At 52.4% G+C, this 55,546-nt stretch overlaps 6 protein-coding genes across 18 annotated transcripts; 3 read left to right on the top strand and 3 right to left on the bottom strand.

Annotated features, from left to right (window-relative positions):
- Window positions 1-893: 893 nt before the first annotated feature.
- Acap3 (ArfGAP with coiled-coil, ankyrin repeat and PH domains 3) lies at window positions 894-15,208 on the bottom strand. The gene is made up of 24 exons (XM_021655911.2): window positions 14,784-15,208; window positions 11,084-11,141; window positions 10,432-10,551; window positions 10,192-10,245; window positions 9,028-9,086; window positions 8,323-8,506; window positions 7,954-7,998; window positions 7,773-7,868; window positions 7,597-7,671; window positions 6,898-6,909; window positions 6,165-6,277; window positions 6,026-6,077; window positions 5,724-5,824; window positions 5,540-5,651; window positions 5,092-5,300; window positions 4,934-5,003; window positions 4,730-4,824; window positions 4,451-4,653; window positions 4,151-4,258; window positions 3,191-3,289; window positions 2,884-3,104; window positions 2,621-2,730; window positions 2,434-2,544; window positions 894-2,355 (listed from the first exon to the last, which is right to left on the bottom strand). Exons 1-24 carry the CDS (start codon window positions 14,828-14,830, stop codon window positions 2,208-2,210), a joined length of 2,502 nt encoding a protein of 833 aa, XP_021511586.1. The 5' UTR covers window positions 14,831-15,208; the 3' UTR covers window positions 894-2,207.
- Window positions 15,209-15,414: 206 nt separating this feature from the next.
- Pusl1 (pseudouridine synthase like 1) lies at window positions 15,415-18,511 on the top strand. 2 transcript variants are annotated; one of them, XM_021655959.2, is made up of 8 exons: window positions 15,415-15,629; window positions 15,857-15,914; window positions 16,045-16,232; window positions 16,431-16,580; window positions 16,661-16,831; window positions 17,603-17,657; window positions 17,728-17,890; window positions 18,170-18,511. In XM_021655959.2, exons 1-8 carry the CDS (start codon window positions 15,553-15,555, stop codon window positions 18,208-18,210), a joined length of 903 nt encoding a protein of 300 aa, XP_021511634.1. In that variant the 5' UTR covers window positions 15,415-15,552; the 3' UTR covers window positions 18,211-18,511. The 2 variants fall into 2 exon arrangements, with proteins under 2 accessions (XP_021511634.1, XP_021511645.1); XM_021655970.2 differs by lacking the exon at window positions 16,661-16,831.
- On the bottom strand, window positions 18,497-33,612 carry Ints11 (integrator complex subunit 11). Of its 2 annotated transcripts, none has more exons than XM_021655932.2 (17): window positions 33,457-33,612; window positions 31,148-31,245; window positions 30,665-30,738; window positions 27,972-28,200; window positions 22,046-22,144; window positions 21,934-21,968; window positions 21,521-21,659; window positions 21,074-21,138; window positions 20,423-20,612; window positions 20,196-20,279; window positions 19,833-19,922; window positions 19,587-19,749; window positions 19,392-19,499; window positions 19,247-19,308; window positions 19,031-19,173; window positions 18,833-18,962; window positions 18,497-18,740 (listed from the first exon to the last, which is right to left on the bottom strand). In XM_021655932.2, the coding sequence occupies exons 1-17, from the start codon at window positions 33,482-33,484 to the stop codon at window positions 18,675-18,677; spliced, it is 1,803 nt and encodes a 600-aa protein (XP_021511607.1). In that variant the 5' UTR covers window positions 33,485-33,612; the 3' UTR covers window positions 18,497-18,674. The 2 variants fall into 2 exon arrangements, with proteins under 2 accessions (XP_021511607.1, XP_021511614.1); XM_021655939.2 differs by lacking the exon at window positions 33,457-33,612 and adding an exon at window positions 33,195-33,429.
- Window positions 33,613-33,702: 90 nt separating this feature from the next.
- Window positions 33,703-38,184, top strand: Cptp (ceramide-1-phosphate transfer protein). 9 transcript variants are annotated; one of them, XM_021655864.2, is made up of 6 exons: window positions 33,703-34,002; window positions 34,173-34,400; window positions 34,478-34,579; window positions 35,208-35,260; window positions 36,157-36,291; window positions 36,517-38,184. In XM_021655864.2, exons 5-6 carry the CDS (start codon window positions 36,170-36,172, stop codon window positions 37,043-37,045), a joined length of 651 nt encoding a protein of 216 aa, XP_021511539.1. In that variant the 5' UTR covers window positions 33,703-34,002; window positions 34,173-34,400; window positions 34,478-34,579; window positions 35,208-35,260; window positions 36,157-36,169; the 3' UTR covers window positions 37,046-38,184. The 9 variants fall into 9 exon arrangements, with proteins under 9 accessions (XP_021511539.1, XP_060234875.1, XP_060234874.1 ...); XM_060378892.1 differs by having other exon boundaries at window positions 34,173-34,370; XM_060378891.1 differs by lacking the exon at window positions 35,208-35,260 and having other exon boundaries at window positions 36,517-37,119.
- A 133-nt stretch (window positions 38,185-38,317) lies between these two features.
- Tas1r3 (taste 1 receptor member 3) lies at window positions 38,318-43,824 on the top strand. Its single transcript, XM_060378897.1, has 6 exons — window positions 38,318-40,533; window positions 40,645-40,945; window positions 41,028-41,831; window positions 41,957-42,154; window positions 42,257-42,377; window positions 42,506-43,824. Exons 1-6 carry the CDS (start codon window positions 40,238-40,240, stop codon window positions 43,465-43,467), a joined length of 2,682 nt encoding a protein of 893 aa, XP_060234880.1. The 5' UTR covers window positions 38,318-40,237; the 3' UTR covers window positions 43,468-43,824.
- Window positions 43,825-44,301: 477 nt separating this feature from the next.
- Dvl1 (dishevelled segment polarity protein 1) lies at window positions 44,302-55,205 on the bottom strand. Of its 3 annotated transcripts, XM_060378890.1 has the most exons (16): window positions 54,723-55,172; window positions 50,150-50,219; window positions 49,870-49,991; window positions 49,547-49,650; window positions 49,177-49,315; window positions 48,951-49,044; window positions 48,811-48,880; window positions 48,585-48,724; window positions 48,431-48,507; window positions 48,286-48,353; window positions 48,023-48,175; window positions 47,343-47,474; window positions 47,077-47,244; window positions 46,792-46,998; window positions 46,031-46,069; window positions 45,366-45,591 (listed from the first exon to the last, which is right to left on the bottom strand). In XM_060378890.1, exons 1-15 carry the CDS (start codon window positions 55,061-55,063, stop codon window positions 46,059-46,061), a joined length of 1,896 nt encoding a protein of 631 aa, XP_060234873.1. In that variant the 5' UTR covers window positions 55,064-55,172; the 3' UTR covers window positions 45,366-45,591; window positions 46,031-46,058. The 3 variants fall into 3 exon arrangements, with proteins under 3 accessions (XP_021511495.1, XP_021511504.2, XP_060234873.1); XM_021655820.2 differs by lacking the exon at window positions 46,031-46,069 and having other exon boundaries at window positions 44,302-45,591; window positions 54,723-55,205; XM_021655829.2 differs by lacking the exon at window positions 46,031-46,069 and having other exon boundaries at window positions 44,302-45,591; window positions 48,098-48,175.
- Between the last annotated feature and the right edge of the window lie 341 nt (window positions 55,206-55,546).

Here is a 55,546-nt window from a genome sequence, read left to right on the forward strand (position 1 = left end):
ACCTCACCAGGTGGTGGCCCCTTGGATTGAGGGGGATCCCAAGACAGGGCTGAGAAGTATCCCCTCTCTACACCCCTAAACTCTGGATATGAGCATGTGTCCATTCATGTTCACGCATATAGAGGTACTAGTGGAGTCTGTTTGGTATTGCATTTGTCTGTCTGTGCATGTTACACTCACACACAAATATATGCATATCAAACAGAGCCTGCATTGGCTTTGAGGAAGCCCCTATGTAAGCAGGAGTAAAAAAGTAAATCCAGGCCAAGACATCTACTGACCTTGGGCTACTCTGCAAATAAAATCAGCTATTCCATATATGTGTGTCCCCAATCACCTACATCAGGGTGAGCTACAGACCTCAGAATGTGCCTCAGCACCACCCTGGAGCAGAGCACAGCAGACACACTGCAGGTGAGAACACTGGGTGCAGATCAGGGACACGAATGGAACCCGTATTTTGTTTGTTTGTTTGTTTTGTTTTTTGAGGCAGGATTTCTCTGTGTAGCCTTGGCTATCCTTGACTAGCTTTGTAGACTAGGCTGGCCTCAAATTCACAGAGATCGGCCTGCCTCTGGCTCCCGGAGTGCCAGGATTACAGGCATGTATCACTGTGTCCAGCTTGAGCTCCAGCTATTCTGATAGTGTTCATCTGTATCCTCATCAAGGGATACAGTCTAATTCAGAGAAAGGCAGAGAGGAGAGGCCAGCGAACAGGGACTAAGGGTGTCAGGTGTCAGTTTTTCTCAAAGCATCAGGCCCCTGTTGCTTGTTTGGGATATAGCCTCCTTGGAAGGGACAATGTTGGGACTCTGCTTCCAGCTGCTCCCAGACAAACTTTCAGCTGAGACAGAGCCAAGCAAGGCTTGATACGGCAATGAGCAGGCAGTGGGTGCAAGCGGCAGAGATTTATTAAGTGAGTGTGATCAGAGCAGGAAGGAGTGGGGTCCTGCCAGCCCAAAGGTGGCAGGGTAGGTGGTGGGCAGAGCTCAAGCAGGAAGAAGCTGATTCTGCTTTTTAGGGCCACAGTCATGAAGCAAGGGAGTCAGAGGCCCTGACCCAGTGCCTACCTTACTGCCCATGGGTGCTCCAGGGCAGTGTTTGCATAGTGACCAGCTGAGAGCCCTTGACCTAACCAAGGGCCCCATAGTATGCAGAGGGGGCCAGCCTCTATCCTGGGACTCCTCCAGAAAAAGAGAAATTGAAGGCATTTGTGGGCCCTCCCCCCAAATAAGGGACCACTGGACCTATCAGAGGCCCAGCCCAAGGAGTAAAGCCTGGAGGCAGAGCAGGGCGGATCTATGTCGGCCTCCCCAGCAGCAGGCAGAGCTGGGATCAGGATGGTCCTTAAGCGTCCACAGAAAAAAGACGCAGACAAAGTCAGAATGAGGTCATTGTAGAAAATCCTCTCAGTCAGTAACAAAGAACATTGGGCACAGGGTGGAAAGTACCAGTTGCTTTAGGCATGGACTCTGGCCCAGGTAAACCAGGCAGTGCCTCTGGAGGAGGCAAGGACAGACTAGGGCCCTCAGGCACATGGACCCAAGTGGCCAGCCACATAGCCTTGGGACGCCGGCGTCCAGCCTGGGTGGAAGACCTGGGCCAAAGTTCCACCTCCCAGCACCATCAAAGCCCAACCCGGATGCTGGGGTCACTGAGCGAGGTACTCAGGTTGATTCCCTGGGTGGGCTGCCACTCCTGCCAGGGAAGGTGCTGGTGGCCAGCCACCAGCCCCAGGCTGGAGGAAGGGCTCTGGGGATATGTAGGAAGGACCTAGCTAGCAGGTCAGTGTTCTGGGGCAGTAAACATCGGGGCACAAGGTAAAATAGGCCCTGAGGGCAGAGGGGCACAAGGTGACATGGACCACAAGAGTACGTTGTGCCATGAACAGCCCAGACCCCTGAAGGACCACCTGAAGGTGGCATGAGGGGCACCCGATGCCCCCAAATGTGGGGCTTCAAAAGATTCAGTGCTTGGGTCCCTGTCCTCTGGCTCAGGATCAAAGTGGCCAGAAGGAGGGAAGCACAAGAGAGGAGGGACTCCAGCCAGAAACACCAGGGTACTGGGCTGTTAGGGTGGGCCCACAGTTGTCACAGGCAGGTCTGTGGCTAGATGAGGGGCTAGGGTCTTCAGGAACATGCAGGGTTTCTGGGCCGGGTAGGCTGGGGTCAGAGTAGGGATCCCTCAGCTGCCCGGCCAGCCAGGCCCTAGCTTTCCTCCAGATGGAGGCCAATGAAGTCCTGGATGCACCTGCGGTATTGCAGCTCTGTAGGACTGCTGCCTGGCAGGGGGCCTGGCTGACCAGGGGGTGCCTCAGCTTCTCTCATCTCCTCAGCCATGCGGGCCAAGCGAAGCCTGGGTGGGGGAGGGGAACAGTGTAAGGTGGCTCTGTCCCCACATAGGCCCTAACCCCCAGAACCCTGCTTGACTCACAATGTGACAATGTCAGCATTCGCTGCCTGGACTGCAATGGCCAGTGGGTCCTGCTGCTCCTGGTCCAGGGCATGCTGGTCAGCCCCCCGCTTCAGGAATAGACAGACCTGGCTGGGGAGTGGAGGAGCTTATTGAGATGGGTGGAAGGTGAGGGGCTGGTAGCACAAGAGAGACCCACAGAACTCACCCAGTGTGGCCCAGGAGGGTGGCATGGTGCAAGGGTGCCCGGCCAAGGCTGTCTCTTTGGTTCACATCAGCTCCATTTTGCAGAAGGAACTCACAGACAATCAAGGAACCCTGGAGATCCACAGAAATCAGACTGAACACTGTACTCTGACCTCCTGCCATGAGCACCCCAAAACAGGATCAAGCCTGGTCTGTATCTAGGACAGCAGAATGCACATGCAGACATGCAGTCTTGCTCTTCACATAGGTCCCGCCTGTGCTCACCCCCAGCACGGCCTGCACTAGCGGCGTCTTGCCCTCATCTGCTGCATCAGCCCAGTTGACTTCCGCTCCGTGGGCCAGCGCTGCGGCCAGGGCAGGGAGGTCCCGAGCACGTGCTGCCTGGTGTGCTAATAGCCCAGGGTGCAGCTCACGCACGTCTGCCAGGCTCCAGGCCTCTGCTTCTCCGTCTACCTCACTGCTGGATTCCTCGGACTCAGCACCCTCTGTGGGAGGGGGAAGGGCAGGGAGCTGACACCCTCAAGGGTGCTGGGATAATAAGCTAGATGGAGACAGAGAGGCACACACCCACCTTCCTCAGTGACGCTGTCCACCACAGAGCCTGTGCTGAAGGCCAGAACATCTGAACTGCCATCAGAGCTACCCCCTAGACCACTGTCACTGCTTAGACCTAGAGGACCACAAGAAAGTGAACCCTCAGCTTTGGGGTCCCAGAACACAGGGGAAAAGCCGAAGCCCCACCCTCCCTCTAGTGGACTCTCCTCTCCAGGGGCAGGACAACACAGAGCGGCCCCTCCCAGCCCTCTAGGCTTTAGAGCCAGGTCTTCACCCTGAAGTCACAGCCCAGGCAACAAGGGAAGAAGCTGTAGAGCCTGGCTTAAGGCGGTATCCAGCGCCCTCTGCTGTCACCATTCAAGTCCCATTAATGCAGGCACATGCAATTGCTCCTTACATATACATCTGTGTGCACGCAGTCCACACTTCACACGTTACACTCCCTGAGAGAGGGTCTTACAAATGTACCCAGGATGGCTTTGAATCCATTACAATCCTCCTACCTCAGCGTCTGAGTGCTGGGGTTATAGGTGTAAACCACCATGCCCAGCTTGACATTACACTTGACATTACGTTGTGTGGTCAGCCTGGAATTGGTGGTCAAGATAACTCTAGCCTGGTAGTTCTCAACCTTCCTAATGCTGCGATCCTTTAGTACAATTCCTCATGTTGTGGTGACCCCCAACTATAAAATATTTCATTGCTACTTCATAATTGTAATTTTGCTACTGTTATAAATTGTAATGTAAAAATCTGACATGCAACCCCTGGAGGGGTTGCGACCCACAGGTTGAGAACATCTGCTCTCTAAACACTGGTGGCATCACCACCCTGCCCAGTCTCTTCTTCAAGTTCTTGAGCTAGTGTCATGCACATTTGTAGGGAGGAGCCTCAACTGTTCCTCTTGTGTTACTTTGGCTGGGGGTGGGGTATGTCCCTTGAGGGACACAGTGTGAGAAAATCTCCCAGGACTCACTGCGTGGACCAGCCCCAGCAGCCCCCGTATCAAAATAGGAGAACAGGGAATCCAGCTCATCAGGGCAGAAGAGAGAGTCTCGGCGGAATTTGCGCTCCACAGTGCCAGCTGCAAGGGATAGGACGCACGTTCAGATGGTGAAACTGAGGCTGGGGATGGGGAATGCCACAGGTCATGCCAAGACAAGCAGAGCCCTGCCTCCATCCTACCCAACCCCAGCACAACACTGGGGGTTTGGTGGCTCTTCCCAGGGCTGCCCAGGTACACGAGCTCAGGTGCAGCTGCTGGCAGACCTCCCACCTGAGGACAAAGCAGCGACGGAGGGCAGGAGAGGCTCGAGCCGGACCTTGCGGCGGGTAGTTGGGGCATGGGGGGAGCTGTGAGGGCGCTGGCACTTCTGTGCTCTCCAACGTCTTGGGGCTTCTCGGGCTGGTGCAGAGGCCATTTTCCGCAGAAACTTCTTTTCAACGTATTTGTCTTTGATCCATGCCTCTTTGTCCTGCCTGGATTGGAGGTGGACATGAGACTGTGCCCACAGGCTGGGGCTCCCATGGCCAAGCTGGCTGCCTACCATCTCACCTGGAGCTACTGGCTGTGGGCTTTCTAATTCCTGGGCCCTCACACTGGGCCTCATAGATCTGGTTCATGGTGCTATTTCCAAGCTCACACATCAGCTGTGGGGCACAGTGTATGTGGGTGTTAGTTCAAGTTCAAAGACCTAAATCCCACCCCTGATTCCTTGGGGCTCCAATGGGCCTCATCATCAAGAGTCCTTTCACACACCTTTAGCAGCTCTGGCTCCCAGGAATCCAGTGTCAGGGACCGTACCTTAGAGCAGTGGACACCCAAGCTCCTGGACAGAAAGAGGAGAGAAACGGACCAAGGTATTGTCTATTCAGAGTCCCGACCAGCCCTCTCCAGCCAGAGTCAAGAAGGTCTACCTGTGGATGCCTGAGCACTCAATACAGAGCAGCACACCCAGGTTGATGCTGGCCCAGCGGGGATCTGACTGGCCACAGTCGCCACACTGGCTGTTGCCAGCCACACTCTGCACACGCTGCAGCACGCTCTCGCCCTTGACTCCACGTTCCCGAGAGTCCGTGGTGGAATCAATGCTACTTGTTGATGGTGACGCTGTCCGGTCCAGCCTCTGGTGGGCGGTGTGAGGAACCACTCAGCCCTTCAGGAGCTTGTCTCAACTCCCCAGAAGATCCCCAGTTAGAAGGATCAGTACAGGCTAGGGCCCCTCAAACACAAATCTGCATGCATGTATACATGCAAACACTGCGCATACACATATGTACAAACTGCCTGCACAAGCATGAGTGCAGCCCACAGGAGTTGTTTTTGAGGTACATATACTCATGTAGAAGGAGAGAAACAGTGCACCTCACTATAGCAGCTGTCTGGACTTTCCCGGTAAGCAGAGGCGATGCTAGCCTGCACAGCTTGAACCCAAGCCTGTCGAAGCTTCTCAGAGTCAGCCTGCAGCATACAGCTCCTGTAGGGAGGGCCTGGTCAGCCTGGATAAGCAGGGCTTTCCGCAACCCTTCCTGGGGCTAGGCCTCCTCACTTGGTAGGTGATACAACTTCAAAGCAGAACCTCCGTTCAATGTCCTCACATGGCTTCACAGAGCACAAGCGAAGGTCGTCCACCACCACAGTCAGTACATCCTGTGGGCAGTACACGCTCACCACTTTCATGCCCACTTCCTCCTTTACCTTAGACCCAAGCTATGTGTTTCTAACTCCCTGACCTTTCGGACTTTGATGTCTGTCTGTGTCCCCAGCCCTGTGCCAACACTCTGTAAGCAGCCCAGCCCATAATCTAGATGGGGAGGGGTCTGGCCAAAGGTGACCCTCTCCCCAGCATACCTTGAGTTTCTTCTGGTAGACTAGCTGGCTGTTCTGAATGGAGAACCATCGTCTGGGTAAGGAAAATGGAAGACAGGGGTCAGGCAGAGCTGGCTCCACATCCGCTTTGCCCTCAGCCCTGCCTGAGGAAGGCCCTTACCGGTTCCATGTCTTGAAGGCATTGCTGGCTCTCTTAAAGAGGTAGCCCTCCATTACTACACCACTCGGTGCATCCACATCAAACTCCACTTTTGGCTCATCATAGGAAAAGTCCTAAGGAGGACAGAGCTGGCCCTTGGGGAGTGCCCATCCTTGAAGGAACCCGTGCCCTCCCAGGCTCACCCCAAACAAAAGCTAAGGTAAGGTGCATGCTCGGAGAACCTCCGCCCACCACAACCATTTCCTGACCAAGCAAGGCCCTTGTCCAAAGACACTATGGGAAGATCCCTGGCGTTTACAGCTGGTCCTGAGTGCTCCAGCCCCTCTACTAGGCTTGCAGGAACAAGCAGGCTATGATTAGGAAGGAAGCTCAACTCCCTCCCCCACCCCCCCTGCCATCCTGAATGTTTCATGCATTTTGCCAGCTGGACCTTCTCCAGCTGCCTGACAGAGCTCCATTCAGAAGCCAGGGAGCCTTGGGTGTCCTGTGTGTCCTGTTGTCTGACAGGCCAGGCCAGCAGAGGGATGACCTTATCACCTGCTCTCAGCCTGAGCAGGGGAAGGAAGACACAGCTGCCACCACTCCTGTAGCAGGACTGGCTAGATTCATCTTGCTGGTGCCAGCAACTGGCCTACAGGCTCCTCCCAAAGTGCAACAGGAGCACTGAGGTAGGGAGGTGTCCTCGGTGCTGAAAGGGAGGGTCTGCATACAACCGAGAGTGTAGCTCTCTTACCTGCAGCAGGGTCTGAGGTCCAAGCAAGAGGGAAAAGAGAAAGAGAGAGCCAGTGAATGACAGCTCTGCTCCTAAACACTGCCAGATTCTTTTATCCCATCTGCAGCCAATCTCTGCTCCAGGCAGGGAGGGTAGATGGGACCACTGTCCAGCATTCAGCAAAGGCCCCAGAAAGAGCCCACAACTAGTTATAGAGGCACCTCACAACCACTAAGGCAATGGTTCTCAACCTGTGGGTCATGACCCCTCAAGTCACTTATCAGATATGCTGCATATCATATATTTACAATTTATAACAAGATCATAGTTATAAAGTAGCAACAAAATAATTTTATGGTTGGGAGGCACTACAACATGAAGAACTGTATTCAAGTGTTGCAGCATTAGCAAGGTTGAGAACCACTGCTCTAAGGAGTGAGGTTCCAGGCTCCAGCTGTAACCCTTCCATAGATCAGGCTCACTGTATTTATGCCCTTAAAGATGGGGCTCTTCCTTCTGCTGTATATCAAGAGTAGAGCAGATTCAGATGGCAATTGCTGCAAGGCCTAATGGGTGGTAAGTGGACAGTTTAGGGAAGAAGGGCATCACTTGTGGTGTGTCCTTGGTGCCCCAGATCAGAGTTGTGGAGTGGTGACGAGGAAGAAAGGGCCTTTAGCAACATTCTCCTGCATTCGGGGAGATGGGGCTGCAGGGCCTCACCCGTTGCTGGATGGCAGCATGCTTGCGCTCCATCTCACGCTTTTCCACTGCAGAGTCAATCACAAGCTGGTCCAGCTGTGGGGAGGGTATCACAGGAAGGCAGTAGACCCCTTCCCAAGACTTTGACCAGGAGCCCCCACTAAGGCTCAGGCACTGAGCCACTCCTGTAGACTCACCTCAGCCGCCAGCTTCTTCATGTAGGGGTCCAGCTGGTGTAGAAGGCTATATCCCTGCTGAAAGAAGCTGTACTGCGCATGCATGAAGGACAGCATCTGAAGGGGAGGGTAGAGTCCAAGTGAGGCCCAGCCCCTATTGTTCAAACCATGCCCATAGGTACCTTCCAACATAAACACTCACAGAATCTAAGATCTCAAACTTCTTCTTGGCCTGGAGGACATTGATCTGCCAGAGGAAGAGCAAACAGATGAGGTGTCAGGGCCTGTGTTTTTCCAGAATCTACTTGGACCACTTATAGTTCCAAAACCCCAAGTAGTTCTTAGGTCTCTGCATGCTATCAGCTTCATCCTCCCATTGCTCTACAATCTTCCCCCTGTCTGAATGTGAGGTCACATCTGGATGAACGCAGATTATTCTTGCCCATATCCCAGGAGGCCTCCTGTATAAGATCAAAGCAGCCACCCCCTAATGCTTACCCTAGTTCCAGGCCTTTGCTGGGTATCATCCCACCCATTGGACAAGACAAATTTCTACTGTCCCACAGCTAACCTGGAGCACATAGTCCAGGGCCAAGTGGCGGAAGCACTTCCGGGTGAGAGTGAGGGCACCAGTGGCCTCTTCTACTTCATGGGGCCGGTGTCGTGGGGCTTGGGCATTCCTCACCAAGGACAACTCCATGTCCTCCCGCACTTTGTCAAACTGCTTCTTTGTCTCTTTGAATTTCCGCACATCCCTGGGTGGCAGCCAGTGTAGGTGCCAAGAATCAGAGGTCAGAAAAGCAGTGAGTACATAGTAGGCTTTATATATCCTGAGCTCTCTCACTTTCTCTACCATCCCCCAATGGCTCCTAAGAAGGGTCCTTTTTCTTGCCTCCCTATCCTGGACTCTATCAAATGTTTTCCTCCCTCTTCCCTCCTCTAGGACTTCCCAGCCCTTCACCAGCTTACCCTAGACCTGTCTAGTCTAGACCCCAGCTTTATCCTTGACTCCAGACCCATGTGCCAAACATCAGTCTGCATCTCCTCTAGGGCATGGGGGATAAACTACAACTCCATCCTGCCCTGTCTATCGTATCTCCTAGCCTTTGCTCCTGTTGGTTGGACCTCCTATCAGAGGGCAAAGGCCTCTCACAGGCTGAAGCCTTGGCCAAGGGCATGCTGCCTTCTTATCCTGAAGATGGAACTTGGAATTCAGCTTTCACCATGGCTCTTAACTATGGGGGTGGGGGCTTGGCTGGTTGTTCTGGTCACTCACTCTTTGACAAAGTTGTGGAGCTGTTGCCGCACAGATCTCTGGGCCTGGTCAAATAGGATCTGAGATAGAGGCAGGGGGGAGGTTTATTAGGGTCACTACCAACAAGACCCCCAAAGACAAAGTCCCATCCCCTACCAGGAGAGAAATAGGACCCTGACCATCTCTTCCTGGGCTCCAGTTCTCTGTAGAGAACACTAGCTACAGAGCTTGCCCTGTACCAGCGCGGCCTCTTGGGGGCCAGGGGAACAGCTGTAGCCACTTGTGCATCTTCCCACTTGGTTCTTAGCCACCCTGGAGGTCAAAGTGATGTCAGGCAGGCCTCTAAACTCCACCTTCAACATCTGCATGGGTGGCACATATAGGCTGCCTCAAGGCTGATTACCAGCAACAAGAAGGACTAAGTCAGAGCAGAGAGCTCCCATAGGACCTACCCTGGGGAAGGTGGTAGCTGATTGCTGGGGACTGAAGTGGTTTCCTATCACCACAAACACATACTCCTGACCCACAGTAACACACAGAAGAGGGCTGAGCCATGCCAGGGGGTGGGGGTGGGGATAAACAGACTGGCAGCCACCAGGATGAGCCATCCCATGCTGGTTTATTTCTGGGCTTCCCCTGGTCTGGCCAAATGGAGACCCCTTGTTTAGTCTGGGGCGCTAGTTTCCAGGCCATGGTCTACCTCCACCCCACAGTGATTTGGCATGTTCTACTGTGGCTACTCATATTAATACTGTGGCCTTAGGAGGCTGCCATGCCCTGCCAGGGTGGCAGTGAGGTTGTCACCCAGAATCAAGTTGGCCTGGGATGGAAAGCTCTGCCTAGCTTGGGGTAGAGAAGAACCTTCCAAGGTCTCCTCATCCCAAGACACTGTTGCCCTCAGGCCTGAGCTGTGTGCTGCCTCCTTGCTCTAGGATCTGAACTGGCCATGGTTGGGGACATGGCAGCTCCCCCTGGAAACATCCCTCACATTTCACTGACTCATAGGCTCTGAGTGGCTACTGTTTCTAGAAATAAAAGGAGCGGAACATGGTCTTGTTCACTCACGGTCACCAAGTCCAGCTACCTAAGAACCAGTCAGCTTTGTTGTGGTCTAGGTAGGGCTTTCAAAAGTCATGATGTAGGCTCAGATGGAAGTAGAGACCCCACATACCCCATGGGGCTCACCGTGTGGTAGTTGACCATCTCCTGCAAGCTGTCTCCAAACCTCTGCAGACATTCCTGAAGAAAAGTATGGGGAAGACCACACTGGAATGAGCAGGGGGCTAAGACCAGACGGCCATATAGGTAGTGTCTTCTTCAAGTCACTCAAGATTCCTCCCTGCCCATAGGTTAGGGTTAGGTGTATTGAATCAGAACGCAGACACCCTTTAGGGGGCTTCTCCCACCCCCACATTGGCTCCTCACCGAAATGACGGTGTCCCCCTGGCACTGCTGGGACAGGTCTCGGACACCGCTCACGAAAAGCCTGTTGGTAGTAACATAGGCTTTGCCAGCTTCAATCATGCCACTGCACAGTTTGACCAGCTGCAAGTGGGATAGAGTGGGCAAAATGAGGGTCTGACAGTTTCTCCAAGCTACAAGTCAGATCTGCCACAGGGCCAGGTTGCTTTCAGCCAGAATTCAAGTAAGGCCCATTAGCAGTTCAGGACAAGGGGCAGACTAGAGCACCTGCCATATGATTCCAGGGAATCATACGGAAGGAGAGGTTGGTGCTATCTGAGCCTCAGCTCTGGACTGAAAGGCTGGTAGGACATAAAAACTTCAAGTAGGGGACACAGGGCTGGAGTGTGAATATGTCCGCACAGGGTCACAGGGCCACACAGCACATAGTTCCTGTCTCTCCTGGCTCTGAAGCCTGCTCCCTCTCCCCTTCTCTACCCTTAGCCTTGGCCCCGCCCTCTCACACTAGGCACAGAAAGCACTTCAGCTGTTTCCCATCCGATAGGCCTCTCAGACATAGGCAGATATGCCTGGAGTCATCTCATAGCTCCAAGCTGGGCTTGGAGTGGGTGGAGTAATGCTGGGCCCTCTATAGACCACCATGCCTGTCTCTTACCTTGTCCAGTTTAGCCTCGATCTCAACCACATCTGTTTCTACCTCCTCAATAGTTGCCCTACAATGAGAATTGTAGGATTAGATCAGCTGGAGTTTCATCTCCTGTTGCATCTCCCCAGGGGTTTTGCTGCCAGAAGGGGGCTATGGTTGGGGTTCAGAGACGCAAACACCCTGCCTGATGGACATAACTGGGACCCAGGTCCAGCATTTTGGAGCTGCCCAGAGCCCACCAGGCAGCCTGAAGCCACCTAGCTGTACCACATTGGCTATCACACCTCTCTCTCTTTTACACATACACATATACACACACACACACACACACACACACACACACACACACTCACATACCCTACAGTGTAGATATGCTCTATGAACCAAGGTTAAGCAAATCCTTATTTCTAAGCATAATAATGCTAAAGTCTCATGGTGTGGTTGGTGCCCATGACAGCCCTCTCTGGGCGTCACTCTCCTCACTTCTTTGCCTCAACTGAAGACCACTAAAGTAGGCTAAAGTAGGCTGGTCATGAACCATCAGCTAAGGGACAGTGTCTCAAACCCATGAAGAAAATGCCCTCCATTTCCCTCAACCTCAACACTCCAAACAGTATAGTCCAGCCAGAAGGAGAGATGGGTCAGGTCTCTTTAGAGTCCATTCCCACCAATACAGCCTGCTAAAGAAGATACCCTGGGGAGGGAGGAGTTAATGATGACATCACCAGGAGAAGCGGCGGGAGTGGGGGGGAATCCCGGAAGCCAAAGGCAGATGGATCAAGCCCGTGACTGACCCCCCCCAACTCCAACTTGGGAACAGGAAATAAGGAAACAAGGGCAGGCTCCCAGCAGGCCCCAACCTCATACAATTAGCTAGCTGGTGAGCTAGGCCAATCTGGCCTGGGTAGGAAGAGGTACCTTGGGAACATAGTAGGGCAAAGGCAGCCCTCCAGGAACAAGCCTTACACTGGCTGGGGGTGGGGCATCAGAGGGGAACCAATGGAGTTCCAGCAGCTCCTTAATTTCCTTCTGCCCTATTCTCTAGCAGGCCAAGGAGAAAGAGCTGTCCTAGGGTTTCTCCTGGGCAAGGGGCATGAGAAACATAGACGACATAGTTTAGTGTGTCCTCAATTAGGGTCTAGGGCTGAAATGGCCAGGCTGTCCTAGCCACGAACCCTGAAAGGTTCTAGCCATCAGCATCATCATGGGCTAAAGCACCATGAATCCTAAAGTAGAGAAGGGACAGGAGGAGACTGCAGCTTCTGACTGAACCGTTGGCAGCCATGTCTTTGAAGGATGCTGCACAGCCTGTCCTGCTTGGGAAAAATGCCTTTTAGCTATGAGCCCTAAAACAGGCCACCACAGGAGGCTCTGTTCCGGGACTCTGGCCACTATGAGAGCCAGCAGTTCCCAGAACACAGAGGTAACTATCTGCCTAGGAAAGAAAGATTCAGGGCTTCCCCAAGCAGGCCCAACAGCCCGGACAGCTGCATAGAGAGCTGCAGCTGGCCAGGGAGCCAGGAACTGGGAGGGGCTGCACCAGTAGCTGACATTTGTATTCACTGGGCCATGAGAACATGGTGGGCACTTGGTTTAGGTCCAGCATTCTGTCCTAGCACTCCCTTCTTCAGTCAAGGACCAGAGGGCATCCTCCTGCCCTAAGCCTATTTTGCTAGTCAGGGACTTCCTCAGAAACTTAGAGGTTGGGGAGGAGCCCCCTCACCAAAGCCATGATTCAGCACTTGAAGCCCCACCCAGGGCAGGGCTTGCAGCCCCGGCTGGGCTGGCTTCTCTTCCGGGGCTCCCCTGCACCCCCACCCACAGCTTCAGGGACTATGAGACATTCCTAAGGCTGTCACAGGCCCTTATCCTAGGCCAAGAGCCCCAAAGCAAAACCCTTTCCAGGTTACAGTCTAGGCTCCACCTCACTTCCACACACATCCTTCTGCCAGCCCCACCCTGCCCCACCTGAAGGTTCTAGGCTGGAAATATCAAGTTATAACTTCAGGAACACCTCAGAGTGAACAAGATACTCTCCAAAACCACCAAAAACTACTGAGCTAGGTTTCCATGACCCCAAGAGCAAGGTCTGGGGAGTTATCCTCAGCACAGACCCCAACACCCACCTCCGCCCACCAAAAGAAGAAAGGTTAAGCTCAGGCCACACCTGTTGGGACCCCACAGGTCCAAATGGCTGACTGTGGCAAAGAAGGCCCAGAGGGGAATGGATTTCTGCTTAGGCCCAAATCCCTCCATATGGCAGGGTGGAGCCAGAGCTTCTCAGAAAGGGGTCAGGACAAAGATAAGAGTGCTTCAATTGGGGCCAAGTTCCCAGCACCGAGATCTTGGCCATGATTCCTACCAAGCCTGGATGTAGAATTGTGGGGTATCAGAGGCTCTTAGGACACTCCTCTCAGTCACTCAGCAATAGAGAACAGGAAAGCATTGATGACTACCACAAGCCTCCTGCCTACGGTCAGTGGACACTCTTGGCTAACTGTAATGTTCCCAGGCTCCTGAGGTGTTTCTTGTTGACTCTCTTGTATGGTGGTTTTGCCCAGAGCTGGACTGCTGAGGAAGTCCCTCAGAAACCCAGCTTGCATGTATATAAGTGGCCAAACATATATACCTATGTCCAAAGGAATGATCCCTGCTTATCCATAAACACATGTGTGCATGTAATAGCACAGGGCACACAGACATGTGTTCCAGGGACACGGTGCATACATGTGCAGACATGTGCACCCATGCTAAAACATACATCTGCACACATTAACATGTGTCTAGTAGCATGGCAAACATGGCTCATGAACCCACAGAGAAGTGGCACATGCACACACATGTGTGCACCCTCACTAGGCTACGGTACACCAAACCAATGTCGCAGCTCACCCACATATTCATGTGCTCGGTCTGGCGCCTCCTCAAAGGAGGTGCAGAGTAGCAGAAAACGTTTCCCTGTGTGTGCATATACAGAGGTAGGAGACCTCATGAAGGTGCGCAATTTCAAATGACACACAGGAGGTCCTCCATTACTGTCTGCCAAATGTCACCCAGTTAAACAGATGTGTATCTGTGTGGTCTTACGGTTCACCCAGATGTGCATGACTGTGTGTCCAGGAACAATAAAAGAAACAAACTCAGAAGTGAACAGGGCCCACACCCTCACACCTAAACCTGACTTTCTTATCCCCTCAACCCCTACCCCTCCAGGCTTCTGGGTCACTCACAACAAGGTGTCCATCTCAGGCCTTGATGGCTTCAGATGGTTGCACCTATACAGTGCTCTGGTCATATGGACCAAAAGAGAGACCAGGGACAGATGAAGCAGTGTGACAGACAATCCTAGCCAGAACTGAACTACAGGGCCCACAAAAGCACACACACAAAGGAGGGTGGGCAGTTCTAGAGATGGCACCGCACGCAAATGCCCAGTGGTATACGGCTGCCCAAGGCAGTCCGACCACTCACCCCCAAGCGCGAGGTGATCAGTACAGGGGCGTCTTTTGTTCCGGTCCCCCGAGGCCGGAGGCGGAGCTGCGCAGCTAGGGGACCGCGACTCCGGCTCCAGACGGTTTGTTTAGGCCAGGTCTTCTGCTCCGTCCAGGTGGACTCCGGAACGGTCACTATGCTGGGCGCCCCTACCCGGCCTCCGGCACAAAGGCGGCTCCCCATCCCGCCCGCACCCTACCCAAGGCCCACGGCAGACCTGAAGCGAGGCGAATCCTTGATGCACTCCTCGAACTCTACCGTCATGGCTGCGGTGAGCGGCGCTCACTGTACCGAGGACCAAGGCGCGTCGAGCGGCATCCCCGGCCGGTAGACCGTCCGTCGCGCCCGAGCAGGGCTCCCCGCCCGCCAGCTCGCCCGCCTCGGAATGAGGCCGGCGCGCCGAGGCCCCGCCCCGCCTGTCACCGCTGGGGAGCGTCGCTAAAGTCCGCCGACGCCTGCACCACCCGCCGTCACCTCCGGGGGGAGCCGCGGGCAGCGCGGCCGCACGCCCTCGCTTGTCACTGCCTCCGTGCTCAGCCACCGCGGTCTGGGAGCCGGGCGGGCCGCGGCAGCTGGACTTCGGAGTGCCCGGCCGCGGGGAAGGGAAGGACACGGCTCTCCACTTCAGGCTTCCCTGACGTGGTTAAACTCAGGGAGTTTACAAAAACTACATTTGAGCGCGCTCGGCTAGAACGCGGCGGGCAAGACACATCCCGGGAGGGCGGGACGGCGGCGGGGAGACCGGGATGGAAGGAGCGAAGGGGCGAACGCACTAGGGAGGACCGTTGTGCAGAAGCAACCCGTCACCGCGCCCCTGTGAGACAGAGGACGGCACTTGGCATCCGCTCCCTAAACTGGGTCCCGCCTCCGTTTCTCCAGCTCAGAGGCCGGGCGGGGTGGGCCGAGTGAGTGCGCAGGCGCCGTCCCAGCTGGGCAGGGCCGACCGCCGGCCACGTGCAACCTCCCCGCCCGCCGACCACTCAAACATGGGTTCCTGCGGGCTGGTGGAGTCCGTGCGTGCGCGCTACCTAGTGTTCTTCCAGTACTTGGGCACTGACTTCAAGTACGTTTCCCCGCTCCTACCTCCGGTTGCTCCACTCGGGCTCGGGGGAAGGTCTGTAAGATGGCCAGGAGAGGCCCGACAGGCATCCTGGGAGTCCGGCCTCAGGAGGCTGGACTTTAGGAGCCTAGGAACATTGCCCTGGGCTTCACGAGCGCTGCCGGAGGCCGAGACCCCGGGCAGGACGGCTCCCACGGACGTAGATAACTCCCTCCGGTCTCTCTCCGCAGTGGGGTCGCAGCCGTGAGGGGTAATCCTCGCGCTGTTGGGGTGCAGAACTTCCTGGAGGTAAGCTTCTATCTTTCGGCTACAGCGATGATCGGTTTCGGGAGGGAGAAGCAGCCGGCAGCTCCAGCCCCTGCCCGCACGCACTCCTTGTGCTGTCCCACGGGTTGTGGCTGGCTGCCTGTCCCTGCAGGAGGCTGCCGAACGGCTGAATTCGGTCGAACTGGTCAGGTTTACGATCTCCAGCCGCACTGATGCCGGAGTGCATGCCCTGAGCAACGCGGCGCACTTGGACATACAGCGCGGCCCAGGCCTGCCGCCCTTCTCCCCGGAGGTCGTGACCCGTGTCCTCAACAAACACCTGAAGCACCCTGCCATTCGGTGAGCCCGGGGATTGAGTGTGGTTCTGTCCTTTGTCCGTTACTGATGCACCCACACCCCACCGTGGAGGGAGGTTGAGGCCCAGAAAGACATTGTATTCTGGGCTGCTTGAAGGTGAGTGGGAGATTTCCAGAGTACTGTGTGTACAAGTGGGTAGACTCATTGCTGGGATAAACCGGATCTGCTTGCTTGCCACAGTGTACTGAAGGCCTTCAGAGTGCCCAACGACTTCCATGCCCGCTATGCAGCCACCTCCAGAATCTACTTGTACCGCCTGGCCACTGGCTGCCCCCGACCTAATCAGCTCAATGTCTTTGAACAAAATCTATGCTGGGCTCTGCGGACAGAGTGAGTGAGCTAAGAGTGGGAAGGAAAGGGCTCACCGTCCTTCTCGCTGGGCCCTCCTCGGTGCTTATTTGGCTCTGTAGGTGTCTAGATGTGGCTGCCATGCAGGAAGCTGCCCAGCACCTCCTCGGGACACACAATTTTAGTGCCTTCCAGTCTGCTGGCAGCCCAGCCACAAATGCTGTGCGCACATTGCAAAGAGTCTGTGTGTCTCCAGGTCCAGCCAGCCCGTTTGCCCTCCCGGAGGAGAGCAGGTGAGGAGAGCAGCCTGACTCTGTGGCCCCGTGCTGGTCTAGGGGCCACCAGGTTAAATTAGTGCTTCTAATAGCTCAATAAAAGTGGGTGATGTTGAACTGCTATACTGGTCATCACTGGCCTGGAGGACAGAAGGTGCTGGCCACCTAGGAGTGAGCCTGAAATACCTTTTTCCTGTTGGGCTGGGGTCCCTGACAGGCTGAGGAGCACAGGGTAGAAATTGCCTTATAGTTCTTTGTAGCAGATTGGTTCTGGTAGTTACTGAAAAAGTTTCTTTGGAGCTAGCAGTTCCAGTCCAGTTTGACAAACGAAATTCTCTGCATTAAGCACTGCCTAGTTGGCTCACCACCAGGAACCAGCTGCTGACCATGAGAACATCACATCTGGAACAAGCCCCAAGGGGAGGAGGGACATAAGTGTGACCAGGCACAAGAGTAGATGGCCAGGGTTCCATCTCAATGGGTGGGCTAGCCATGTCCTGCTTCAGCACACTGTAGCCTGCCATGTGAAGGCCCAAAGCAAATGCTCTCTCCTGTGCACAGACAAACTAATGCTGTTATACAGTTGTTTCCTTACATGTATGTACAGATGCCAGGAAAAGTCATACAAACCTCTTACCCTCTGGAACTGGTAGTCAGTGAGGCAAGAGCCCACCCTGTATGAGGCTTTAAACCAGCACTTCAATCTTTGTTTTGTCTGAGGCCACATGGTGGGCTAGGGTGGCTGAGGCTGGTTTATAGCTTGGACCTCAAAGCTGTCTGTGTTCCTAGGAGGCTGCAGTTCTGGACCTTGGAGTTTGAAAGCCAGTCTTTCCTTTATCGACAGGTAGGTTGTCCTAGACTCTCCCAAGTGGGCTCAGGTAGACACCTGTGACAACCTGAGCTCTCTGCTGCAGGTGCGGAGGATGACAGCTGTGCTGGTGGCTGTGGGACTAGGGACTCTGACACCCACACAGGTGAAAGTGATTCTGGAGAGTCAAGATCCCTTGGGCAAGTATCAGGCTCAAGTTGCCCCAGCCCGTGGCCTGTTCTTGAAGTCAGTGCTATATGACAACTTCGGTAAGAGGTGGTGGGATGGGGAAGAGTCTTTCCCAAAGCAGGGTCCTCACTAAGGGGAGGGAGCTTTTGGAGGCAGTCAACCCCTCTTGTACTAGATGAGAATCCAAGCACCTGGTGGGGAAGCCAGTGGCAGAGGGAGAAAGGACTTCAGCTAAGGATCAGTGATCAAAGCATGGTGGCATGGGTTGAGCAGTCCACAGGGGCAGTTTTAGGGGGTAAGTTGGATCTCTGGATGCAGTTGTAGGAGGATTTGTATTCTGACGTTGGGTCTCTCCATAGGTCCTGAACCCTATGGGGTCCACAGTGCGGAAATCAGCTGACTGTACACTCGGTGGAGGTGAAGAGTCACACAGCACACTAAGTCTGGCTGTCAGCCTTATCCAACATGTACTGCACCCAGCAAAGATTAGTCCACAACTATGTGGGGCTCTGGCAGTCTTGCCTACCTTCCAGCAGCTCCCACCTTCTCAGTCTGGACATCCTTTTATCACTAAAGGGACCGGCATAGGGTACCTGTCGGTTAACAGTTGTAAGCACCAAAGGAGCTTCTGGTTCTGCTTTTCTGGGAGCCCCGTCTTCTTGGGGAAAGAATATGAATAAAAGGCATAGAGAACAAAAGAAGCCTGTTTATTGCTTTAGCCAGAAACAGCTACAGACTCTCTTATCGCTAGGATAGTCTGTGACCAGCCATGGTCTCCATTTACCCAGGGCACCCACCTCCCAAGAGCAAAGCTCTGGCCCTGAGTAAACAGGGAGACAAGAATGGTGGGTGACTGGTTACATGTCAGCTGGGAGCCTGGGGAAGGCCGTTTTTGAGTAGTGCTGTGAGAAAGCTTCCCAGCTCCTCATCCTGTAAGAAAGGGGAGCACAGTTACTCACTGCAAACAGCAGCACCAAGGAAATGAGGTCTCAGGGTGCACTAGTGATGCCCACCCCCCTCACCTGGTAGGTCCAGGAGACCAGTAGCACCTTGGTCCCAGGGTCCTCTGAGTGGGCAGCAGCCTGAATAAGGATGGACTCCACCGTCACAGAGCCATCTGGGAGGTGCTGTACACAGTGGTCCTTGAGGGTGCTATGGAGAGACATAATGAGAGCTCTGCCTTACCCTGCCTGTAGGGGTGGGGCAAGGCCAGGACGAACCTCTTGAGGTGGCTGTACACACGGAGGGCTGTTTCTTGCTCTTTGCGTGTGTCCTGCAGGTGCACACGACAGGTGAAGCGCAGCTGGTGCTCTGCCAGGCCCAGCTCCTTGAGGGCTTGCTCTGAGGACACCAGCCGGAAACTCTGTAGGGCAAAGGCCAACAAGTCAGAGGAAGTAATGAATGCTATCCCACCCCACCACTGTTTATACACTTACATTGTCCTTCATAATTAGGGTGCCATGCAAGAGCCTCGGCTTTTTGGCCTCAGGGAGCAGTCCTGTGAGGAAAGGCATAATGCAGTTGACATAAGCCACCCATTAACTGCCTCCCTTGACCCAGGCCCCAGTGTACACTTCTTACCCTGCACCATCTCCCGCTTCAGCAGCCCCAGAGAGATGCCTACAGGGATGCCGGGACTCGTGGGCAGCGTCACTGTCTCACCATTGGCTGGCATGTAGCAGTTGACCCCTGAGGAAAGTGGTGCGAAACCTTAGTCTAGGCTGCCAACCTTGCCTGTCCCATCCCACAGGTCATCCCTGCCCACCAGTTGCCTACGGAATTCCTGCTCAATCTTCTGCCTCAGGAACTCCATCTTCTTGGCCTCGCCATGCACCAGCAGCACACTCTCTGGCTCTGCCTGTCCCACCAGCTGCATGATGCCTTTGGCATCAGCATGGGCACTGAATGACATGTATTCCACTTGCATCTTTACCTCCAGCTGTGGCATCACAAGATGCAGGCAGAGTTAGCAGCAGCAAGAGCCTGGAAGGCCTGCTGAGCCCAGGACAGGGAAACACTCACCATCTGACGTCCCTCCATCTCCAGCTTGCGTTGCCCACTAAGAATCTTGTGGCCTACAGTGCCTTGCACACAGTAGCCAGGCATGATGACCTGCAAGCAGAGGCGAGATTCAACTGCATTGCCTCCCACCGCACACACTGCCTTCTGGGACAACCCCTGACCTGAATGCCTCAGCCATCCACTGTGGCAGTTGCTCAGGAGACTAAGGGCCTCTCTGTGTTGACAGGGCCATTGCTCAGTCTGGGCTGCTGGTGGCAGGACACAGCAGCAGCAGGGTCATCATGGGGTCAGGATACAAAAAATTCAAGGGCTAGTCCTTCTGTACCCCAGTTCCTAAAGCTAAAAGGAGCCCCAAGGCCTCACCATGTTCTTCTCATTTCCTGCCCATTTTCGGAAGATCTGCAGGGATTGGCCAGCATGCAGCATCCCAGGTGTAGCAAATACAACCTGCAGAGTTGATAAGGATCAGAAGAGTAGACCTACCTAGGGCTACAATAAGCACCAGGCCTTTGGCCACCAGTTTTTCCCAGAGCCCCACTGGCAGGGAACTTGGCAGGCCAGATAGGGAAGCTACATTGCCAGGGCCTTACCATGGGACCTGGGTTGTCGGCAAACGTCCGGTCAAAGGCTTTGATGTGCTTGAACTCAAACATGTTCCTCTGGACAAATGTCTTCCGGATCTTCTGGTTGGTCCAGGTGATGAAAAGCTTGTAGTAGTGGTTGGCCTTCTCTGTCAGGCCCGTAGAGAAGTAGATGGGCACCTTCAGGTTCATGCGCTCCCTGTGTGTCCACCAGCCCAGTCAATACAGGACGGCCAGATTTAGCCTGTAACATATGCCCTGTGCCCCCTACAGCACAGCTCAGTAGCTATGGCCAGGGCTGAGTCCAGTATTCCTTGACCTGAACCCTGTGCTGTCTCTACAGTGATAACCGCCAGGCCAGACCTCTCAGCTTGTAACCTGTAAACATGGGATAAGGGCCCCACAGCTCGTGTGAGGAGGGTTGGTACTCATGGGCAATACAGCCAGCAAATGATGGTTCAAGTGTGATGTCCAACACATGCACAGCTCTGGCCAAGACAGCAGGTCCAACGGTACTGTATCCTAGACACAGAGCACCCAGTGGTAGTCAGTGCTACCTTGACTTCTTAACTGTGCCCAGCAGTGTGAGGCTTACTGTCCTATGTAGAGGCTGTTCCATCTTTTTCTCCCGACCTGTGGAATATTCCTGTTTGCACCTACCAGAAGGTCTCCAGCAGGATGCAGAGCTCTTGTGCTCGGCCCAGCGCAAACACGGGGATCAGCACCTAAGGGTAGGTGAGGCTGGTTCAGACAGGAGCCACTGGCCACTCTATTGTTCTCTGAACACAGCAGGTAGCAAAACACTCAATGTACCCTTGCTGGCAAGTTAAACCATCAGACAGCATTACTGTAAAGAAATAACCAGATATCTAAGAATTATAGTTTTGCGTGTACGCTAGTCACATCAAGAGACAGCAGAAACTGTGGGAGGTTCTCGAGATAGGGCTGAATGAGGGAATGGAAGACTCTGGAATCTGTCTTCTCAGTGCCAAACAAATAGCAGCCTCACACCCAGAGACTGGACCCCATGTAGGACAGCAAAGCCTGCTGGGAGGCCTACAGAGTGTACCAGGATGGGCACAAACCAAGCCAGCCTACAGTCACTACCTTCCCGCCACGCTCCACAGTCTCATGAACTTTCTTTAGGAAATCTCGCTCTCTGCAGCGTTTGGAATCTCGGATGGTTGTGGCATATGTGGACTCTGTGATGAGCAAGTTGGGGCGACACTTGTCAATCCATGCAGCCCTAGAACAGAGGTAGGAATGGTGATGGATTGCTTGTGGCTACAGAATTGGGAGTGACAACATGGACTCTAGCCCCTGGCATGAGCTTCTCTATATGGCCTGTCAATATCATGGTGGCATACTCTGGAGGAAACAACAGGGAAGATGAACCTGTAGCCCAGACTTCCGAAGGTACCTCCACACAGCATGGGAGTATTTATTTAGTTGCCCGCCATGATGCCTCTTAGATTTACCAACTCCCAGGAAGCTCCCATAGGAAACACAGGCCAACTTACCCTAAATGCCGGTCTGGGGTCATGTTATAATCACCCTGGCAAAGAAAGTAGCAATAAGGAAGGTGTCTTTCCACCCCTAGTAATTTCACTCAAGCCAAATATTTCCACTGACCGTGTAGACCACAGACTCTGAGCCCACTTTAATCTGGAACATGGCTGCCCCCAGCACATGGCCTGCATAGTATGCCTTGATTTCCAGCTCATCATCCACCTGCAGAAGAAAGAATGCTCTCAGGCCTATAGCGCAGGGAGGCAGCACAACATAGGTGATTACCAAGCCTGTCCAGTCAATTCCTGTTTCTCACAAGAAGTCTAGGGCTTAAGGGGTAAGAACAAACAAACAAAACCAGATTATATAAGGATCTAGAAGCCATACTTGTAGACTAGACTAAGAGTACAAATAAACCTCAAATACTACAAAAAAAGAAATTCTAAAACTAGGAACTACAGTAACCCAAATTAAGAATTCAATAGGTAAAGCTGGGTATGGTGGTAATCCCAGCACTCTGGAAGCTAAGCAAGAGGATCACTGGGTTCAAGGCCAGCCTGGACTACACAGTAAAGTCCTACCTCAAAACAAACAAACAAACAAACAAACAAACACCCAACAAAAAAAAAAAACTCAGTAGAATTTAGCACAGTGAATAGAGTGTGACTGCTGAATGACTAAAATGTTGAAAAACTGCACATAGCAATATGCAGCTATTATCTCAGTTCTTGAGTTCTTGAAAGGCGACGCAGGAGAATGTAGAGTTTGAGGCGAGCCTGGGCTATGCAGTGACTCTGCCTTAAGCAAACTTTTTTTTTTTAATCCAGTATGAAAAAGATGATGGAAGGCTTATAATGAAAAGATCTAATGCTAAGCTACTCAGAGGCTAGAGAACATAGACAGCAAAAATTAAAGACATCAAGCCCTACTACAACCCAGACAGTCAGACTCAAGTAGACCAAAATCCCCTGCAGCCCAACCTGCCAAGGCCAGAGGGAAAGAAAGGGAGAAGACAATATTCCAAATGATATGGGTAAGATAACTATCATCCTAGAACTCTCCATCTCATGAAAAGTGACCATGAGAGCACTTCAAGGGGGGCTGGAGAGACAGCTCAGTGGCCAAGAGCACTGTCTGCTCTTCCAGAGATCCTGAGTTCCATTCTCAGCACCCACATGGGTGGCTCACAACCATCTATTATGGGATCTGATGTCCTCTTCTGTCACACAGGTGTGTGCTCATGTGTATGTATAAATAAATAAATAAATAGATAGATAGATAAACAAAGATATATATATTAAGAAAAGGAAGCTTCAAAAAAGAAAAGTCCACAGGAAGTAAAGGAAAGGGCCTATGCTATATGGCATGTTCTTTGGAACTGAATTTGAATTGAAACATTTGCCTCAGGAAAGATGGGGAGGCTCAGAGCCTTGGGTAGTAAAGAGGAGGTAAATGAAAAATCACATTCTGGAAGAACACAAGCTTGGAAGGTTCTTCAGAGTCCCTAGGTGCTGAGCTTAGAAACTCCGATCAGCCAAATTGTGGGGAAATAAAAAGAAATGAGAGATGAGTGGTGCTGTGGTGGTGCAGGCCTTTAGGCTTGGCAACTCAGGAGGCAGAGCCAGGTAGATTTCTGAGTTCAAAGCAACCTGGTGAATTCCAGGACAGGCAGGGCTGTTACACAGAGAAACGCTATCTCAAAAAATAGACAAAAGAGAAATCAGAGATGAGAAGTGATCCGACTGTGGAGTGTTAGAAGCCAGACAGGTCCAAGGCTTTATCAGAGGCCCTGAAGAAAGGGATAAAAAGAACTACTCTGTGTCCTTGCATAGGGACAGATTTGGTAAGGCCCATGTGGGGCTGGGACCTGGGCCCCAAAGAAGTTAGTTTCAGGACCTAGGAACTTGGCTTTTCCCCCTGAAAAGACGCAGCACCAAGGCTGCTGTGTGCTCAGTCTATAATGTTCTTGAGGTATCCTGTGCTCCCTTTGTACAACACTGCTTGACTATCTTCCTGCTGACTTCTTCCAATTGTATGATAATTTATGCTCACTCTATCCCATTTCTCTCCTGGGCAGAGTATATATAAGCTGCTGTACTTCTGAATAAGCTTGTTTAGCATAAGACAGCTTATGGAAGATCTCCTGATCCCAAACTTTTCTATCTCCTCATCTTCTGATTTCCAAATATTCTCTCTCCAGGTTGGTGGAGCTGCCTCCACATTGGATAGAAACCTCCACAGAAGAGTCATACATGCTTTGTGATATAGCCATTTTTGAGTTATGCCCTGAGGGGCAAGTAACCCCTCAGCCATACTCCTGTTAGTAACCCTAATAAAAAATATCATTGGATCAATAAATTGTAAATTGGTGCAACTTTTATTATAGCTCCTTTTCTACGACACATAGATGTAGTAGGAATTCTAATAGAATCATTGTATTTAGGGTAAACATCTAAATGAACAGTTGTTTTATAAAAGAAATCTTTGTGGAAAACAGTGACTGGTTTTTGTGATTTCTTTTTAAAAGATTTATTTATTTATTATATATACAATGTTTTGTCTGCATGTACCCTGCACACCAGAAGAGGACACCAGATCTCATTATAGATGGTTATGAACCACCATGTGGTTGCTGGGAATTGAACTCAGGACCCCTGGAAGAGCAGCCAGTGCTCTTAACCTCTGAGCCATCTCTCCAGCCCTGGTTTTTGTGATTTAAAATGTTGTTTTTCTGAAGGAAGTTTACAACCTTTGCATGACTTTGATCACAAAACAATTCTGGCACATCTGGAATGTCCTGCATTGTTGGGTGCTGCAAACAGTGCACAATAAGAACTAAGGTCGCGGGGCTGTGGTGTATTCCTTTAGGAGACATATAGATTAGATCAGGGGCTTTGGTATAAGTAACTTGTTTTATGCAAAAAACAATTTTTGTTTAATAGTCAATAAATATGCTTTTGTGTGGTGGTTGGAACCTTTAGTCCACAGTGGCTAGATCTCCCTGCTGCCAGCAAGGCCTCAATTCACCCCCAAGTGACCTTTCTTTCATCGTCCTGCACTACTCAGAATACCAACATGTAGACATGTGCTTCTTTTTAAACTCATTTTATTTGGTGTATTTATGCCTCTACTTCCCTTCCATCAACCTTTAGCCCTGTAAGAGAGATTAGTTTGGAAGGGCTGCAGACCCTTTTACTTCTCCTGTAGTAAGCCAGTAAGCCAGCCAGGAGAAGTAAAAGGGTCTGCAGCCCTTCCAAACTATTCTTTTGGGGGATAAACCAATCTTCATCAACAGCAAAAACAGCAAGCGAGCAGTCTCCAAGCCGCTGCACCAGGAACCATTTCTCCTGTTTCTCTTCAAACTTCCAAACCATCCATCCCTGGTCTCTCCAAACTGCCACACTTCTTTTTCCCCGACTCTCCCATTTATATCCCTCCCAGTCCTAGACCACGCCCCTCTCCATGCTGCAGGCCTTTACTAGCTGGCAAAGACCACACCCTGCACAAGGCAATTATCAGCTGTGAACAAACTAAAATTCCACACTTGGGATTGAAACAAAAACATATTTACAAAACATACTGAGTTTTTAGAGAAGCCAAAACTTCATTACATAGACATGTGTGTTGTATCTCCCTAGGAAAGTCTACCATACAAAGGCTGGTAAAAGGAATGTCTCCCAGAACATGTAAGATTCCTGCACACTGTAATATGTAGTCTTCCACAGGCCAGAGATCACAGATATTCCTCACCAGCTGACCAGGACTCCCTCACTTTTCTTATTTAAAATGGACCCTTGTAAACCTAGGCCTTCCACACCAAGACTGGAAAAAAAAAAAATTCCAGCTGGATGAAAGAACAGAATCCAGTTTCTTTTTTTTTTTTTTTTTAATTTTTTTTTTTTATCAGTTACATTTTATTAACTCTGTATCCCAGTCGTGTCCTGATCCCTCATTCCCTCCCAGTCCCTCCCTCCCTCCCTCATCTCCACCGTGCCCCTTTCCAAGTCCACTGATAGGGGGGACCTCCTCCCCATTCATCTGATCCTGTTTTATCAGGTATCTTCAGGACTGGCTGCAAAGCCCAGAATCCAGTTTCTAAAAGCCCAGCTGGCCAGCCCTTCTGAAGGTAAACTCCTTGACCCTCAGCAGCATGCAGCTAGCTTAATCCTAGGCTGGCTTGGCTCCCGTAAAGTCAGCAGTAGGGACAACTCAGCATTACCAGTAGGTCTAGACTTGGGGCAGTGGTTAGAACATATGCTCCTGGAAGGGATAACTCAAAGAATGACAGGATTGGGACCAGTTCCTGGTCTGTGGGATCCAGTAAAACTTCTGTCCTTACGAGACACCCTGGGAAACATCCTGGCAATAGACCAGAAAAACAAGGTATGTATCTTCAAGCCCCTTCTCTAGGACTGTCCGAGAACTTACCGCAAGGTTACCACAGAAAGCAGTGTCTATTAGGCAGATTAGAATGAGGAGAGTCAACTTGACATGGCAGAAACCTAAAGTCCCAACACCCAAGAGACTAATGCAGGAAGAATATCAACTTCAACAACAGCAAAACACGGTCTGCAAAAGCCATAGGACACACACACACAAACACACTCCCTTCCTCTCCACCCTTTCTCTCCTTCCCTCTCCCTAGCAACAAAATCAACACACATCACATAGACATAATAATAAAGAGCCAGACTGGGTGACACACGCCTTTAATCCCCACACCGGGAGACAGAGGCAGGTGGATCTCTGTGAGCGCAAAGCTAGCCTGCTCTACATAGCAAGTTGCATGCCAGCCAGGCTACATAAATGAGACCCTGTCTCAAAAATAAGTAATAAACCAGGGAAGCTGTTTCTTTAAGATATCCTAAGACTTTTGTGTTGCCTTGGAAAAAAAAAGGAAAAAGTTCCAAGTAATTCTAATTGTAAGAGTATATAGTTACAGAGAAGATGAAAGGAAAAAAAAAAGGCAAAACAAAACGTGGTGGTGGTGGTGGTGGTAGCGCATGTCTTCTTCAATTCCAGCACTCTGGAGGCAGAGGCAGGTGGATCTTTGTGAGTTTGAGGCCAGCCTAGTGTGAGTTCCAGGACAGCCAAAGCTACACGGAGAAACGAAGAAACCAACCCTGTTTTGAAAAATAACATCAAAACAAAAACAAGACAAATAGTAAAAGAATCTATACAAATCCACAGTAATCTTAGTTAACCAAGTTAAGTTCAAAACAAAACAAACTGGAAAAGCCACATATTTCTTAAAAGACTACATTTAAAAATACTATGTGTGGGGGCTAGACAGATAGCTCAGCAGTTATAAGCACTGACTGCTCTTCCAGAGGACCCAGGTTCAATTTCCAGCACCCACACGGCAGCTCACAACTGTCTGTAACTCCAAGATCGGACACTCTCACACAGACATATATGTAGGCAAACACCAATGCACACAAAATAAAAATTATTAAAAAAAAAATGCTGGGGCTGGAGAGATGGCTTAGAAGTTAAGAGCAGTGGCTGTTCTTCCAGGGGTCCTGAGTTCAATTCCCAGCAACTACCTGGTGGTTCATAACCATTTATAACAAGATCTGGTGTCCTCTTTTGGTGTGCAGGCACACATGCAGGCAGAATATTGTATAAATAATAAATAACTTAATTTAAAAAAATACTGTGTATAGCCAGGTGTGATGGCACATATATTACATGCCTTTAATCCCACCATTTGGGAGACAGAAGCAGGCAGATCTCTATGATTCTGAGACCACCCTAGTCTCCAGAGCTAGTTCCAGGACAGCCAGGGCTACACAGAGAAACTCTGTCTCAATAAAACAAGTAAATAAGTGAAATAATAATAATGATACGGCTGGGAGCTGGGCATAAGGCATGCACATGGTGAAGACATTCAGGACATTCAGGGATACACAGTGAAACCCTGTGTGTTTAAAAACTCACTCGACCACTGTGTGGTCAACCCCCAGCAGTAGACAGAAGAGTGAGATGAGGTGGCCTGAGACCGAGACCCCACAGACTTCCAGACTATGTGCAGAGTGGGGATCCTGACCTGAACTGTCTGGTGCAGGTGAACAGCCACCACCTTCTTCATACAGTCTTTGATCATCTGAGAAGTGAAGAAATTGGCCTCGCCCTTCTTGTCCACGGCAATCTTTCGGTAGTCTTCCAACAGGATGGGGCAGATGGCCTGGGTGGGGTGGGTCATATAGATGGGCCCATCGTAGCCCACCATTTCACTGAAGTAGGGGAGTGCCCCACAATGGTCCAGGTGGAAGTGGCTGGGAAAATGTAACACTAGTCAGCCTGGAGCCACCCTCTCCCAGCCATTCCCCTCAGGGTCCCATTCATTTATTGAAACCTAATGTCTATCACTATCATAGATTCTAAAGAATAAAAAAATGAACAAAACACAAAAGCTACAGACTTTCCCAAATGGACAGTCTAGATACTCAGCAAAACAATATGCAATTAATAATTAAACCTGAATTAGAACAGGGCATGATGGCATAGGATTAGGCACGGGATTAGGAGTTCAAGCCAGCCTATGCTACATGAGACTCTGTCATAAAACAAAACAAAACAAAAACAAAAACAAAAGAAAAACAGGGTTTTTCTTTCTCTCTCTCTCTTGGAGAGAATCCTGTTTCAGTTCATGAGTTCAGTTTCCATCACCCATGTGAGCATCCATAGGAGAGCCAAAGCCTTGGGCCTCCATGGACACACACAGACACACACCCTAATTTTAAAAGGAGAATGGGCTAGAGATGGCTTAGCAGTTAGAAACACCGCCTGCTCTTCCAAAGAACCTGGTTCAATTCCCAGCACCCACACGGCAGCTCACAATCATCATGTCACTCTAGTTCCTCTTCCTCTGGGGACGCTGAATCCAAGTGGTGCACAGAAATACATGCAGGCAGAACACCCGTACAAATAAAATAAAAGTAAATCATTTCAAAAATAAAAAATAAAGCCAGGGGCAGTGGCACATGCCTATAATTCCCCCACTCTGGGAAGCAGAGGTAGGACAGATCTCTGTGAGGCCAGCCTGGCTTCACTGAGAAACCCTGTCTTGAAAAACAAAAACAAAACATAAATAAATAAATAAATAAATAAATAAATGTAAGGCAAAGTTTAAGGGACTGGAGATATGACTTAGCAGTTAAGAACACTTGCTGTGCTTGCAGAGGCACTGGTTCAGTTTTAAGGATCCACATGATAGCTCACAAACATCCATAATTCCAATTCTAGGGGAGCCAACACCCACTTCTGGCCACCATGGGCACCAGGCATGCATGCTTGTGTATCCTTATATACATGCAGACAAACTACTCATACACACAGAATAAAATAAATATTTTTTTGTTTTGTTTTTTTAGTCTTAAACAGCCAGGCATATAGTGAAACATGCCTTTAATCCCAGCACACAAGAATCAGAGGCAGGATGGATTTCTGTGAGTTCAAGGCCAACCTGGTCTACAGAGTGAGTTCCCGGACAACCAAGGCTGCACAAAGAAACTCTGTCTTGGAAACAAAACAAAATAAAACAAAAATCCACAAGGGAGCATGATGACTAAAAAGGGATAACACCTGAGGTTGTCTATGGTCTCCTACAAATACATACAAAACACACCATCCAAATCAGAGGGTGACAAGCTGGAGAGGAAATATAAGGCAGGCCAGGGAACACCATACTAGAAAAAGAGCCACTATCTGCCAGGAAGTCAAGAAGTCTTCCTGGTGTAGGTAAGAGAGACTAGAGACAGCTCAGTACAAAGCCTGAGAATACCCTAGAGCAGAAAGAATAGGGCCAGCCAACCCAAAAGCCAAAAGTAGGAGATCCATGTCCAGAAGGAACCAACACACCACAGCCTGAGCTACCGAGGGCTTATCAAGATGGGCTGCTTAGCTGGGTGTGGTGGTGCACGCCTGTAATCCCAGCACTCTGGGAGGCAGAGGCAGGTGGATCTCTGAGAGTTTAAGTCCAGTCTGGTCTATAAAGTGAGTCCAGGACAGCCTACACGGAGAAACACAGTCTTGAAACAAAACAAAACATAAAAATGATGGGCTGCTTTAGGCCTAAAGGACCACTCTAGCTAACGGCAGCAGGGTAGGTGTTGAGAGGAAGTGCTGCAGTCAGAGGGGGACTAACTCAACTAGGAGGTGACAGCAGGAATTGTGAGAGGGTATGGGCAGCCTATCTGGAGAGAACATAAGAATGGGAGCCAAAGAGGCAAAAAAGGTGTCACCCTTTGTTCAGCTCTACCAGGCTACGGTAGTCAGCTGGAGGCTAGGCCATGAACTGAATTCAGACATCAGGAAGGTCCAGTGAGCAACAGGACTTAGCATTCTTGATACAGCAAAGGAGTAAGAGAAAGTGAGGCTTGGGGGCAGAGTTAGAGGAAAGAGGAAGCACAGCAGAGACACAGACTTAGTTAGCTAGTATGATGGGAAGGAACTGGTAAAAGAGTACAATCACTGTTGCCGGGTGGTAGCGGAAAAGGATCTTGAGGAGCCGTCTAGGCTGGAGTGGCCCTGCACTCAGCAAGGTGAAGGGCATCTTAGTGCTGGCTACCTTGGCTGGTCTCTACTTCCTGGTGAACCAATTAGAGAGTACAGTCTGGCTCTGAGGGGATAATAGCTATTCTGAAGAGTGACCCATAATGGAGCTTGAGTGGTACACTTGGCCTTTGGCCTCTATAACAGGGTGCAAAGGAAGGACCATCAAAACCCTGACAAACCTACCTGATGATTACACAGTCCAAAAAGTCAGTCAGACGGCCACTCTGGGTGATGTAGGAAAAGTCAGGAAAGCGCCTCTGATGAGGAGACAAGAGAAATGTTGGAACGCAGCAGGCTACCCAGGGTCTCCTGAAAGCAACAGTGGTGTACCCCAGGAAGTAGGCCCAGCAAGGGATTAAAAAACCCTGTATTGGTGGGTGTCACTAGCTGACCTGACAAACTACTATTTGAGCAAGTACCTAAGCACAAGGGGTATAATCATGACCAGCATCAAGGACCCTCAAGAAGCTCATCTCAGACGGGATGTAACAGGGCTACCTGTCCCCACTCTCATGGATACAGCTGTCCAGGCATGCCCCTATGGCCCACTTGTCCCACTTGGACCCTAAGGGCCCAGGATTCACATAGCTAGACAGAAAGAACTAGAAAGCAAATCATAAATCGTGGCCCTTGCCACCCTCTGGACCACCCACACAAAGTACTCACATCATCATTGTAGCCCATGTGCATCCCACAGTCCAACATGACATTTTTGCCAGATATGGAGACCAAGATGCAGCTGCGGCCGACATCCTGGCCAGCCCCTGCTCAAAGAGAAGAACAAGTGAGTGACAAGGCTATGCCTCTTTTCTTTTCCCCAAGTTTCCTTCCCTTACTACTCCAAGGGCTGGCTTCCACTGCATTATTTACTACTTTCAGCTCTGCAGGCCCTCAGACTGTTGGGTAGGCAGAAGCATGGACTAGCAAACAGCTGCCTTCACATGCAGATAAGGGAGATGTGCAACAGGAAGCCAAGGTACTATGCTAGGGTCATGTGCTTTCAAAGCTGCAACAGACTGCTAGCAGAGCATTGAGCCACTGCTCTGTGGAACATTACTGCTGTTTCCCCAGATCTTAAATTACTCCTTGCCCTCTATGGGGCTGCAATCCAATGAGATTTTCTTCCCTCAGGTTTCTTCCTGAAGAGGCTGAGGCATGGACCCTGAGTTTTAGTGTTGAGTGGTACCATATGCATGTAGCCTCAGTCCAGCCATAAAGAAACATGACTCTGACCAATAACTGTCTGCAACACAGTGGGCAGCACAGGACCTACAGCACTGAATCCCTAGTTCAGCCTCAATGGGAGTGCCTCTCATGCTCCTGATGACTAAGCAACCCTCCCAGCTGTTCAGCCCACGATAATGACCACACAGGACAAACCTATCTCCTCCATTTAACTAGCCTATGTGGACATAGAAAACAAAACTGAGGAGAAAGCAAAGGACACTACCTCATCCATACATCTCCCCTGGGATATGGGTCCATAAGACATGGTTCAAACCTCAACAGAGGTCTGAGAACAACAAACAGCCTTGTTTCCATCTTGGATCCTACAGTTTCCACCTGCCAACTGCAGGCACCAACCATTATTAGTACCACAAACATCATGGTGACCAGCCCAGTCTGTTCTCCTTATGCAGCCAGTCACAGTGAGTCTGGGGAGGAGTTCTCCTGCAGGCCTGTTCCTGGCTGCTCAAGATATGTGCCCCTGAGGGAAAGGTCTTAGCATCCCTCCCCATAGTATTCCTAGCTCTGAAGTCGTGCTAGGACCTGATGGGGAATGGCTGCACCCTTACAAAGGAGGACCTGGCCAAACAGACACCCAGAGTCACACAACTACCAAGAATGGTGTCAAAGTCTGCTTTTCTGAATTACAAAGCCCTGTTCTTGGGCACTGGCAAACATTTTTCCCAATGAGACTTACAAATCTAGGAAACAAGGTCAGAAGCCTACACTATGTAGAAATGTGGACACAGAAGACAAAACTGAGGAGAAAGCAAAGGCCATTACCTCATCCATACATCTCTGTACAGGCAGATTTACACCCTAGGGGCAATTAGACATTGAGTACATTAGCTGGAGATTAAACAATGGCACCAAAGTTCTCTGAACTGTGACAGAAAACAAAACTTTCCAAGTTCAGGTAGCACTGAGGAGCCAGGTCTATGAATATGCTTGATCTTGTAAGTTAATTATGGGAGGTGAGGGTAGTCAGTTTGAGAAGTTGGTCCTGCTAAGGTCCTGTGATGCAGTGAGTTGCGAAGACTCAGTTCTAGCCAAGATGACCTAAAGACCTACATGAATGCAAAGGTGCTTCCAACACCCTGGTAACTCATGCACGAAGAAAAGCCCAGGAGGGGAGGTTGGAACTCCAGGTTTCAAATGGTTGTTTCCATCTACACACCATACTATGCTGTTAGAGCTTATAGAAGTTTAGATCTATGTTTTCTACTATGAACAAGTACAGTTTTTAAAGTTCGGGATATACCAGACGCAAAGACTGAACTGAGGTGTGATAGCAAGCAACCTGGACAAGGGAAGCGCAGGGGGAGAGGGTGGAGACACCAAAAGTGAGGAAGATGCCCAAAGAGAGGGGTCTGGAAACAGCAGTCCACATGCAGGATGGAAGAGTCGCAAGGACGAGCTCTGTACCGGATTCAACACCAATGACAGGCTAAGCACAGAGGTGACACCTGCCCAAAACCCATTTCACCTCACAGCCACCTTGAGCTTCAGGGTCTCGTTCTCGTCTCGCTGTTGAACAGCTTGGGTACAGAAGCTGGGCCTCAATAACTCACCGGGCACTAGGGCCCGGAATCAACTCCACATCTCTTCGACCCCCGGGCCAGGCAGAGATAAGGAAGCACTAGCTCCGAAAAGTTCTACCACGGCTTCCGCTCCTTCAGGCGTACAGCTGGTAGCTATGGAAATGAAATCGCCGGACGCCGCGGAAAACCCTTCAGACACGGACTCACCCAAGGGAGTGACTCTAATTTCAGGCATCGTCAGGGAGGCAGTCTGGAACCACGACTCGCGCGCACCGCCCGCATGAACGTCTTAGTCCTCGCGAGCAGCAGCCCCTACGCCTAGCGACGGCCACTCTCACACACTGAGCAGGCGCAACCGCCAACACGTCCCCTTCCTGTCCTCGCGCCGGAAACGCGGGCCGATACGTCGAGTTCTAATTGGATGACCAGCAACCAATTGGGATGGCGTGGCAGCGAAGGGCGGGGCAGGGGCTGAGCATTGGGCTGCAATTCAAGGCTTCAGCCCAACCGCAGGCTCCGAGCAAGCTCCGAGCTTAGGGCAAGGGATGGGGACGCCTAGCTGACGTGATCCAGGCAGAGGAGTCGAGTCTCTGCAAACAGAGGAACACACTGGCGAAGATTCGGCTCCCACAGCAACCTAATTGTAGCTTTGATCAACACTCCCCATCTCTGGCCTCTGTTGCACCCTTTGCCCTCCGCCGGAGTAGTTCCCACTACAGCCAGCCAGTTCCGCACTACAGGAAACCGTCCCAGGTGAGATTTGCAGATTTCCCTGCACCGCCCTGGCTCCCTGCTGTGTGCCAACTTGTGGGCCTTCTGTCGGCTGTCCATCCTGTTTGGCTTGATCTTCTGTGGGAGGGTCAGAGGTGTCTGCATCGCCTTCCAGGAGCTGGTGAACTCTCCTTCCTTCCTGTTCTTTCCAGTTTACCGCGGAACAGCTCTGAGAGGCTACTTGGCTTCTGGCTCAGGCTCTGGGCAGGAAGGCCTGGCCGCAAGATTGTTAGGTGGCCAAAATGAACCGTAGGGGGCCTCAGAGAGTATTTGCCCACTGGACAGCACACAGGCCCTGAAAAGGGGGCATTTTGCAAGACTCTGGCTGTCGCCATCTTTCTGAGGCCCAGGTAGGACTGTCCTTGACACCTGAACAGAAGGTAAGCCTATCTCCTAGGTCTGGAACGTCTTACAAGTATCCAGTCTAACCTATGGGGCCCTATCATCACTCTGGCAGCCTCAGTCATGGACTAGGAGACATGCAGACCAGTTTGCCAGAGCTGAAGAACTGAGTCATAAAACTGTGTGAAGGAAAGAAAGAACTTGCACACAGATCCAGGTACACTGGATGGGGATGGGTTTTTTACACCCTCATGGTACAGAGGTTAGGGCAGGCATCCAGCACTAAGGAACACTAAGAACCTCCAAAACTGGTTTTAAGTGTTGGACAAAAGTGAGATACAGCCCCGCCCCACAGGGTTGGTCCCAGATAACAAGGCTTTTAGGATACTAGGGAAGGTGGGGACTGGGTGCTTAGAGTTATCCATTCAAGATACTAGCACAAGAGGAGCCTTGTTCTAGCTACTCAGGAAGCAAAGATTGAAAGTTAAAGGCCTTAACCAGGCATGATGACACATGTCTCTAATGTAAGCACTCAGGAGTTGGAGGCAGGAGAATCTATGATTTTGAGGCCAGCCTGGTCTACAGAATGAGTTCCAGGACAGCCAGGACTACTCAGAGAAGCCCTGTCTCAAAAAAAAAAAAAAAAGAAAAAAGAAAAAGAAAGAAAGAAAGAACATTAAAGGCCTGTCTAGGCTATTCCCTGCCCAGCATACAAGAGGCCCTTAAGTTCAGTCCCTACAACTGAAAACAAATGAATAAATGTGGGAACTAGACTGTTTGTGGAGTGACTGTAAAGATACCTACAGAATCCAGAGTCCAGCCTTACCTTGAGGCCTCTCTCCTAGACCACATTCAGAGTGTTCCCTGGAGCTGGTGGAAGGACTTGCAGCAATCCTTTGTAAGTGATAAGACCTTTGGTCCAGATACCCTGTTGTTTGGGCATGCATACCATTTCAACAACAGGAGTATCTGCCTGTCTGTCTAGCAGGTGCCAGCCCACAGCCTCTGCTTTAATTTGGGGCCTACAGCTCTGATAAAGGAAGAAAAAGCATGTCTAGCCACCCTCTCCACCCTTCCCTGTGTGAGAATCACTTGCTATTTTATAGTCCCCGTTTTTGTTTTGGTACAACTTCCCATCAGAATGCTTCCATGATATAGTAAAGTCTAGGTCCAGGTATGGTCAGGGTCCAGGACTATGCCTGCCTTTTAGAAACATTCCCCTGAGCTGAGCTCAGTGGCACATACCTATAATCCTAGCACACAGGGAAACAGAGGCAGAGGCAGGCAGATTTCTGTGAGTTCAAAACCAGCCTGTTAAACAAAGTTAGTCCAGGACAGCCAAGGCTACACAGAGAAACCCTGTCTCTAAAAACAAAGAGAGAGAGAGAGAGAGAGAGAAAGAAAGAAAGAAGAAATATTCCCCTAATGTGTGAAACAGATGCTCTGGGAAGAAAAGAAACAGGAAAGCAAGAAGAAAGAGCAGATGCAAACAGTTCAGCCGTGGAATCTCAGATCAGGAAGAGATTGCTAGCCTGAAGGGCAAGGAGCAGCTATGTCAAAGCTGTGGGTACAGAATCCATCAAGGGCACAGCAGGGTAAATTGGCTTGTGGAATTGCTCATAGCTCCTGATGAAGGCACTTAGGTAGAGGGATGGAATTTCACTGTGATTCTCAGCTGGCAGTTTTAGCACCCCACTATTTCTTTCAAACCTTTCCCAGTCCCTTCCTGAGAAAATGAACCACAGAATGAGCTAATCCAGCATGCTGACTACAAATTCTATGTGAAACTTTCAGCTCATGTTGGAAGATGGATGACTCAGAGACAGATTTCAACCTTAAGGTCGTCCTGGTCAGCTTCAAGCAGTGTCTCAGTGAGGAGGGAGAGGTGCTGCTGGACCACTATATCGCCAGCTGGAAGGGACTAGTCAGGTGCGTTTATTGGGGAGGCTTTGCTAGTCAGAGTTCACACTGGGATGCCTGCGTCTCACATGGCATAGGGGCATGGGACCAGCTAGCAGACTGTTTCCACCCAGCCTTTCTGCCCTTGCCTCCAGACAGACAACTCCAGACAGACAGTAGGTTCAAGGTAGTTCCCTGTCCTACAAGATGGCTGCAGGTCTGGGTAGCACCTCAAATTTATATATCCTTTCACAGGTTTCTGAACACTCTGGGTGCTGTCTTCTCATTCATTTCCAAGGATGTGGTCTCCAAGCTGCAGATAATGGAGCATCTGAGAAGCAGCCCACAGTGTGAACACTACACTAGCTTGCAGTCCATGGTAGCTTACGAGGTGGGCAACAAACTGGTGGACATAGATCGCCGCTCCCGTTCTCGGTACCCTAACTCGGGCTGCCGGACGGTGCTGCGCCTGCATCGTGCTCTGCACTGGCTCCAGCTGTTCCTGGAAGGCCTGCGCACCAGCCCTGAGGATGCGCGCACCTCCACGGTCTGCAGCGATGCCTACAATGCCACGCTGGCTGCCTATCACTCCTGGATCATACGTCAAGCCGTCACTGTGGCCTTCTGTGCCTTGCCCACACGCAAGGTCTTTCTGGAGGCCATGAATGTGGGGTCTTCTGAGCAGGCAGTGGAGATGCTGGGGGAGGCCCTGCCCTTCATTGAGAATGTGTATGATATCTCCCAGAAGCTCTATGCCGAGCACTCCCTGTTAGACCTGCCGTAATGGTGGTGGCCACACTGTATGGGCTTCCCCTGCTCAGAACTGGGTTTGGGTAACCTGGGACTACTTCCACAGCATTGCTTTCTGGATGCCCCTTTCTGAAAGCTGAGCTTGTTAGAGTCACAGTCTGTGAAAAAAAAGGTGGTGGGCAGCTGAACCAAGAGAGGTGGGTGCTAGTTGACCTCCTGGTCCAGGATGAGACCATTGAACTCCAGTTTTGCCCTCCGCTTTAGTTATGTGTGTGTTCAGTAGGCCTTCCTGAAGTGCAGATGGCACATGGAGGAGATGAGGGAGGAGGGTAACATATCTGCAACAACCCTGGGTTGCTTCACCTTCTGTGTGTGGAATCTGAAGTGGTGTAAGGGCACAGAACCCTGGAGCTCAGGTTCTGTCTTCCCTACAGCCAAGATGCCCAGCCAGTCTGCACCCTCCTGTGTCCATCTTGAGCCTGAGACATGACATCAATGCCAGACAAACAGCCCCAGGCCTACATGTCTGGAGCCCCTTCATATTCCAAAAGCTGTCCTTTTGGAATATGGTAAGATGAGGTTCCTGTGGCAGTGGTTTGAATACTACAGGCTCTTTCCCTACCCTTCTCCAGCTTCCCTGTTAGTCTCTCTGCACATTGAACAGGCCCTTGTCTCCTTGGAAATTGAAAGTGTCTGAGACTGCTAGCTGAGGCTTCCCTGAGAAAGCCTACGTTGATCAGCACAGCAGCCTCACAGCCTCTTCAGGACAGGAGCATCAGCCTTCTGAAGGTGGCCTCCTGCCCTAGTGCTCTTGCAGCACATGCACCCCAAGATTTTAATATGTCAGTACTAACTGGCCAAACCATGCCTCTCTCTGGGCAGCCCTGCTGCTCCTGTCACTATGGTGTCCAGGTGACTTAGGACGTGACTTGTGGAAGGAGTCTGGCTCCCTTGTCTAGCTGACAGATGGCCATACCCAGCATGGCACCCAGTACATAAGGCCCTCACCTTTGCCACTGGGTCTTAGTGTTAAGCCCTAGGGACAGTGTCCCCAGTATAGCTGATGTGTATAAACGCAAACATTGGGGCACATCTCTTTCCTTAAAAACTATAATATATGTGGTGTTTCCAACATAAATAAATTAGACCTACATGGCTGGGTATGGCATTCTGGGATGGGCCACAGGTATGTCGGGTGCCTGATTTTTGTGGGGGAAGAACATAAAAGTATTAATATGGGTGGGGAGGGAGCTAACCCTAGGGACAAGGCTGAACCATGTGACCCCAATCCTGAAGACTCACCAGACAATATGAACCTTGAAACATGCCCTGCCAGCAGCCAGAACTGAAGAAGTTACCATATGTTTGCCCTTGATGTATATTAACTTGATCACACACGTACACTATGAGGTCTGCATTATCTCCATTTTTTAGCTGAGAACACACCTGAGTCACCAATCTTTTTTTTTTTTTAAAGATTTTATTTATTTTATGTATACACCTGCCAGAAGAGGGAATTAGTTCACATTATAGATGGTTGTGAGCCACCATGTGGTTGCTGGGAATTGAACTCATGACCTTTGGAAGGGCAGACAGTGCTCTTAACCACTGAGCCATCTCTCCAGTCCCGAGTCACCAATCTTGAGGGTTGGAAGATAGGTCTGAAGACACCCAGGTACTGTGTAACAAAGCTGGAGGAAAACTAGAATTACTTTCTGCATGGCATCAACCTAAACAGAGGGTTTATAATGAGCGGTATCTCCTTGGCACTCTACCATGCACACCTTGTCTCTTTGGGCTGTCCTGTTGTCCAGCCGTGCCTATGCCCAGCTGAGAACCAGAGGCCACACAGTGCTAGCTGAAGCTGATGTCTTCAAGGCACTGGCCCTAGGGATGCGGTAGCAGATATGTGTGCCAGATACAGATTCCTGGTGTACACGTGTAAGTATGTGAATGCGCCTTGTGGACACCCTCGCCAAGCAGCAGGGACGTACAGTGGACATCTCCATAACACCTGCTGGGTATCATATGATACTGCAGTTTTGCCCAGGCATCCATTCCAAAAAGTCAACAGCGTCCACCATGTTTAGGTGCCAGAAACCTGCTGTGTTAGTAACAGCTCCCTCACACCAAGGCTAAGAGTGGATGTCTTAGCTAAGCTTACTGTTGCTCTGATGAACCACTATGAACAAAGCAACTTGGGGAGGAAAGGGTTCATTTGGCTTACACTCCCCTATCACTGTTCATTATCAAAGGAAGTCAGAACAGGAACTCAACAGGTAGGAACATGGTGGCAGGAGCTGATGCAGAGGCCATGGAAGGGTGTTGCTTACTGGCTTGCTCAGGCTGCTTTCTTAATAAAACCAAGGCCAAGGCCCACCGGCTCAGGGATGGCACCACAATGGGCTGGGCCTTCCCCCCCCCCCGCCATCCATCACTAATTTAAAAAAATGCCCTACAGCCAGATCTTATGGAGGCATTTTCTCAGTGCGGTTCCCTCCTTTCAGATAACTCTTAGGTTGTGTCAGGTTGACATAAAATTCACCAGAAGCAGGAAAGAGAAACTGTCATCTGCAGCAAGCACACACCTGGCTCTAGCAGCTGCAGGAACCTATTTGTTTACAGCCTTTTCTCATTTTCATGGCCCAGCTTGAATACTGCAGAGAGGCGCCTGTGCACCTGCCAAGGTGTTACACTGAGGACCAACAGAATGGCCGAAGGTCTCCACAGCTTGGGCGTCAGAGCTCCAGAAGGACAGCTGGGCCTCTCGAGGAGTCGGCCTTCCCCGGGCCCAAGGCCGGTTGGGAAGCCCAAGAAACTCAGCCTGACCTCTCCCTATTCCATCTGAAGGTTAGGGCCCTGGCTAGCCACCTGTCTATTGTCATTGTTTTGAGGGACCAGCTTTACAGCCTCTTCCTATTGACGGTATAAAAAGTGTCTCTGTGACTACAAGTATGGCCCTGATGTTCCCTAACCCCCAGTCAAGGGAAACCCTGAAACCCTGGATGCTTCTCCTCCATCCTTTTTTATGGTCTGTCAAGCTGCTCTAGGAATAAAGGGTGCTGAGGGGCTTGGGAATAGGCAGGTGACAGGACCACAGTCAATAGTCACAGTTGGCTTGGTGAGTCACTCTTAGAGAGCTTATCAGTGGAATCACTGTACACAAGCCATCAGGCTTGAGCTATTGCATATATCACCGGAGGCCCTTAGGGCTTGGCAGCCAAGCATGGCAGTGGTTTTGCTAAACAAATCCTCTGCTCCCTCCCTTGGACATCTGGGGCTCCAGCCCAGCATACCCATCTGTTGTCTCTGCTGGAAGCTTCTGCCTACCATGCTAGGCCTGGCTGTCCTGGGCCTCAGCCTGGCTGCTCTCCTGGACCTTGGGATGGGGGCCTCCTTGTGCTTATCACAGCAATTTAAGGCACAAGGGGACTACATACTGGGTGGGCTATTTCCATTGGGCTCAACTGAGGAGTCCACTCTCTACCAGAGAACACAACCCAACAGCATCCTGTGTACCAGGTATGGAGGCTAGCAGCTGGGTTTGAGGGTGGGCTGAAGCTTGGCAGCTTTGCTCTGTGGTGCTCCCGAGCTGGGAATGTGGTGATCACCTGCAGTTCCATGTGGTCTCAGGTTCTCGCCACTTGGTTTATACCTGGCCATGGCTATGAAGATGGCTGTAGAGGAGATTAACAATGGATCTGCCTTGCTCCCTGGGCTGCGACTGGGCTATGACCTGTTTGACACTTGCTCAGAGCCAGTGGTCACTATGAAGCCCAGCCTCATGTTCCTAGCCAAGGTGGGCAGTCAAAGCATTGCTGCCTACTGCAACTATACCCAGTACCAGCCTCGTGTGCTGGCTGTCATCGGGCCCCACTCATCAGAGCTTGCTCTTATTACAGGCAAGTTCTTCAGCTTCTTCCTCATGCCACAGGTGAGCCCACTTCCTTTGTGTTCCCTCAGTCAATTGTGCCCATTGAGCTCTTATATCAGAAAGTGCTTCTTGATAACCACAGGTCAGCTATAGTGCCAGCATGGATCGGCTAAGTGACCGGGAAGCATTTCCATCCTTCTTTCGCACGGTGCCCAACGACCGGGTGCAGCTGGAGGCTGTTGTGACTCTGTTGCAGAATTTCAGGTGGAACTGGGTGGCCGCCTTAGGCAGTGATGATGACTATGGCCGGGAAGGTCTGAGCATCCTTTCTGGCTTGGCCAACACACGAGGTATTTGTATTGCACATGAGGCCCTGGTGCCACTATATGGCAGTACTGACCAGCAACTGAGCAAGGTGTTGGATATGCTACAACAGGCAAACCAAAGCAAAGTCCATGTGGTGGTACTGTTTGCCTCCGCCCGAGCTGTCTACTCCCTTTTCAGCTACAGCATCCGACATAGCCTCTCACCCAAGGTATGGGTGGCCAGTGAGTCCTGGTTGACCTCTGACTTGGTCATGACACTGCCCAATGTTGCCCGGGTAGGCACTGTGCTTGGGTTTCTGCAGCGGGGTGCCCTGCTGCCTGAATTTTCCCATTATGTGGAGACCCGCCTTGCCTTGGCTGCTGACCCAACGTTCTGTGCCTCCCTGAATGCTGAATTGGACTTGGAGGAGCACGTGATGGGGCAACGCTGTCCACAGTGTGACTCCATCATGCTGCAGAACCTGTCCTCAGGGCTGCTGCAGAACCTGTCCGCTGGGCAGTTGCACCACCAGATTTTTGCAACGTATGCGGCCGTGTACAGTGTGGCCCAGGCCCTTCACACCACCTTACGCTGCAACGTCTCAAGTTGCCCCACATCACAGCCTGTTCAACCCTGGCAGGTAAGGGTAGGGGTTTTGCTGGGTTTTGCCTGCTCCTGCAGGAACCCTGAACCATCAGGCAGAGCCAGTCTTGTCTTGACCGAGAGAGGCTCGTGGGTCAGCCTTAACCACATCCCACCCCACAGCTCCTGGAGAACATGTACAACATGAGCTTCCGGGCCCGAGACCTGAGCCTGCAGTTTGACAGTAAAGGCAACGTAGAGATGGAGTATGACCTGAAGATGTGGGTGTGGCAAGGCCCGACACCTGCGTTACACACGGTGGGCACCTTCAATGGCACCCTTCAGCTACAGTACTCCAAGATGCACTGGCCAGACAACCAGGTAAGGACAAAGCAGACACAAGCCATGGTGGGTATGAGCTTGTGGGTCTGGTCTGGGGCCAGTGCTGGCCAAGCAAAGCCTAACTCAAGGCTCTGTGTCCAGATGCCAGTCTCCCAGTGTTCCCGGCAGTGCAAAGATGGCCAGGTTCGCAGAGTAAAGGGCTTTCATTCCTGCTGCTATGACTGTGTGGACTGCAAGGCAGGCAGCTACCGGAAGCGTCCAGGTGAACCATCTTCTCCAGACACTCTACACATTTGGGGCTAGGGGGCTAATGCTGAGGCAAGCCCTAGGGGAGCTTGCTGAGCTGTCTCCATCACCAGCCCCACATCGCTTTCTCTTTCATCACTACAGATGACTTGACCTGTACTCCATGTAACCTGGATCAGTGGTCTCCAGAGAAAAGCACAAGCTGCTTACCTCGAAGGTCAAGGTTCCTAGCCTGGGGAGAGCCTGTCGTGCTGTCACTACTCCTGCTGCTCTGCCTGGTGCTAGGCCTAGCAATGGCTGCTCTAGGGCTCTTTGTCCACCACTGGGACAGCCCTCTTGTTCAGGCCTCGGGTGGGTCACTGTTCTGCTTTGGCCTGGTCTGCCTAGGCCTTTTCTGCCTCAGTGTCCTTCTGTTCCCAGGATGGCCACATCCTGCCAGCTGCTTTGCCCAACAGCCACTGGCTCACCTCCCTCTCACAGGCTGCTTGAGCACACTCTTCCTGAAAGCAGCTGAAACCTTTGTGGAGTCTGAGCTGCCACTGAGTTGGGCAAACTGGCTATGCAGCTACCTTCGGGGACCCTGGGCTTGGCTGGCTGTATTGCTGGCCATTCTTGTGGAGGCAGCATTATGTGCCTGGTACTTGATAGCTTTCCCACCAAAGGTGGTGAGAGACTGGAGGGCACTGCCCACAGAGGTACTAGAGCACTGCCGCATGCGTTCCTGGGTCAGCCTGGGCTTGGTGCACCTCACCAATGCAATACTGGCCTTCCTCTGTTTCCTGGGCACTTTCCTGGTACAGAGCCAGCCTGGTCGCTACAACCAAGCACGTGGTCTCACCTTTGCTATGCTGGCTTATTTCATCACTTGGGTCTCTTTTGTTCCCCTCCTGGCCAATGTGCATGTGGCCTACCAGCCCGCTGTGCAGATGGGTGCCATTCTGTTGTGTGCCATGGGCATCCTGGTCACCTTCTACCTGCCCAAGTGCTATGTGCTTCTGTGGCTGCCAAAGCTCAACACCCAGGAGTTCTTCCTGGGAGGGATCCCCAAGGAAGCAGCAGATGGGAGCAACAGTGGCAGGGGAGCAACTCAGGAACACAATGAATGACCACTGACCCAATGGCCTCACCTCTAGTGAGCCCAGCCCTAGTAGAGATAATCCAGGCCAACAAACCCCAAACAGTACCTCAACTTGAGACACTTAACTATAGATGCTGACTCCAAGTTGTCCACTGACCTTAGCTCCAGTGATCTCCAGGCCTGTGGTGTGCAAGACAGACCCTATGACCGTCTCACCTATCCCTCCAAAGCAACACCATCCTTGATCCTGTTATGCCCACCTAAGGCCTGCCCAGGTGACTGAGACCCATTATCTTAGGAAGGAGGCCACTAAGGGTTCTTTAGGACTCCATCGACATACTTTGAATTCAGGAATGTCCCAGGCAGACCCTGGAAGGCTAGAAGGTACTTGCCTGAATATGCCCAGCCTAGGGGCCTCCACTCTGTCCAGGCATCCCAGGAAGAGAAGGCTGGACATATGTATGTGTCAGGACAGAGCAAGAAAGCCAGCAGGTAGAGGACCACACAGGAGGTAGGCAACATCCAGCCTCCTCCATTCTTGGCCAAGCCCTAGCCTGTAGGAGAGAACCAGATTACCACCAGCACCTTGGACAGAGCATGTGCAGGGGTATACGTCAGCACCAAGGCCAGCACTGGAGGGGGGTGGTCCTGGCCATCAGCCTCTAGTACCAAGGACAGAAAAGTTGCCTGCAAGGCCCCCCGTTACTGGCCAGCACCAGGGACAGAGACATATGACTAAGCGGAAAGGGACACCATCTTCCATCTCCAGGCAGGATCAGACCTAGGTCAGTTCTGGACTGGCCCCCACACCTGAATCCGGAAGCAGCTTAGCTGGAGGAAAAAGAAACAAGCCACACATGAGTCCCATAAAATTAAATGCTTTTTAGTGTTTAAAATAGCATTTACACAGAAGCAGCTCTATATGAACTACCCAGTCACTCAGACTTTGACACCGCATCTACAGTGTAGATGTAGTATGGGGCTACTGTGCCAGGATGGCACTGGCACATGCTGATGGGCAGCCTCCAGGACAGCAGTGACAGGACGCGACTTCATCGCTGTAGCTCTTGTGTTCACTACCACCCCTCCATTGAGGCTGAGACAGTGTGTAGGTGCCAGGCCTCTCTCCTGTTTCCCTTACTAGCCACCTTCCAGACTTTCAATGCAAACTGTTGTCTTGTGCTGAGTACCAGGTAGGGAAAGGGACATGCAAACTGCCCCCACTGGGTAGCCAGCCACCACCCCCAGAGCAGGCAGGCTAGTAATAAATAAATAAGTTAGACCCTACCTGGGCAGTTTGAAGGCTCTGTCTAACCCTGCAAGAGCCTCACCTTAGGCTGACAGGTGAGGCCCATGAACTCAGTGAGGGTCAGCCTGTGCCCCTGAGCACAGTTCTGAGAGAGTTTGGAGAGGGGAAAACAGAGCCCAAGAGAGCCTTTCTTGTCCTAAATGGAGGTCACTTCCAAAAGAGGAACCAGGAGTGGTCCCTGAGATTTGTGCTGAGGACTTAAAGACAGATATGCCCCCTTACAAGACTCTACAGATACTTGAGCTGTACCACCATCAGCAGCCCCAACAGCAGGCAGAATGTCAAGCCAATATCCTTGGCTGTATGGCTGCCCTCAGCCCCTTCTCTGCAACTTGTCCCCTCTGCCCTGGCCAAAACCCCACAGCTCATCTATTCTGGCTGGCCACCACTAAGGCAAGCCCACAGAGCTCCTGGCACAGCAGGACCACAGACTCTTGCCACAGGCAGCACTGAAGACACTGGTTGATCATCACATGATGTCCACAAAGAACTCACAGGGGTTTCCCATGGCCTTTTGGAAGGACTGGCGGCTACCTGTAAGTTCTGGAGGAACAGCAGCCAGCTCCCGGACAGGTGGCCCTCCGGGTGGCCCACCTACTACTGCATAGGCTTTTGTAAGGGGGTGCAGTGGGGGGAGCCCTGGGGCTACAGCTGAGGCCTGACTTCGGGGGCTACTGCCACGGCTAAGTTGGCTGACCGGACGCTCCCACCAGCTGGTGCTACCAGACCCACTTGGTATTGTGTGGTCTGATTCACTGCCACTACCCCCGGCTCCGGTTGCCCGGCGCTCCTCTCGGCCTGGGGTCCGATGGCTGCTCCTCGTGGACCCACTGCTCTTGCTCCCTGGGAGATGGGAAGAGACAACAGTCAGCAGTAGGCCTGGCCACTTCCAGGAGCACCAGCTGTTCCCAGACAGCCAGGGCAGGACATGAGGAGCCTGGGGGTGGGGGAAATGTCAGCCATGCAAATACCAGGAGCAGCTGAGAGGCAAGAAGCTAGGGGCAGTGGCGGGCAGCAGGGATTATGGGGACCAGCTTGGCACCCCACAGCTAACCCCAATGCTCGAACCAAGGGCTGATGTTATAGCTGAAAAAAGTGAAAGCCCTGTGTGCCCAGCATTCCAGTTAGCCATCTTAGGTTCACGACCCAAAGGCCCACTGTCCACCCAACCCAGGGCCCTGGTCAGCTAATTTGCTTATCCCCTGTCCTGAAAGTAGTGGGAACCTGAGAACACGTGCTGGCTGGGGACATGCTGAGAGGGACACAGGGGGACCTGGCTTACCGGCCCGAGGGTCCACTCTGCTAGTCCTTCAGTCTAAGGCTTGCTCAGCACAAAGCAAGGGATAGCACAAGTCACATACCAGTCCAGTGCTCACCAATTGCTAATTAGGACTATTGTGGGCCAAGCTGAGCCAGGGTACATGCAAGGGCCTGTCCAGGGTCTGTAATCACTCAATAGCTTCCCCTTAGGCATTGCCACCCTCAAGCCCAACCTCTCCTCTCCCCCATCCTATGTCCCAAAACTGGCTGTGTGAATCTTTCTCCAGACCCTGTAGCTGTGCCTCACTCTGCCTAAGACCTCTGCTTCAGCATATCTGCTCCTCAGGGACACCCACCCTCCAGGGTCTTCAATATTCCTCGGATATACTTCCATGACAGTGTCTGATGTTCTTGTCTGGCACTTTGTTGGGCTGCAGATATCATAAATGATAAACCCCCATTCTCCTCTTGACTTGGGGTCTAGAGAGTAACCCTACGTGATACCCTTGGAAACTCTCACCCTCATTCTTGCTACATCATGTCCTGACCTCTTGCCTCTGCCACCTGGACAGAACACTAGGCTTGTTTCCACCAAGCAGTCTTTCTATTCCCAAGGCCTCTACCCACAGAACCAAAGTGAGTCCTCATACAAATCCTCTCCCTGCCCTACACACACAGTAGGACCCACCAGGTCCAAAACACACAGCAGGAGCACAAAGGGCAGCGTCAGGGCCAGGCAGAGCCAGGGAATGGGAGTGGAGGAGGGGTTGGCATGCCTCTCACCTTCACTCTGCTGACTCCCAGCACTGCCACTGCCATAGCTGAAGCCAGGGTCCTGGTAAGCAGGCGGGAAGCAGGGCGGAGGCCCTGGGTACTGGTAGGGGTAGCCTTGACCCAAGGGCCAGGGTACAGATGGGTGGGGCAACGGGGCCAGTGTGTCCTGGTCTGAGGCCCCACTGGAGCCACTGTTGAGGTTCAGGGATGCGAGGTCTGACAGGAAGGAGGGGAGGGTAAGTGAGGGCAGATGGATGATCCTCATAACATCCTCCCCCATGACCCCCTACTCACTACTGCACAGGTCACCAAAGACATAGTAGCACTGTTCAGAGAAGGTGATCTTGTTGACCGTGTGCCGCAGGAAGCCGTGCTTCAGCAGACTGCTGGCATACTTCCTCGCCTCCCTTCGTTCCTTGAAGCCCTCCACGTGTGTGTACAGCCAGTCCACTACATCGGCCCCTGGCCATAAGCCCATGAGAGTTAGGGTAGCCAAGCCCTGGGAAGCTACACCAGAATGAAGAACAGACTGGGTCCTCCCCACACAGCCAAGGACTCACCAATGACAGCATTGGCAATGGTGATCTTAAGCCACATTCGGTCCCGGATCTCCAGTCCTGAGTCTGGCAACTGCATGACCCGGACGATGGCACTCATGTCACTCTTCACGGTCAGCGGTGCCTCCTCAAGTTCTGCGAAGCACCCTTCTCTGAGCCCAGGCAAGCAACCAGCAGGCAGAGGCTGAACTCTGGGTTGCCTGAGGCTGGAAGCCCAGGCTCACAGCATGGACGTCCATGGAGTTGGGAGCAGGGGACAGGATCAAACCTCAATCTCCCACCCTTGAGAGGGATCTCTCATCAAAATTTTGAGCTAAAACTGGGATATTCTCCCCAATCCCACAGTCTAAGCACACATGGGCAAGCTAGCCCCTTTCCCTACCCCATTGAGCACCTCCCTGGAGAGCTCAAAGTGTTAGTTATGTTAGGCAGCAGAAAAGCAAAGCAGAGGCTACCACGTCCTCCCAACCCTTCACAGAGGCCTAGTAGGACCCTTCAATGCATCAAGACGCCAGTATGGCTGGGCTATGAGAGACGTGTACATGTATTTTTGTGAACACATTTGTGAAGGTACTGAGGACAGACAGGAATAGTTCTGATGAGCACCAAGGCTCAGAGTTGGAGCTGACCCTTGTCCTTTGGCCTCAGTTTCCTGGGGGGGTCTCTTGTGAGCTGCCACTTACGTGGGGCACCAGGCACTGAGCTGGTTAGTGAGGAAGAGCTGGTGCGTGTGATGGCACTGGAGCAGGGACTCGTACCATAGCGGGGCAGAGCACCCGTCAGGGCTGCCGTGTGGGACAGCCAGGCAGCTGGGTCGATGGGTCGCACTGGGTCAGCTGGATAGTCACCACACGGCAACAGATGACAGGTGATAGTAAGTAGGGGACAGTACAGAGGCAGAGAAGAAAGACCCCACCCTGCACCACCCCTTTGTGGGGTCACTCACCCCTTGGGATGGTGAAGTAGCTCCGAGGAGTTGGGTCCCAGCACTTGGCCACTGTGAGACTGATGGGCCTACACAGATCACATGGGTGAGGCACACACAGCCCCTCTACCCCGTGCCCCTCCCACCTCACATGGACCCCACTGACCCCGTCTGGGACACGATCTCCCGAAGCACACGCACAGCGTCATCGTTGCTCATGTTCTCAAAGTTGACATCGTTCACCTACGGGGTATGTGGGGTCAGGGATTGGTGGTGGGATAGGGCGCATCTTGTCCCCACAGTCCCCACATGGCTCCCACCTGCAGCAACATGTCGCCTGGCTCAATTCGGCCATCAGCAGCCACAGCCCCGCCCTTCATGATGGATCCAATGTAGATGCCGCCATCACCCCGGTCGTTGCTCTGGCCCACGATGCTGATGCCCAGGAAGTGGTGCCTCTCTGCAGGAGAGGCCATGAGCAGGCCCCAAAGGCTCCTAGGCCTGTACCCACCCCCACCAAGCACCCATCAGTACCCAAGGCCTCACCCATGTTGAGAGTGACGGTGATAATGTTCAGGGACATGGTGGAGTCGGTGATGCTGCTGAAGGAGGATGCCTGCGGAGAGACCCAATGAGGGGCTGTGTGGCACCACTCAAAGCAGACATCCCACCCACCTGCTGCCTACCCGATCTGTCTGCCTCAAGCGCTGCTTCCGCCGACGACATTTGTGCTTGCGAATTAGCCGAGAAGAGGTGCTCTGCTCTGTAGAGCTGCTCAGTCTGGGGTAGGAGACCAGAGTCAGAATCAAGAAACCAGAAGTCAGAAAAACACAAGGCACAAACATGTACAGCCTGACAGCACTCATGAGCATCAATCTCCAGCACACACTGACATATGCTCATGCCACCCACCTACTTGTGTTATCCTCCTCATCTGAGTCAATAAAGCTGCTAGATTCAAGCTCACTGCTCAGCACAGTGGATGCACTGTCTGGAGGTAGTCCTAGGTCCCGGCGCCGGTCCCCTCTCAGGTGCCCGTTGGTCCGGGCTGCTGTGGGGACAGTGGGGTGGGAACTGACTGTTACAGAATGAGGGTAGCCTGTGCACTTCAAAGCTTATGCAGCAACTCTGAGGCCACAGGGGCTAGGAATAACAAGCTGGGGCCTCTACCCAAGGATCACTGATTGAAAGAAAATGTTCAGTATTGCCAGGATTAGGAGTGTATCAAAGGGATGACAAGGGAAGTCTGGGGTTCTGATTTGGGCAGACACAGCCATAGTACCCTCATCGCGGTTTCGACGCCTGGCTCGCTCCCGCCGGTGACTGACCATGGACTCTGTGCCTGTCTCATTGTCCATTCCATCACGGCTACTGGCGACGTTTGGACTGTGTAGATGAGAAGTAGGTGGAATTGGGCAGACCAGGTTGCTGGCAACCAGCACCTCAAATTCCTAGCCCCCAACCCACAAGGTAGGGCCCCGTTATAGAAGAGGCCTCCCACCCAACTGCAGGCCCCTCCTCTATTGTCAGTTTCTCTCTTCCCAGGTGGGTCTTGGGTGGCAAGTACCCAGCAGTGGCAGATCTCTGCCCTGGTAGGGACCTTACTGGAAGGAGGGGGGTCTGGAGTCCCCAATGCCGCCTGTCCTCTCAAGGGGTGGGGGCAGGTCCGTGTGGCTGTCAGTGCCCTGGGACCCTGCATCCGAGTGAGCGCCCTCAGCCAGGACCAGCTGTGAAGGGAGAGTGAGGCCTTGGATGCCATCTGCTTCAAGACTACCCCACACACCCAGGACGGACGGCACCCCTTGCCCTACCTTTATCCAGTTACTGTACTTCTCCCAGGAGGACCCCACCTGCATCACCCTGCTGGAAGCAGACATGGACTCACCCAGGAAACCACCCGGCCATTGAAGCAGGGCAACTTGGCGTTGTCATCAAAGATCTCCTCCTTCACCACCCTGTGATCAAGCAAGGCCCTGCGGTTATCACCTGGGTCCACCAAGGGCACGAAGAGACATCTCCCGCCCTTGGACCTCAAAATGGGATACCTGTCAGGCACAGATGTTATCACTGAGGGCTTACCTAACACATTCTCTTCTTAGGGGCTCTGCTGCTCTCCACTGCCCTCAGGCCCCCGACCCTCAGCACTGGGGTAGACAGATGTAGGGGGTTCATAAAAGGACAACCTAGGACTCCTGTTCACTTCCAGAGGCAGCCTCTAGCCCTTGGTGAGTCAGACAAAGGTAAGGATTCCCGGGAAAGACCCTGACTCTTCAGCTTCCTTGGCTCCAAGATTTATAGTAGACCTGTCTCTAGCTATGTATGCCTGCTTGTGGGGACCCAACAGCTGCCTCACTACAACATGTGACAGTTGAGGGTCCTTTGAGTCTCTTCTTAGCCTCCTTATTTTTGGAAGAGTAGCTCCACCCATCCAGGTGCCTGGGGTAGCCTATGGCTCTTCTCTGCCCCTCCCCCCAAATCCCACCATATACCACATAAGCTCCAATTTCAACTAGTTCCTGAAGGGCCTCCCAACCCCTCATCCTGACTGGGCTGCATAGAAGCAGTTTGCACCCTCTTGCAGGCAGCCCATCTGCTTAAAGCAGGCCCACTGACCCCTGTCCTCACCTTTCCAGCACACACATACCCTCTGTGCCTCTCCGGGGCATTCACAGCCCTAGTCATAAGATGGTGCTCCATGTCTGTGGAACCCTCAACATTCCCCCAGCCCAGAGCAGGACCTGGACTGCCTGGTACAAGGTATAAGGACTGCCAACATCTTCTATAAATGTCAGAGGGCCAGAAGGATGGTTGGCCTGTTGCCCTCGAAGCCCATCTACCCAGCTAGAAAGACAAGGTGGACCTCGTGCACAGGATCAGTCCCAGCTATCAGGGGCTTGGTGGGCCTCTGTCTGAGGACATGGAAGGGTATTCAGGGACAGAGCTAGCCAGGCCCTGGCTGTACCCCCTGACCATACCCATCCCTGCCTGTCTTAATGCTGCTCCCCTGGCCAGATGGGCTAGAAAAGAGCCAAGCTCGCCCACGCAGGACACAAAGGGTCAGGGAAGGGAGCCAGAAAGCCTAGGGTCAGTGTTCAAAAAGGCATGGACAGCAGCCAGGACAGGTCAAAAGGGGCAGCTGGGAAGGGGCAGGTCTCCACCTATCTCCTTAGTCCCTGGATTCTCCACTCTCACCCTCATCCCAGCACTCAGCTCCACCTAGCAGAGTGGGATTTTCCACACCCAAAACTTGAGTTGAGTGGAGCTAAAAATCCAGACTGGTCCCGGAAGTACACCTGGCAGGAAGTAGGCCTGTGGCCTAATGGGCCCAATGCCAGAGGCAGGGCCACCTCTGCCTGCAGACCCAGGACCACTGGGCAACAGTAGAAAGCAGGAAGCCCTAGCACAGTGACATCCCATCCTATCTAGGGAATATGGCCTTTGTCCACCCACTTGCTGGACAGACCTGGGGCTGATGTAGTAGTAGAAGTAGGGCTGTCTGAAAGTGAAAGTATATCCCAACCACTTTTCTGATCTTACTGCTGCTTCAATGTGCCTATGAGGGCTCTGAAGCAATGAAGGAGGACCCCAACTGAGCAGACAGAACCACTTCTCAGAGCCCCGTAAAAAAATCCTCAAACATAAGTCACAGCCTGTGGCTTGCTCCACTTACAAGCCTGGGCCAAGGCAACCTCAAGAGAGGCTCTTATCACAGGAAGACCTGGAGCTGCCCAGGGTGAAGTTTCTTTTGAGAATGACCAGGCTCTGCCATGGCAGCTGGTGCACCAGGGCCTGCAGACAGCTTGCTATCTCTGAGTAACCCAACAGCAACAGAAATCCAGACAGGAATCCTCACCTTAGCCCCTAACCTTGGCCCCAAGTGGACCCACCAACAGCCTTCCCCCTGGCACACCCAAGCTCCAACCATCTCTCCATGACTCACCCATGGAGAGACATATGAGCAATTCCTAGCACCACAATAGGGCCTGCCTGGCTCCCCAGTAGGCACTATATCCCATCCAAAACAACTAGAGCCTACTCAGACAGACCCTTACAGTGGTGTGGCCAGTCTGAGGCCTCTGTGCCTCCCAACTCCTACCAAGACACTCCTCTAGGGTCCAAAGGCTCTGCTCCTTAGTACTCACTCCTCCCTGCCATGGACTAGACCCTCACTGTCACCGATAAAACATCAAACACCTCCATGAGACCCACCAGAAGCCCAGAAGTCCTGCTACTAAGCTTTGCGGTCCAGAGTCAGAACAAACACAAGCTGCACATAAGTGGGCATGGAACCTTTACCTTTTCAGCTAGAGATACATGTTGAGAATTGAGCCCAGCCCAATGCAGACTCTACAAAGTAGCCAGCTTTGGTTTAGAGTAGTGTAAGAAAACTAGACCTACAGATTCTATATAGTCTGAGGCCACTTGCCCAGATCAGCCAACCCTGGTGAGCTTCCCTTCCCCTAACATTAAGCTACTTTCTCTTGGTATCCTTAAAGCTCTGTAGGTAGAACCCAGGCAAGGAAAGGAAGGATTCTGTTGGGGCTGGGGTGGGAACTCCTTTTCCAGGCTCCCAAGGCCACTAGACGATCAGAGTGCCAAGGCAGAGTCAGAGTGAGGCCCACAGACATGCTGCTTCTGTCTTTCTGTGTCATCCTAGCCCAGACTCGACTCTAAGCTGCTCTGCCTCCTAGTTCTTCTACACACCCAAGACACCCATCCATCTTGTACCTCTGAACTCTCTGCTAGCTCCCATACCACATGCCCCAGCCATTCCCAATCCACCTACTCTTGTTTCAAGACCTAGATCCTGACACCTCAGCTCCTTAGCCAGGGCACCTGCAGGTTCTCCAAAGCTTCCACAAACACAGCTTAGTGGGGACCCATGTGAGCTGAAGCTAGGTTACTGCTCTTGGCATACCCTATCCAACATGGCTATCAGAGCTGAGGGACAGATACCCTCAGGAAACACCCATGATGTACAGTGGAAAGCAACCCAGGTCCGGGTCTGCTCTCCACTTACATCCTAGGGCACAAGTTTGTTAGAACATTTGTGACTTTGGTGATTTTCTGCTAAAATGATACACTTAAACAAAATGCACCAATACTTGGATCCAAGATGCCCTGTCCCTGAGAGCACACACCACAGAGGTGGTCCAGCCAGGAAAGACAGTGAAGAGCAACCTCCAGGCTAATGGGGAGCACCAACCCTCAAGTTCTGGGAACACACTCTCCAGTGCTTTTTCCTGGTGGCTGGGGCACAGGGCCTGGGTAGGCAAGAGAGTTTAGTTATCCATGCCAGGTTCAGCCCTGCCTATATGCCCAGGGTCAGAAAGAGATCCAGGCTTGACCTGAACCACGGGCTGCCCAAGGACCCTGCAACCATGGAATCCAGGAAATAGTCTCAATGTCAAGGCCCTGAGATTTGGCCACACACAAGGGCACCAAGCACACCTGCTCCACCCACAGGGACTGAGCGTACTTCCCCCAACCCCCAGCCCCTGCCAAGCTGTGGACTCAGGTTTCTATGGCTATGTCCTGTCAGGCCTCTGTTGCACTGCCAGTCCCTGGCTCACTGTCCCAGAGGCCCAGCTTAGCTCAAGTAGGAAGTCCCTTCTCCGGAGACAGCCACCACAACAGTGCAGCTAGGAAACACACCTTAACTAGCTCACATCAGCAGATATCCTGAGCATCTCTCAGGAATGCAAATGTCCTGTGGTTCAGAAAGGACAGAGAGGCAGGAACCAAGGGGGCAGGAAACACTGAGTGAAGCTTCTAGGTCTCCGGTGACCCTTGACCTCTGCCTTGCCACAGAGACTCTAGCAGGGCCAGGAAGAGTCTTCTGGCTTCAGAAACTTTTCTAAGCTCCAGAAAACAGATGGGTACCTAAGACCCACTCATTTCACACTACCCCATCTCAACTGGAGGATCCCCTGGGTGCTGGGAGTCACAAACCCCCAACCCTTTTCCTATCCCTATAAGCTGCACACCCTCCAGGGCAGTCCTGAGCCCCGGGTTCCCACCTATAGAGGAGGAAGGCAAAAGGCCCTGTGCTTAACCAAAGAGAAGGGGGTTAGCTTTGAGGGTGGCCCTCGGCACCCAACCTGGACCAGCTGAGCACAGGAGCACCACCGGGTGGCGGTCAAAAAGCCTTCACCTGTCCATCAAAACGAACTCTCTGGCCTACCTAGAAGGTGGGCGAGGGCTCGGATCCCCAGCTTGCCATGACAGATAAGTATATACATACATCAAGGGTCACCAAGGCGCAGAGACTCTACCAACACCTGCTGTAGATGCGCAAAAGGGTTGCTGGCGCGGGGGGCGCTCTCTGACGTCCCCAGACCCGAAAGCCCTGTCGGCGCAGACAGGTGCCAGCTCGTGCCCGCGTGGGGGACCCGGGAGCCACCGCACGCGCGCGGGAAAGGGCCGGCACTCACGCCCAGGCCGCGCGGCCCACTGACCCGAAGTCCTGGTCCATAGACTTGAAGAAGAATTTGTAGGCGTGCACCGGCCGGTTGCTGAGCACGTTCTTGAAGTCTGCCAGCGTGACGCGCTCGGGAGCTACGGGCAGCTTGACCAGGTACGGCGTCTCCTCCTCGTCCATGTGGTAGATGATTTTGGTCTCCGCCATGGCGCGGCAGCGGCGACGCGGAACCCGCCCAGCGTCAGGGCCCGGCTCACCTCCCAAACCGCCGGCCCGCGCCCCGCCCGGCCGCCCCGCGGCCCCTTTGCGCGCCCGCCCCGCCCGGCCCCGGCTCGCACCCGTTCCCCGCCTGTTGCCCCGCGGCCCGCGGCCGCCCATCCGCTGCCGGCCCCGGAGCGGGCGCTAGGGAAGCAGCTCAGAGGGCTCCTGCGGCCCACCGCCCCCTCGGGCTGTTCAAGAACCGCCTAGTGGGGCTGAGCGCTCGGCCGCCGGAGGGCGCCCCAGAGCCGGTGACGTCACTGGCCGCCCGCAGCGCGGGTGGGGCGGGACTGCGCACGCGCAGAACAGGTCCGTGGGGCCACTATGGCTTGGGCACGGGCGGGGCAGCCAGGGTGGGACTTGACGGGTTCAGGAGGCCTGGCTAGTTGGGTCTCTCTGAGCACTGGTTTGGGGCGGGGCTCTGAGTTCCCTTAGCCAGGAGCCAAAACCCTACCCTGCGCTCGCCCAGATTACCTACAGGCAGAAGTCTGCAGCGTTTGGGTTTGAGGTTTGTGAGCAGGTGGGCACGCTCGAACTCAGAAAGACAGAGAGACCCTGAAGAGGTCTCTCCCCTTGAGCTAAGATCTGCCCGGTAGCAGAGGA

This window comes from Meriones unguiculatus, chromosome 3 (assembly GCF_030254825.1).
Source record: "Meriones unguiculatus strain TT.TT164.6M chromosome 3, Bangor_MerUng_6.1, whole genome shotgun sequence".
NCBI classification, from domain to species: Eukaryota; Metazoa; Chordata; class Mammalia; order Rodentia; family Muridae; genus Meriones; species Meriones unguiculatus.

Coding starts and splice junctions, on each gene's coding strand:
- Pusl1 (XM_021655959.2), top strand. CDS start 15,553: ATGGGTTCCTGCGGGCTGGTGGAGTCCGTGCGTGCGCGCTACCTAGTG. Junction 16,581..16,660: donor TGCTGGGCTCTGCGGACAGA/GTGAGTGAGCTA, acceptor TTGGCTCTGTAG/GTGTCTAGATGTGGCTGCCA. Junction 17,891..18,169: donor AGTGCTATATGACAACTTCG/GTAAGAGGTGGT, acceptor GTCTCTCCATAG/GTCCTGAACCCTATGGGGTC.
- Acap3 (XM_021655911.2), bottom strand. CDS start 14,830: ATGACGGTAGAGTTCGAGGAGTGCATCAAGGATTCGCCTCGCTTCAG. Junction 11,142..14,783: donor AAGGATTCGCCTCGCTTCAG/GTCTGCCGTGGG, acceptor TTCTCATTGTAG/GGCAACTATTGAGGAGGTAG. Junction 8,507..9,027: donor CTCCACAACTTTGTCAAAGA/GTGAGTGACCAG, acceptor GCTGCCACCCAG/GGATGTGCGGAAATTCAAAG.
- Tas1r3 (XM_060378897.1), top strand. CDS start 40,238: ATGGCAGTGGTTTTGCTAAACAAATCCTCTGCTCCCTCCCTTGGACAT. Junction 40,946..41,027: donor GCTTCTTCCTCATGCCACAG/GTGAGCCCACTT, acceptor TGATAACCACAG/GTCAGCTATAGTGCCAGCAT. Junction 41,832..41,956: donor AGCCTGTTCAACCCTGGCAG/GTAAGGGTAGGG, acceptor CCCACCCCACAG/CTCCTGGAGAACATGTACAA.
- Cptp (XM_021655864.2), top strand. CDS start 36,170: ATGGATGACTCAGAGACAGATTTCAACCTTAAGGTCGTCCTGGTCAGC. Junction 36,292..36,516: donor AGCTGGAAGGGACTAGTCAG/GTGCGTTTATTG, acceptor ATCCTTTCACAG/GTTTCTGAACACTCTGGGTG.
- Dvl1 (XM_021655820.2), bottom strand. CDS start 55,063: ATGGGCGGCCGCGGGCCGCGGGGCAACAGGCGGGGAACGGGTGCGAGC. Junction 50,220..54,722: donor TCTATGGACCAGGACTTCGG/GTCAGTGGGCCG, acceptor GCTTGATCACAG/GGTGGTGAAGGAGGAGATCT. Junction 48,508..48,584: donor CAGGCGACATGTTGCTGCAG/GTGGGAGCCATG, acceptor CATACCCCGTAG/GTGAACGATGTCAACTTTGA.
- Ints11 (XM_021655932.2), bottom strand. CDS start 33,484: ATGCCTGAAATTAGAGTCACTCCCTTGG. Junction 30,739..31,147: donor ACATGGGCTACAATGATGAT/GTGAGTACTTTG, acceptor TCTCCTCATCAG/AGGCGCTTTCCTGACTTTTC. Junction 19,500..19,586: donor GAAGATTGAGCAGGAATTCC/GTAGGCAACTGG, acceptor CACTTTCCTCAG/GGGTCAACTGCTACATGCCA.